Source organism: Lissotriton vulgaris, chromosome 9 (assembly GCF_964263255.1).
Source record: "Lissotriton vulgaris chromosome 9, aLisVul1.2, whole genome shotgun sequence".
Taxonomy (NCBI): domain Eukaryota; kingdom Metazoa; phylum Chordata; class Amphibia; order Caudata; family Salamandridae; genus Lissotriton; species Lissotriton vulgaris.
In genome coordinates, this window is record NC_141697.1 from 945,141,469 (window position 1) to 945,213,557 (window position 72,089).

A 72,089-nucleotide genomic window follows, 5' to 3' on the forward strand; every position below is an offset into this window, starting at 1 on the left:
CTTAACAAAACAGAGTTCTGGGACAGTCCAGGACAGAATTACAGATCTTTGCGTGACACAAGTGAAGTGGGGAGGCGGTTGAAGACATACACACAGAGCTCACACATTTGGGCTTTTTGCATTTTTTCAATTACTCCTGGGGAAAGGGAGCAGCAGCTTGCGTTGGCTGGCTATCAAGACACTGTAGAGTGCTGTGAAAGTGCTTCAAGAGATAATGTTCATGAATTTACAATACAGCTGGTTGGAGAGATTCTAAGTGTGCATGTCTGTTTGGCCGGTCTAAGGCGGCCGGCCAAACTGATATGCACACTTATGTGCCCTCCACTCCTCCTCCAAGTCTCTGGCCTGTGAACAGAGGATTGCCTGGCCCCGTCTCGCCCTTTACTCTGCAGCATCGGCTGCCAGTAAAAAATAAATCGATTATAACATTGTTTTATTATCGTTTTATTTTTCGTTCTGCAGTGGGCAATGCTTTTCCGCCATTGCAGAGGAGCCGCCACTGAAGTGAAGTGCAGAGGCGGTTGCAGACATACACACAAAGCTCACGCATTTGTGCTTTTTGCATTTTTCCCATTACTCCTGGGGGTTATGAGCGGCAGCTTGTATGGACTGGATATCAAGACTGGATATCAAGAAACTGTGGAGTGATGTGAAATTGTTTTGAGAGATGATGTTAATGCATTTACAAATCGTCTGGTCTTTCATAAAATTATTTGACAAATCATTAACATGACATCCGTCTCCGAGCCCTTTCACAGCACTTCCATGGCGTCATAGCTCAGGCCATCCACCAAATGACCACAGCACTGGGCAGCACCTCCATTGCTGGAGAAAGGGCCGGGCGGAGCGTGGGTGTTTGGTGAATGAGGTAACAGTGTGGGTTGCAGAAGCCATAGGAAGCCTTTTGCTCCTTTTTGGGTTGTGAGTCCAAGAGGACCTGAGGAGCTGAGCCATGCATTTGGCTTAAGCCTTCAGTGTCTCACCCACACCTATTGCAACAATATCATAAAGGTAAGTATAATGATAAACCTAGATTTAGTATTCTTTACTCCACATCTATATACCTTGAAGATATTTTAGTAGGATGAACTTTAAAATACAATATTCTGGTAAAATACCATGCAGGTCCACAATCTTACTTGAACCTGTATTTGTGATACAGCAACCACAGAAATAGGCAGCACATTATATGCTAAAAAGTAAATCTAGGCAAAGCAGCTGCAACTTTGCGTCTCATGTTTGTGCTGCAGGGTATGTGATTGAAAAAATGATGCCTTGGTCTGAAAATAGCCGCAGTGCCATGTTGTGTCCTGTCTCCCACCCCACCTGCACTGCTGTGTGAGGCCACGAAAGTCAACATAGAAATATGATGTTCTGAACCCTTCCTCCCTGCAGCGCACCTGCACTATTTTTGCTGAACGCCACTCCCCAGTGCAGCTCAAGTGTCCCAGGACAGTGAAGTCCTCTGGGTGGGGAGAAAGGGAACCAATCATAGCCTGCAAAGGAGAAATAAGGTATACATATTATTTGAATGCAAGTTACTCAATAGAAATAAGGTTAATAATCTGTTTAGTCAAACGACATGACAGATGCACACCTTGAATTCTATGTCAGGACCGGAGGCTTCAGATTATGCTAGATCTTCCTTCGCTTTATTAACATAAAGACTCCACAGCAGCTTAGGAAAAGATATAATAAGAACAAAAATGCTTTAAACATAAAGCATTAACGTAATGTTCAACAAAAAATAAACAACAACTCCCAAGAGTCTCTTTGCGTAACAATAGTCCATAGTCCTTTTACTCTGTCCATCATCACTATATAACCGGACTTCTCATCATCTTCCTCCTCTTTCTTCGCTGCTCCCGCAGCCAGATAAGTTCTTTTCTATTTGTTACCTTTTCATTGTGATTGATTGTCTTGTGTACGATCTTTGGGGGGACTCCTTGCATGGTTTATTTCCTTACAGAGTCCCCAGTTGCGGGAACGTTCTTCGTTCCTACGCGACTTTATTCCCACTTGTGTGCGGTGTGTACATAGACCGCAAGGGGGCAGCCTGTCGTCTCGCCGACCTGCCGGCGCGCCTCCGCAGTGCGAGGAGCCACGCCGTAGGGTCTGCTTGCGCGGGGGCCGATCCTCGCGTACCCCTCTGACACCTGGTGATCCGGGTCAGTACTTTTGCCCACTTTTGACGCCCTCTGGGGTCTGTATGGCGGTTCTGACCGCGTGAATCGCCTTCGGGCGAGATCTGTGCACCTCTTTACCCGTGTGTGGCCTAGCGCGCTTGAGGGCTACGTAGACCCGGTCCCGGCGAGGAGGGTCTGCGCGCTTGGGGGTTGGTGCAGCCCACCTGCCACGTCAGCTGCCCCAAAACGTGATCGAAGCCGCTTGGCCTGCCCACATTCGAGAACTTTCTCGGTTGCCGCCCTCTTGGGTGCCCCGCATTTGCCCTTGGTTCCGAGATGGAAGGGGAATACGATGAGGAAGCCTGCCCCTATCTGCAGGATGATGAGTTCTATCAGGCGGTAGACAACTCCATCTATCGTTGCGTGACGGAGGTGGTAGGGCCCATGGAGGACCGCCTTTCCGCCCGCATCGTGAAGGAGTGCGCGAAGCTGGCAGCGGCGCAGGTGCCTCCTTCCCCCGAACTCCCGGGGACGTCCGGCGGGTTGCCACCCGCTCCGAAGAGACCTCGTGGGGAGGGACCTTCATCAGAGGCCCAAGGCGTGGACAGGGGCGCTTTCGAGCGGCTTCGTGACGCCTTCCTGGCCAAGGCGACGGCGGTGCCCCCTGCACCCTTGGTGGATCCTGGCACTTCGGGCGACGTGTCTACGGCGCCCGCCTCCCCGATCTACGACTCTCCGGACTCGGATGACGACGGGGAGTCGACCCGTTCTTGGCTTCCGCCCCCTTCAGCGAAGGAGATGCCCCGGGACGAGTCGGGCATGCTGGACCCGGACGAGATCGTCCACCCCCGATCCGCGGCCTGGGCCCCGGGGGAGACGGTGGCGAAGTTTGTCGCGGGCAGGCTGCGCAAGCCCCTAGAAAAGGAGGCGAGGGGTTGCCTGCGTGGGGAATGCCCTCGGCCTACCCTGGAAGGGAAAGTGGCCATGACACCAGAGTTGGACCCCAAGGTGGCCACCTTCCTGGCGAAATTCATGAAGGACCCCAGGAAGGGGATCGACCGGTCCTGGCGGGCTTGCCAGGACAAGTTGTTGGATGCGGTCGGGCCCGCCACGAAGATCCTCGATATGGCGGAGGAGGCTCGAGTGAATGGCACTGCCATTTCGCCGGAGGTGCTCTCCAACTGGGCCCAGAGGGTGATCGTATTTTTGGGCAACGCCAACTGTGCCCTGTCCACGGAGAGGCGGCGTTCGCTCCTTATCAAGCTGGATCCGAAGCTGGGGGACCTGGCCTCGTCGGAGGCAGGTGCCGTGGCTCAGGGTGGCCTCTTCGGTGAGCCTTTCATCCGCGAGCTGGGAAAGTTCGTGAATACGTTCACGTCGCTGGACAAGGCTCAGTCCAGCATCAAGAAGGTCTTCCACCAGCGTTTTTCTGGAGGGGCCGGTCGCGGCAGGGGCGCGCGATCGGCCGTGGTCAGCAGACCAACAACCGAGGACAAGGCTCCGGAAGAGGTCAGTACCAGACCTCAGCCAACTACACCAACTTCTACCCCACGAGGGGACAGCGCTATGGTGGCAGAGGGTTCAAGAAGAACTCCGGACAAGGAAATGCCCCCGGTAAGTGTACTTTGCTTGGATCAAGTTCCGATTGGGGGGCGGCTGGCAAGCTTTTACGGGGAGTGGGAACTGCTCACTGCCGACGCTTGGGTTTTGCAAACTGTAAGAGGTTTCCATATCGAGTTTTACGACCAGCCAACTCAGGCGAGGCTCCCGCGCCCGATGGTTTTTTCAGAATCCGACGCGCGATTGATAGACGAAGAGGTCTCAGACTTGCTGCGCAAGGGAGCCATCCGTCTATCAACGCGCCACCCACATGGGTTCCTCAGCAACGTCTTCCTAGTGGACAAGACGGACGGGGGCAAGAGGCCGGTGATCAATCTCAAAGAGTTCAATGGGTGGTTGGTCTACCGTCACTTCAAGATGGAGGGAATCCACCTCCTTCGAGACGTGCTCCTCCCTCGGGATTGGATGGTACGACTGGATCTCAAGGATGCCTACTTGGTCGTTCCCATCCACCCCCCTCATCGTCGTTTCCTGCAATTCCTGTGGGACGACAAGGTGTTCGAGTTCACCGCCCTGCCGTTCGGTCTTTCTTCGGCCCCGTGGTGCTTCACGAAGGTCCTCCACCCGGTGGTGGAGTTTCTCAGAAGTCAGGGGGTCCGGATGCCTGTATACTTAGACGACATCCTCCTCATGGGGCAGTGCCCGGAGGTGTTGGCGGGCCAGCTGCGTCAAGCTGTCGGCCTGCTTCAGAGACTAGGGTTCGTCATCAACGGCTCCAAGTCGGTTTTGGTTCCCACTCAACAGATCACCTTTTTGGGTTTCGTGGTGGACTCGGTACAGGCGGTCTTGAGCCTGCCGGGTCGGAAGGTCGCGAAGATTCGACACCTGCTTCGGCAGACGATCGCAAGGGAGCGTACGTCACTGCGTCATATCGCCAAGGTGGTGGGCCTTCTCTCGTCCTCCATCCAGGCGATTTTCCCGGGCCCACTGCACTACAGGGCTCTGCAACGCTTGAAGGCGCAGCATCTGCGCCGTGGGATGTGTTACGACCAGTGGGTTCCCCTCACGGACGAAGTGAAGGAGGAGATGTCATGGTGGCTGTCTCACATGGAGGCATGGAATGGGCGAGCGATCTTCGGTTCGGCTCCGGACCTGATCATAGAGTCCGACGCCAGCAGGTCGGGCTGGGGCGCCCGGTGCGGGGATTTTTCCACCGGCGGCGCCTGGTCGTCAGAAGAACAACAATTGCATATCAATTGTTTGGAGCTCCTTGCGGGCTCCTTCGCAGTTCGCTGTTGGACCAAAGACTCGGTCAAGGCTTGTGTCCTGTTACGGATGGACAATATTTCGGCGGTTCGGTATGTGAACCACCTAGGAGGTCCTCGTTCCCGCGCCTTGGCGGACTTAGCGAAGGACTTCTGGGATTATTGCCTGTCTCGTCACATAGCGGTGACGGCGGAGTATCTGCCAGGCCAGTGCAATCAGGTAGCGGATTAGCACTCTCGACATCTCAGGGACGCCAGCCAGTGGAAACTGGATCCGGAAGTCTTCCGGTGGCTACACTCCCTTTGGGGCCCCTTCTCGGTGGACCTCTTTGCGTCCCGTCTCGACCACCAGCTGCCGCGGTTTTACAGCTGGAGGCCGGACCCTCTAGCGGAGGCTACGGACGCGTTCTTGCAGGATTGGAGTCGGGAACAGCCGTTCGCGTTTCCCCAGTTCTCCATGATCATGCGAACGGCGGCTCAAATACGCCGCCAGGGTGCGGAACTGGTGTTGGTTACACCGCTGTGGAGGTCTCAAGTATGGTTTCCGGTTCTTCTGGAACTTTCTTGGGATTTTCCAATCCTACTCCCCCTGTTTCCTCTGCTCCTGACGAACCCGGATCAGGAACCTCACCCTCTCGCCGTGCAGAACACTCTCCGCCTCGTGGCGTGGAGGCTCTCAGGAGACGCTGGGCGCTCCCGGGCCTTTCGGGGTCGGCTGAGCACTTGCTCTCCAAAGCATGGGCCGATAGTACGACGAAGCGTTACAGATCCGCTTGGCTTAAGTGGATGCGTTGGTGTTCATGAAGGGGTCTGGATCCCGTGGTCGCAGGCCTTGTTCCCGTGCTGAATTTCCTGGCGCATTTGGCCGACGAGGGTCTAGCGTATAGGACGATCAATGCTATCCGGTCGGCGATTTCTGCGGGCCATGATAACATCGATGGCCACCCGGTGGGGGAACATCCTTTTGTGTGCCGGCTTCTGCGGGCTGTTCGCCTCGCGCTGCCGCCAGAACCCAGGTACTCCGTCCTTTGGGACGTCAATTTGGCTCTGAATTTGTTCCTGTCGTGGCCAGCCAATTCTTATCTGTCTCTTAAGGAGCTGTCGTCGAAGTTAGCCATGTTGTTATGTCTGGTTTCTTGTAGGCGCGTCTCGGACGTGCGCGCGCTGGATGTCTCTGCACGCATTTTTTCCCCGGATGGGGTTACTTTTACCGTGGGCCGGCGTACTAAGACGTCGTCGCGTTCCATTTCTTATCCAGCCTTTACTGACACTCCTAAGTTGTGTGTCGTGCAATGCCTCAAAGCATATGAGGACCTGACCTTGGATCTGCGCCCTCCGGGCGAGCGTCAGTTGTTGATTGCCCTGCGGAAGCCACACAAAGCTGTCTCCTCCCCCACTATTGCTCGGTGGGTGCGATGGGTCATGCAAGAAGCAGGCATCAATACTTCTCTCTTTGGAGCACACTCCGCCAGGGGGGCCATGGCCTCTAAGGCATTCTCGGTGGGTGCTCGTCTGGAGGACCTAATGCGCGCGGCGGATTGGTCCTCGGATTCCACCTTCAAGAGGTTTTATTTTAAGCCAGTGGTGGATTTGGCTCAGTTGGTGGTAAGTAAGCTTTAAACTAGCATAATCTGAAGTCTCCGGTCCTGACATAGAATCGAAATTTGCCTAGCTTACGTAACGGTAAGTTTCAATTCTATTAAGGACACGGAGGCGAGGATTATCCCACCCAGGCCACAGTGGTGTCTCTACCCACCCGTATGTCAGTAAGTAAAGCGTTTTCCTTTACATTGTCAGTACTGTGTTGTTCACTGAATGCACCTCGCCTTGTTGTCGCATTCCTGGGCCACCTCGCTGACGCTGTTCCTTTTTTGACAGGCAACGACGGTGCTAAGCAGGACCAATGAGGCTCAAGCGTGATCTGCGCGAAGAAAGAGGAGGAAGATGATGAGAAGTCCGGTTATATAGTGATGATGGACAGAGTAAAAGGACTATGGACTATTGTTACGCAAAGAGACTCTTGGGAGTTGTTGTTTATTTTTTGTTGAACATTACGTTAATGCTTTATGTTTAAAGCATTTTTGTTCTTATTATATCTTTTCCTAAGCTGCTGTGGAGTCTTTATGTTAATAAAGCGAAGGAAGATATAGCATAATCTGAAGCCTCCGTGTCCTTAATAGAATTGAAACTTACCGTTACGTAAGCTAGGCAAATTTCGATTCCTTATTACATTAATAATTTTAAGGGAAACAAAAAAAAAGCAGAAATTCGACCTGCCAATGTTATATCAATTATTTGATTCATTGAGATTGCGTTGTTATACTTGATGCAATATAACAATCATTACGCGAACCTAGATGGTATTCTGAATGGAGAACCAAGGATTAAGCTTTAAAATCAATTTCCTTTCAGCAGTGAAGTGATGAGACTCAACCAGGATATTATCAACGTCAAACCTGTAAATCAATGTTAGACCATGTATATGGAAACTCTACTGTTTAGTCATCGCTCTATTATAATACTGAATACACTGTCCTCGGACTAAGGTGGGGTGGAATACCCTTCACCAGCTCTTCCTTCCGAGCTATCTTTAGCGTGAGCACGGAATTGTACTGACAACTCTGTTGTAAATATACGCTGGCAACAATGCAGTCATAACTAATCAAAAAAATTCTTAAAAGTTCAAGTTTCAAGTTAGTTCGGAACTACAAAAAGGGCCACATGAAACAATTTCATACAAGCTAATACATTCTATTTCTTTAAAATCCTTCAGAAAAAAATCATAACATTCATTTATCTATCTATCTATACTACTATTATAAAGAGAGAAGTGTGTCCTTTGAGCCAGGTAAACTCGAAAACTACACCACCACTCCAAACACCCAATACATCTTTGAAAACGTCAGGGCAAGCAGATGGACATAGGCTATATTAAAAAAAACAAATATACGTTATTTAAAAAATTTAATATAAAAAAAGTAGTCCCTTGGAAGAAGCGCCGGCCGCGACATGCGTGCTGACATCAGAAGCGCGGGGAGGAGCGGTGTACAGGAGCAAGAGGAAGAGCGTGGGACGTGAGCGCGGGGAGGAGCGGCGGACAGGCGGGGAGGAGCGGTGAGGAGTGGCGGACAAGCGGGGAGGAGCGGTGACGACCGGCGAGGAGCGGAAGAGCGGTGAACCTGAAGCAGCCTTAACGTCGGGGCGGGCGGGGGCACTGAAGCAGCCTTAACGTCAGGGCGGGCGGGGGCCCAGAAGCAGCCTTTTGCTCCCGGACAACGTCGGGACGGGCTGCTAGTACTAATATAATAAAGAAGGAGCTCAAACCTTTGAGGCGGGTAATCTCAGGAACCACAGCACCAATCACAACACCCAATACAGCTTTGGAAAGGGCAGTTGCAGCAGAAGGACATAGGCTATGCAGACGCCCACCATATACATTTAAAAGGTAAAAGAACCGTGCCAGCAAAGTAGTCCCTTGTGGCCGTGTCTGCGTTGTGATTTGGCCGTGTGCTGGGGGCGTGACAAAACTTCGGGCGTGTGGTACGTTCCGTCCTTCATGCCATGTCTCATATCGTGTGCTGTGGGCGTGTGCGGGGCGCGGGATTACGGGGAAAAAAAAGCGAGCGTTGTGCCCAATATTTCATTGTTTTTTCTTCCCAGGTTCTGTACATTCCAGCTCCGGGTGTGCTTGCCCCGCACTCTCAGTGACGTGCACCTGCTTTACTGTATGGAGGTCAGGCATGGCGCTATTCCCAAGGGCCGGAAGGAGCGCAAACAGGGGCCACTGTGCAGGAAATGTAATCTCGCCTTAACTTCCGGTGACGCCTGAAGTGCACACTGGAGATTTTCAACTTCTGTTGCGCACAGGCCTCGCGCCACGCACATCCTGACACAAGGCCCGCCTCCACGGAAATAGCAAGAAAGGGACTATCCCTCCCCCGGGAATATGTGATGATTTTCCTCAAACCAACATCCCGCATACCATCACTCCACAATTTTTATAACAGGGGACTATTACTCCGCAAAGACATCATTTCTAAAACTTTTACAACTCATATGACTTTATCACGCATGCCATTATAACGCAAATGCATGTGTAGTAGTCATATACATTGTAAAAGTACATTATAAAAACATCAAATATATGTTTGTATATATGTGTATTTATATATGTATACACATTTTATTTAATTAAAACGTTTATTCTTTTAAATTGCATTATTTATATTATTTTTATTTATTATTTTATTTTATTACCCTTTACACCCTAAAAACTAATCCCACCCTGCTCCCTTTAGATGCCCCTGCACCCCCTAATCATAACCCACCCTTACTCCTTAAAATACCCCAACACCCTTAAACACTAACCCATCTTAACCCTATAAATATACCCTGTACCCCAAAACCCAAACCTATCCCTAAACACTAAAAATACCCCTGTACCCCAAAACCCAAATCTGGCCCTGAACCCTATAAATACCCCTGTACCTCAAAACTCAAACCTACCCCTGAACCCTAAAAATACCCCTGTACCCCCAAACCTAGCCCTGAACTCTAAAAATACCCCTGTACCCCAAAACCCAAACCTACCCCTGAACCCTAAAATACCCCTGTACCCCAAAACCCAAACCTACCCCATAACCATTAAAATACCCCTGTACCCCAAAACCCAAACCTACCACTGAACCCTAAAAATACCCCTGTACCCCAAAACCCAAACCTAGCCCTGAACCCTAAAAATAACCCTGTACCCCAAAACCGAAACCTACCCCTGAACCCTAAAATACCCCTGTACCCCGAAACCCAAACCTAGCCCTGAACCCTTGAAATACCCCTGTTCCCCCAAATCCAAACCTACCCCTGAACCTTAAAAATACCCCTATACCCCAAAACCCAAACCTAGCCCTGAACCCTAAAAATACCTCTGTACCCCAAACCCATACCTATCCCTAAACCCTAAAACTACCCCTGTACCCCATAACCCAAAACTATTTCTGAACCCTGAAAATACCCTAACACCCCAAAACATATACCCCTATACCCATACTTACCTTATCCAAACATTAAAAAAAAATGCTTTTACCATTCATGCATATACAACGAATTTCGTTGTAAATGTATGCGTGGTAAAAGCATATGAAATGTAATGCCATACGTTATAATGGCATTGCGGAGTCATGGTACTTTCGTAATGAAAGTATGCGGAGTGATGGTATGCGGAAAGAAAGTTGCGGAATAATGGGTGTTTACCCTCCCCCGGTAAGTACATTGGTGGCACGGCAGCCCACATCTCCAGCAACATACTCATATTTTTTCACCACCCATTTGAAAAATGCACAGGTCTCTCTAATTGATGGCCAGCACCGACATACACTTTTAGACACACCTCCCGCCACAAGTTCTAGAATTGCGAACTTTAGAGCTGGGGAGCTACGTTCGAATCTCGGCATCAGCTCAACATCCTGTGATTCCAGGCAAATCGCTTTGTCTCCCCGTGCCTACCACAAATGAATGTGTTCTTCTGTAATGTAAATTGTGCTCATGCCATGTTGTGGAGTTTGCGCTATATAATATTGCAAGGAAATAAAGTAGGGAAACTCGAGTTCACACACTACTGAACGCGCACTCTTAAGTGCATCAGCAGTGCACTGTGAATCGGAGCGTTTTACAGGCCTGTCACAGATAAGAAATGCAATCAAAACAAAATCCTACAAACCAATATACTACTGGCCGGCAGCAATTCATACCCGGACAACGTCGGAACGGGCTGCTAGTAACTAATAAATATTAGCATCACAAGCCCAGTGTTCACAGTAGGATTAATATGGATCTAGAAACATTTTAAAACATTAAACATTCAACAACAAATACAATTCATTAGGATTGTCATTAATAGCTGTAAGACTTCTGAAGATTATATTTACCGACAGTTTCAGGTAAATAGCTCTCAGCCATTTCCGGTGGTGCAATATGAGAGCAGGACAGACAAATAAAACATGATTCAATTCTTGAACATTATTCTGAAAAAAATTACAAGCTTCAGAAATACTATACCATTTGGATGTAACACCATTTAAAGGTAGCATATCCAAACGCAACAATATCCAGAGACGTCTCACCCCATGGGGCATATTCAATGTTACGTATTTTCATTGAGATAGTAGCTTTTATTTTTTTTAACTCCTCTTCCTATCATAACCTCACTTTCCAAGCAAAAGCTTAAGGCCTGCAAGTTTAAAAAAAAAATAGGCCTTTAATTTAAAGGCGGGGAGTGACAGTACTAAACTGTGGTCCAGCCCAAGTTGGGCTGCGGCATACTTGAAACTCCGGTATGGTAGAGTCTTATCCATCTTATCCACAAAGATTTAATTTCTCATGTAATGCCTTACGGTATCCCCTTCACTCTTCTCAAGACAGCAGCCCAACAAACTATCTCGACAGGCCTTGGACATAGCCACTTTTAACTCCCATTTCCAACCTTAGTGCTGCCATAGATATTGAGGTGTTACAAGAAGTGAGTTTTCTCAAGACCTGCCCCTCAATTTTTTTTTTTTTTAAACCTAGCAAGCAATATCCATAAACTCCACTGCATATAACAGGGTGGCAGGGATTTTAGCCCGATAGGCAGCGAAAAGGTGGAAAAACTGTCTTCTACCTGTGGCCCCATAAAAAGCCCCCAGACCCTTAGCCTGAGACTGAACTTTACTCGAATTGTTTAAAATATGATCACTGTCTCTCAGATTGCTGCACAATATTTTCCCTAAAAAGGTACAAGTCTTCAACACTTACAATTTTTGAGAACCCAATTGCTAGGGGAAATTGGCATATTTCTTTTTTTTTTTTTGTTACCATGGAAGCAGAGTATTTTTCTTTTAGTGGTGTTAATTTTCAAATTGTGCATCAGGGTAATCTGGCAGTGCCCCCAGTTGATTATTGAGCCCTTTAGGGATAAGCTCTTGTATCACTATGTTATCCGCATAAAGAAGACATGAGATTGACCGTCTCCCAATAGTCCTGATAAGCCTATACTTTGTGAAAGGGAGAGGGCAGGTCCAAGATATATAAAGAAAAAAGCAGCGGTCTTGGAGTCCGCCTTGTTTTAAGCCATTCTTCTTTGGAATTACCCTTGAAAGACCACGATTGCCCCATAATAGTATCTTGCACCAAGTGATAGAATGGAGAGCGATGATTAGATGCAGTAAGGTACCGAACACGCCGGGATCCATCAGCTTTTTCCACAGCACAGAGCGATCTATTTTATTGAAAGCAATGGAAAAGTCTATAAAAGTGGGATTCACCACACAACCTCTAGTGACTAATACTTCTCATTGATTAAGTGTAGGGCAGCTAAATTATCTAATGTTTCATGTTTTTCCTAAAACCTGTTTGCTCCATCGGTATGATTTTACTATCGTCCGCTCAGGTGTATAACTGTGCCAACATTTGGAGAAGGCTTTACCTACCCCATCTAATAAGGCAATGTGGTGATAGCTTACAGGTATAATATGGTTCCCCTTTTTGTAGAGGACAATAATACTTCCAGTCCAAGAGGTTGGAACGGTTATATTCGTATAGCAGAATATAAAGATCGAGAACAGCAGTGTGGCCTAAAGGGTAGCTTCCTGTCTTACTACAGAGATTGGTACCTCATCCACACCCCTGATGGCAGAGGATCGCCTAGCAGCCTCAATTTCCTTTATAGTGGTGGATTGTAAGAGAATGTACAGGATTCCCGAGCAAGGGCCGCTCGCTATCTCACCATTTTCTGAATATAATCCGGAAATTAAATCGACCCAGCTATTTCTCCAGTTGGGGAGGGGGTGGATCTAACCCTTGTCCCGCACCCTTCTGAAACTATTTCCCAAACGTTTCTTATATGAATGAATGAATGAAATGATCTTTATTCGGATTCTGAAAAATCCATAAAAGTACATACAGGATGAATCTTTTTAAAATACATAAAAACATATACAAAAGTTAAAAGTAAAAAATTGTTAAAATACATCCCAAACAGACATGAGCAGCGTATATGGCATAAAGTGCATATTACATGAAATGGTATCATAAACAGTTTAGAAAAGCATTCGTAAATTTCTGTTTAGATAATACTGGTAACAATGTTTCCATACAGATAATAAAATCTCTATACAATTTATATTTAGAGTTTAAAGTGCGTTATACATCCGAAGACCGTTATGCATGTTCCATACTTGCCCTCGATTTTACACAGGCTTTTATGAAGCAGCTTATGGTGAATATAACATCATCGGTTGGTAGCATTTGCAAGAATTTCAATGCCAATTTAAAGTCTCTTAGATTGTATTTTCTGAAAATTGGCAATAGGTAGTGATGGATGTACAATTTATAGTGGCCACAGAAGATAAAATAATGCAGTAAACTTTGCTTCCCACCGACAGAACACGGGCATTCAAGCTCTTCTAGATTCTTATTATAGCCGAGTGGAAAGCTCAGTAAGTTTACAATACTGCCATCACGGAACCTAAATAAGAGGCTCCGGTTCCATCTTCCTATCGGTAGAGACAGATATCTACAGGGTTTGTAGGGTTCATTTAAAACAGCATTACTAGTCACAGTTAGTGGAAGATATTTGATAATAGCTGGTTTCATTAATTCAATTCTCATGCGTTCCTCTTTGTATAACTCATACAATGCCCGTTTTACAATATTCTTATGGGCGGGCACAATGGTGTTTGGCGAGCTAAACAGGGAACCATGTCCAACACTAATTAGGCTATTCTTGACCGCATTTAGCCAAGGTATGAGGTTGGATCGTTCATGGGATAAACAATCTAAAATTATGTTACGGGTCAAGGAAGCCGCTGGATTTGTCCATGTTTTTAACCAGAAAAGCGTTGGCCTTGACCTTATAAAATCAGCTATATATGGCAACTTAAGTTCTTGATGGCAAATGAAGATGGGCGTGCAAGAAATGCCACCCAATACCTTCCTGCAGAATCTATTTTCCTCTAGCTGCAGAGGCAAGCTATTACAATAACCCCACACTTCGGATCCATACGTCCCAGTTGGCAGACATTGGGTACGATAAATATTTAGCAAGGGGGTGATCACATCTGCCGTTCTCGGTTGGCGAAGAGATAAGATTGAATTGATTGATTTGCCAATCTTATTTCTTGCGTGGGCGGTGTGATGTTGCCACGAGCCAGTGTTGGAGAATAATAACCCTAAATAGGGGAAAGTGCTTGTGCATTTTAATTCATTTTCGCCACTTTTAATTGAAAGAATGTTGTATCTTTTTAAACCACAATTCATGATAAATGATTTTTTAAAATTGGTATTTAAACCTAAGTCAGACATAAAAACAACAAACCCTCTGATTAATGAGCGCAACGCATTTGGGGTACACCCCATCAATACAGCGTCATCCGCATAAAGTAAGGTGGTGATAGGGGAACCATTAATAATTGGAACATCCTTGGTGTTCTTGCTCAGGGCAGGGCTCAGTCCATTAATATATAAAATAAAAAGTAGAGGGGCGAGTACACAGCCCTGCCGGACTCCTCTTTGGATGGAAATGTCACCAGATAATTCACCTTCATTATTGATGCGTACTTTTGCCTTAAGATCCCTGTGTAAATATGAAAGAAAATATACTAATGAATCATCTAAACCATATTCCAGCAATTGTGACCATAACCTAGAACGGTTAACAAAATCAAAAGCGGAACTCAGATCCATAAAACCTAAATAAAGTGGGGACTTTTTGACAATAATATATTTGGCCATGATTAGGTTCAGGTTGAGACACTGCTCAACCGTACCCACATGACTTCTAAACCCCAATTGGCTGCAGTGTAACACATTATTGTCCTCGGCCCAATCCCTTATTCTCTTAAATAGTACCCTACCAAGGACTTTTAATGTATTGTCGATCAGCGAGATCGGACGGTAACAGGCCGGATCGGCCCTGTCACCTTTCTTAAATATTGGTACGATAACGCTGTTCGACCAGGTTTCGGGGATGGAGCTGTCGGTCAAGTGATTAAATAAGTTACATAATAGGGGGGCCCAGAAGTTAGTTTCCGATTTGATCTGGTCGATAGATAGACCATCAGGGCCAGGGGCTTTATTACTGGCGCTGTCAGAAATTGCATCCTCCACCTCAGATATTGAGAAGTTCAATTGATCAGTATTATTTAAGGACAATATAGAATCTATGCTAGGGGCAGCTGTGTTATAAATTTTGGAGAAGTGCTCCACCCAGTCCTCTCCATTTATGTTACAGTTAATTGGTTGGATGTTAGAACCAAAAGACCTGAGTGATTTGACTTCTCTCCAGAACCCCGCGGTGTCTTTTAATGAGACAGTCCGCGTTAGTGACTCCCAATGATTAACCACTAGAGCCTCAGTTCTTGTCCGTAGGGCGAGTTTATATTTAGCTCTTAATTCTCTCACTAGGTTGGAATCCCTAGGGTTTAGTTGTAAGGCCGCCCTCAGTTCCCTATTGGCTTTAGAACACGCGGAATCAAACCAGCGTGGGCTGTGGTCTGTATTGGGCCTAGATGGTTTGGAGGATTCCCTTCTCACTGCCCCACAGAGATTGCCAAATGCCCCAATCAATACTTCATCAGTACTCTCAAGAGACAGACAGATGTCTATTAACATTGGGTGCTTTCTGATTACCTTGGCTAGAATAACTTTGTTATCCGCCCCTTTCCATATTAGTCTTAGTCTATCGGTAGACAATACCAAATTTTGTGGCCCACTCTCAGCCTTTGATGCAGCCTTTCTTGTCTGAGGATGGTCTAGATGTATTCTAAGCGGATAGTGGTCACTATATGCGCTACAAATAACCTCAGCTTTTCGAATTATGTTACACAGAGATGAACAAAGAAATATATAATCAATCGTGGAGGCGCAGCCTTGGCCTATATAGGTGGGAGCAAATTTAGTTTCAGCACTAGTTCCAGCGATTTCCATAGCGTTCACTAGGTTACGTGAGGCTAGTATATTCTTCAATTCCTCGCCATTTTGACACGGAGCACTAGTGTGATACATATGAGCATTAAAATCTCCCCCTATGCAAATACCATCGTAATGACCATACTTCAAACCCTCAACGATATCATCAATAAAGCTAAACAAAGACAAAAAGTTTCCGTTGGGATGATTAACAAAATCATTATTATAAAAGTTAATTATACATAAAATCATCCTATTAATGTATTTTACAGCCATAAAACATTTGCCTGGTGTTGGGATCAATTTGATTTGTACCCCCGGTTTTATCTTGGACCAAATAGATAGCCCCCCGCTTGGCCGTCCCATGGATGAGGCTAAGGCCTTTGAGTTATAACAGCAGAAGCCCTCCATTGTGGGGTCAGTTAAACACCAAGTTTCCTGGAGCAACAATAAGTCACAATTAGTATTCACCCAGTCAAGCCATTCTTTGATTTTCAATTTGGAATTAAGACCCGCTATATTCCAACTCACAACAGAAAGTACAAAATCCGAGGACTTATGATTCATGGATTGGCCTCTTCCAGGAGTCCCTATCAGGGAATTTATATCTACCTGGTTTCCGTTGGTAACAGATGATAAGGAGACAACTGAGTTGGCTGGCTTAATTAGAGGGGGTCAATCCAACATGTCCAAACCTGACAAGGGTGCAAATCTATTGAATGTATTGAAAGGGAAAGCAACTGGCTGGAAATGCATAGCTGGTGGCTGAGGGTACCTGGGTGGAGGGTAGAAATGCATAAAAGGCGGTTGGAATTGCATAGGTGGCTGTCTGTAAAAATAGCTTAAAGGTAGCATAGTTGCGACCGTGGGAATAGTTGAGCAGTTACCACTTATATTAAGCAAATGTCTTACAGTTCCAGGATTTTTGAAATTAAGAACTACACAATCTCCGTCCTTGTCTTTAGGTAGTGGTCCAATCCAAGGCACCCTGCGGGCTGATATTATTTCTCTTGATATGTCATATCCGACCCCTTTATGTTTAGTTAGCCAGTCTATACATTTGTTTCGTAATTGAACCCAGGTTTCCCCCTGATCCTCCCTCAGCACTGGTACTCCTGCCAAAATCAAAACAAACGGGCAGGCATCCGGTGCTAAGTGTAGAGGACGCGCCGGCCCTTCGTTTTTGCGGGGCTTATTTAACCTTACTTGGGTAGAACCTATGTTATCGTTTGCAGCTGATGTTGTAGCTGTAATAGGTTGGGTAAGGCGGTCATCCTTGCTGGTTGCGCTTTTGTTAGTAGTGGCCAAAGGAGTAGATTTCCTTGGTGCAGGGGTAGGGATGGTTTTAGCAGCTGTACTAGATTTTGCACACTTAACCCCTGCATTAACAGTTCGCGGTTGGATTAGAGGTTGTGTAATGGGCGATGATGATGACGATTCCAGATTTTTCGTTCCCTTATTCAATGTAATGCAAGCAGCCTGTGTTTTAGGTGGGAGGGTGTTGCTTAAGGATTCAAGATCCTTTAAAAGACGGTCGGCTCTAATTTGGTCCAGACTAATAGACCCCTTCCTTTTGGCTTCAACGTTTTTGACCAGGTTGTCTAATCTGTCCAATCTTTTAAAAACATTATTAAATTGATTGATCATAAGTTTCTCCACTCGGTTAAAAATAGTGTCTACTATAGTTTCGATAAGGTTCCCATTCTGTTTGGAAAAGTTATAATTATCTCCCATTAGTGTTGTTTGGGTCCAAACAGTATTACAGTTCCCACCAGGGTGAATTATGGGCGAAAAAGAAGTACTATCTATATCCACTGAGTCTTTTTCCTCCATGGGTACAGTTACCACCCCCAAAGATTTTTGTTTGTTCCATAGGCTTTGGGGAGTAGGTTGACTCTTGTTTAGTGAGGGTTGTTTTCTTTTATTAGCGCTTTGCTTAATAATACCTCTTTTCCTTTTTCCCCTTCCTGGTTTGTTACTGCAGGGCTCCGTAACATCCAGGGTGATGACATCCCCCTGGGAAACAGGTATGCTAATGGGGATAGTTTCTTTAGACAGAGGTGCCAGTTGGCTAACAGCCGCAGTTCTTAAGAGGGCAGAATCTGTAGCTATGTATGTGACAGTGTTTTCATCTTCCGAAACAGAAGGCACAGCTACAGGTGGAAGTGGTGGCTTGACCACTGTAATCTCGGGGGTAATATGGATGTTTCCAGGAGCACTCGATATGTTGTTAGTAATATAAGAGCCCATTGAGAACCTCCTCTCCGTCTCTACAATTTCATTGAAAGCAGTTTCAATTAGTGTTTCAAAGGATGTAATAAGGGAGACTGAGGCAGAGGTATCAGCATCCTGGGAGGATATATCGATGTGGGTGTTTATAGTAGTGGAATCGCCCATGTTTGTGCTTGGGTATGACACTTACGGTTGAGGTGTTCTTAGGGGGGTGGCCCGCCCGACCACAGTCGTCCACGGACGGCCACAGACGGCCCGCCCTCTGCCCGGGCTCCGCCCGGCGCCGTCCGCGCGCGTCCGCGACGCGGAGGGAGCTCCTCGCTTTTGAGCACCTCCTGGTGCGCGGGACAGGAAGTGGCGGTGGTATCCGGCCGCTAGGGATGCTGGGAACCGTAGTTCCTCCCCTCGGCAGCCAAGATGGTGTGAGGCGCCGTCAACGGGGATCACAAACGGCGTCAGGAGCCCAGCACCCGGTAGCAGCAAACACGAAGAAACAGCAGTGCCCAAGGGTAGGTGTAGACACACTTCAACAAAGGTCCCCGTTTCTTATATGGTTCTTGGAGGCTGCCTCTCTGAGATCTATCCATATCTGCTCACAAGCTTGCTTGTTTAGGCTTGCTTTTATGCGAGTTCTGTGGCTTTTCAGCAAGGACAAGCAATTATTTCTCTCATTTACGTACACAATAAATTGTTTCTTGACCAAATTATTTCTTTCTTTATTCAATTGGAGGTTCAGGAGAGGAATTTACTTTAGGCAGAGGTCTTCAATCTGTGGGGCGTGACCCCTGGGGGGTCCCTGGAGTCCTGGGAAGGGGGTCGCACAATTCCAGGCATAACTTCTGCCTGAAATACAAAATGTGCTCTTCCTTTTAGACAAACACAACCAGATCGTTAAAATGCTTCAGCTGAAGTTGAGGGTCATGTGCTGAAAAAATGTAAGAGGCCCAGCAGACATGTAAAACAATCCTTCAACTAAGCCTTCATGCCAGGGGGCCTGCTTGCCAAATCACTTCAAGCATTGCAAAGAGGTGGTTTTGTGTGTGGTGGTTAGCAACTGAGCTGTGAAGTTTGTCCTTTTAATGATAACTGTATTTACACAGGGCTTAGTACCCCTGAAAAGGTGCAGAAGGGACAGTTACGCAAAAAAATGCATTACTTATTGTCTGATATTACACAAATCTACATTTTGGAAGCTCCATTTTATCATAAAACTCTTTCCACATTTTTATTATTATTATTATTATTATTGCATTTGTAACGCGCAGCATCTACCCACAAAGGGTTTCCCGGCGCGAAATGTGGAGTAATGTAAGTAGGGCTAGGAGGACAGTGTTGCTAGATGTTGAATAGCCAAGTTTTTAAGGTTTTACGAAAACTCATATAATTCACCTCATTACGTACTGTAAAAGGCAGGGAGTTCCATACCAAAGACCCTAGGTAGGAAAAGGATCTGCCGCCCATACGTGAGAGCTTAATTTTGGGGATGACAAACTTTTTTGATGTGGAGGAGCGGAGAGTGCGGGCAGGGTGGTAAGGGTGGACTAACGAGTGAAGGTATTTTGGGGCCTTGTCTGCATTGATCTTGTGCATGAAACAGAGTGTTTTAAATTTGATTCGGCTGTCGACCCTGAGCCAATGGAGGTCCCGAAGGTATCGGGTAGTTGGAGTGGATCTAGGGATTTTGCATAGCAGCTGAATTTTGGATTACCTGTAGTTTGCGAATGGTTGCTTTATTTGAGCCCAAATATAGCACATTGCCATAGTCAATCCTGGAGGTAATTAAGGCATTGACTACTGTTTTCTTTGTGGATTCAGGCAACATCCAGCAGATCCTTTTTAGCCATTTAAGGATGGCAAAATACGTAGCCGTCTATCTTGTAATGTGTGTAATGCAAGTATAAAATAATGACTTACACATTCACAGTGCTTTCTGTCACAGGCTGTGACCGCATAGTACTAAAAACACACAAGTCACTATTTTCCACTGCACCAACCAATTTTAATTCTGTGGCTCTCTGGTTACACAGAGACCTATGCAGTGCATTAAATAATAGAGGGTATATAATGTACTATATAGTACATTCACCCACTGAGTAACTACCTTTTAATGTATTTTTCGTTTAAGCTACCCATTATTGTGTATGTAGCTATCTGATGGTGCAAGACCTAAAAACAAACAAAATATATTAACGCTAATTTATGAGAGGCTTGCGCCACTGAAGCGTCAGTTTTTTTTTGTAAGCTTCGGCAGCACAAGCATCTCAATCATATCTATGAGGTGAGGCAAAGTCACCCTGTGTGGCTTTGCATGGCCTCACAGATATGGAGTAAGACAAAACAGCGCAAGTTGCTGCGTTGCCTTACCCTATGTGTTCCGTAGGCAAGTGTTCCCACACAACCCCGTGGATTTTGACCCTGCCCCGGATTTTCAAAACAATGTAAACCTGGGGAAGTGCCAAACCTTACGCTTCCCCACAGCAGGCGTACCGAGGGGAAGTGTTTTCATTTCTACTCATTTTTTCCTCATTCCATGTGTGCTGCATTTCTGGACAAAAGCCTCAATGCCTATGTTGGCGCTAGGCAGCAATTTGTTTGTCAACAGAGTAGCAACTTTCATAAATAAGGTGCATTCCTGCTGTTTCACATTGGCGTAGGGCAGTGCAACAAGAAGACTTGCGGCACTGACCTATGCCATTGTCTTATAAATGAGGCCCTTTGTTTTTAGCCACACCTTTTACCATGCCCCTAACCACTGACCATTGGTTTGCTGAACACAGTTTAATTTATTTCCCCAATTTATAAATCATTTGCTGTGGGAATTGGAGGCGTTTATGGTTGTCGATAGGTGGCAATGATGATGAGGCTCAAGTTCTAGTAATTTTTGTCAGGAGGGGGTCCTTACCCTAAAGGTTTTTGACAGGGGGGATCTCGGCATCAAAAAGTTTGAAGACCTCTGCTTTAGAGGGACCTCTGGCGTAGGGTGTCTTTGGTTGGAGTTTGTTACAATCTGCTTAATAAACTGATTAAAAGACTACATAAAATCGACCTCCCAAGAATCCAGATGAATTAACTATATTTTCTAATAAGTGCTTTAAGATTGTTAGCATTCTGAGGTCCCACTGAGATCTACCAGCTTTTTTTGTTAAATTTTGAAGTATTCCCATCTAATTTCCTAGAGCTAACAGGAGTTCTGTTTGCCTCGAGGGTAAAAAGCAAAAAAAGATTGTCACTATGAATGGAATCAATTATTTTTACATCACCAAGCAAATAAAAGGTAATATACCCAACAATAAGGTAGTCCAAAATAGCCTCACCCATCGGAGATTTATGGGAATACTGTGCAGGGGAATCAGAGGGCATTCTCCCGTTAGTTATTAAACAATCATTGCCTCTCAGTTGGTCTCAAACACTCTTCACTCTCTAATCGATTCTAGTTTTAGATGGAAAGGATATGGGGGAATAAGCAACATTTCTTCTTTTCCAATTTCACTTAATAATTTGAGAGCATGGTTGGAGATTTTACAATTTAAGTCTCCAAACAAGATTACATGAGAGGCAGTCTCCTTATCTAGAGTGTTTTTAATATAGGTAAAGACCTTATATACAATGTTATTGAATGAGGCATTGGGTGGGATATAGGCATTCACCACAGAAATTGGGGCAGATACATTCCCCCGTCATAAGTCATGTTATTGCTTATCCTTATCCTGCATGTTAACGCCCTCATAAACAGGAAATACATCAATAGATTCACATTCAAGACATTCATTGTTTTTAAGTATCATATTCACAATAATTTTAGATGGAGAATTGCCCTTGTTTTTATCCCTGACCCACTACCGGACAAGGATACCAACAAAATGTCACTGCTTTGAATTAAATTCAGGATCTTAATGTCTTCAAAACATGCAAGTAAGGACACACAGTTCAGGGTCAAGTCAGAGTGGAAGAAGGGGACAAAGTCTAGCATGAGGGTATTAGCATCACGGGGAAGAGAAGGATGATCTTCCTGGTCAGATGATATCAGAGTTGCTTTCGCTGATATGATTTCACAAACAGAACAGCCGCCGTATTGAGTATGCAGGGGCAAACAATAGGCATAAGGGAGAGGAGTGAAATAATTGTACCAGATTCGTCCCTTGCTGCAGATGATATGTTAATTGGGATCGATGAGCCCAGATTTACCCACTCCTGTTGGTTATCTTGGTTGGGTACCTCAGTTATTTGTTATATAGCTTCCCTTCTCGAAAGCGAAGTATTTTAGGGCCTTTTTTTTTCTTTTATATCACCGGTTAGATTTCTTCTTCTTTATCCTTTTTTAGGTCTCACCTATGTAGAGAGCATGCGCTGCTTAGGAGGGCCTTTAGCTGCCGCTCTGCTAATTTTCAAGCACACACTCATGCCTGTGACGGCATCCACCTTGCAGGAGCGAGCAGGGCGCTCCACAAGCACGAGTGTAGTGCTTGAAAATTAGCAGACTGCGCATGCACGCAGCACTCGCGGGCTCTCCTCCTGCTCCCCCTCTCTCACAACAATTAACTTTTGCGGCCGCGGGCCGTGTGTGTGTTTCAGCGCTTGTTGTCCTCTTTCTCTTTCTACTTCCTGCATGTTGGGGGCTAATCAGAGCGGATGTTTTGTATGGTCCGCCGCTTGAAGTGCAGCACAGCGTCAAGATGCAAAGGTGAATGGAAGCTCTCACTGCTGTGTGCGTTGTGCCGGTGCCACTGAGGTACACATTCCCTCGGTTTGCAAAGCAAATGATTCAACGTGTAAACTTTACTGCTGCGTATCACACTTCTGATGTTAACTCCTCCTGTAGCAAAGCTGTGGCAACTGGATCTTCTATATGTCATTTATTTTCATCTTCGTGCCTTATTTGCCCTGCTTGTAGGAGGGGACACAGTGTCTTCTGAGACATACAAAATGCGCCAGTCTTCTTTGCAACTACATCGAGCTTCATTTGTTTAGTTTACAACGTCCTCAACACTTATTTTGACTTTAAAGGTTGCAGAAAAGAATATCATAACAAATCCATCGAAGAAAGATGTTACATGTATTGCTATCTCCCGGATATTGTTAACGACCTCTGTTGCTCGACAGTTTTTCTAAGCTAAACTTTGATGCTAGTGTTGGAAATTAATATGTCTTTGTGTAACGTAACTGATGCTCATGTAAAGGGCTCCAATTCTTTTGAGTCGAGTTCACGCTATACAAATCTGCAAAAAAGAAAGCAGTAGAAAAGTCCCAGAACCCGCAAATTGAGCGTATCATCTTGTGTTGGAGCCTGTGGCAGAAAAGAGTTACAGTTAATAGAGGGCAGACTCACTGAAAGCCGTAACATAAAGAGATGCGGTATCTTGTGCAGAGTCAACGAATGAGTACCTGTGGTTCACCTGTTCTTATGCATTGTTTTCACAGCCTCTGCTCCCAATTAAAACAAGTAGAAAACAAATCAATTACTTGTTCATTTAATTTGCAACATACAGTACGCATTTAAGATAGCTCTGGTGCTAACAGTGCATGCCACAAAGATGTAAGTTCATCCAGCAAATCTCTGTGTAGTACTGGTCAGGGGCGGTGGGTGACATTTGAAAGTGGTGGGGCGGCAAGTCATTTGCATACAGCACCGTAGCGAGCGCAGCGAGCGAGCCCGGACCCCAAAAGGGGGGTTTGGGGGGATAACCCCCCCAAGAAAATTTTGAGAAAAAAAGAAGAAAAATCAAGCATTTTCAAGCAAATTTGAGAAAGCAGGAAGGTTAATAAAGCAATTGTGAAAGTGCAATTATTACATTAATAGATGGCATAACATAGGTAGCTGCTTATTCAGTATAACCACAGAGCTTCATACATTCTGTCCTATTATGCTCAGGTGCTGAATTCAGACTATAAGACTTTAAATAAATACCAGCTTGAAATACCATGTTTTAACAGTGTGGCTCACGCTCGCACCATGCACAGCTTGAGGCAATTAAATAAAGGCATGTCAGTCGCAATGATTTAGATTATCAGCTTTCACAAAGTGCTAAAACAAATGCTGTCCTGAACAGTGCTGTCCTGCCGTCCTTAGCAGTGACCACCACATATAGTGCCCAGTAACCACCTAATGTGCGCAGTTTTAAATGTGATCATTTATTGCCCACTTAGTAAAAATAGGCAAGTGGATAATAACAAAGTTTAATCTGATTTACAGTTCCTGTAAGCAAAACAACTCTGCATTACACACCTATAATGAGTGCCCCCGTTGTATTCTTCGCCTTCTCTTATACACAATAATATTAGTTGTTAGGACGAGAAAAGTTAACGTTAAAAGAATTGCTCTTCCTGTATTGTCAAAGGAAGCCAACCTCAAACTGCATCCGGACTGCATTTATCATGCCTTTTCCTTGTACAATTCAAAAACGGCATAATATTGCATGTCTTTTTGCCAGAAATACACATGGACATGCCTAAAGCTGAATCGAACAGTGGAATTAACAGTGAAGGCTCCTGTATTTAATAATCAAACTTGTTTTTAAAGTGTGGATTCCATCCGGTTCCTGTTTAATAGTGGCAGGTCATGTTTTACATCTAGTTAGAGCGCATCCTTTCGAAGGTGATATTACCAGATTAAAAGTGATGTTTGGAACAGCACATCAGACAGGGCAGCAGTTGGATAGTACACGTTGCCACTGTTAAGATCCTTGTACCTCTAGTAGCAAAGGTTTGAATCAGTGGGTTATTGGACACACCTTTATGTGATGTGTTTTTGGTTGACTCGCTGCACCTCTGAGAAGTGTGCAATGACTGCTTGGGCATTAGTATTCCTCCTGCTTCACACCTCATACCACCAATGATTCAGCCCATATGGCACATTATTTAGTACATATCTCAATGAAAGCCCTGGTTCACTGAATTAAACACCATTCTTACACTTAAGAGACAAACCATGTCATGTTTTGGATGCCGCGCGCCTGTGGCGGCTGGTAAAGGATCAAAACTACATTTCCCGGCATGCCGCGCTAACGTCGCGTTCCAACGTGAGCTGCGCGCGCATACCGGGAAATAAATACTGTGAGCAAACGGCGGTGAAACGCCGATAATTCCGTTTGCGGTGGCTTTCCCGGAGTCCCTGTCTGGAGGCGGTAAGAGGTGTCTGGAGTTCCAGTGTTCATCTCCACCGTGAGTAAACTGTTGGTGTTTGGGTGTGTGGCGTTGGTAGCATCGATCCCAACTACACATCCACACCGGGTTTGTTTGGTTCAAAAGCGGCACCCTGTGTCTCACAACTTGGAAACTTATAAGTCTCAGTGTTTGGAGAGTGTGGTCACAAACTTTTGGTGGCTGCATTGTTGGCTCGCAGGGAAAAGGACCGGATGAGTGAACCAAATCAGATTTGAACCTTAATGGTGCATTGTTTGCTGTATATATTGTATATAAGTGCACTCTAGCAAGGAAGCGATAGGACTCACGTGGAGCCTGTTTCTTTGAGCCTCGCATTCCTTCTACCCTCCATACCAGTGTCATAGCAGAACATCTTATGGGCGCAAATGCTTATAACTGTTACAGAGTGAGGATTAACTCTGTAACGCCAATGTGAAGTGTCTACACTACTGGGTGATAAGGAGGTGTTGCTGTGGAGCACAGCATTCATTATTGTTTTTTCTTATATTATTCTGGACAGGAGACAGGAGGGTATTGGCAAGGTTAACCAAAGGAACTGTGTGGCTGCCCATCCAATGAAACCTATGCATTATATTGGGGTATGTGTAGTGACTTAACTTGTAAGCAACAGCCCACACTCGGTGATTGGAGTAGAGGGAGTGAATCGTGTTTCTTTTGTATTTCACAGTTTGACCACGTTCCTCACACCTCAACAAGCTCCTGTCTCCATTGGATTTGATCTTTGCGTATTTTGCTTTACAGGTATTAACTGGTGCTTAGTGGAGGGGAGGAGTAGGGTGGAGAGATTAGAATATCCTGCTGCAGTATAGGGAGATAGGGGACTTTAATATTCTGTTCTTTGTCGTTGCAGATCTCCCTCCCCGCTGTCCCCTTCCCTTCCCGCGGCCTGCTGCACTCCCTTAGCAGCTCTGTGTTATAGTACAGAGCTCTGAGGTCGTTTGGTAGGGCCGGGATTGGACTCTCATCACAGCCCCGAGGAAGTTTGGAGCCAAGCCTGATAGAATTATCGGCCCAAGGATTTTGCCTCCTCTTGGCTGTGCTGAGAGTTCGCCATGACCACCTTGGAGGATGTCATGGCCGCTTTGGCCTTAGTACAGGTGGAGCTGACAGCTGCTAATAGGGAGGTAGCAGCTTCCAGGGCTGAGAACGCACAACTGCGTGCCAGGCTGGATAGAATGCCCACACCCACCACCACTACTGGGGCATCCAGCAGCACCACCCCTTCCACCTCTGTGGTGGTGGAAATGCCTGCCCAAATCCCTTTAGCACCCCCGGAAAGGTACTATGGTGATGTTAAAAAGATTCAAGTATTTATGACACAGGTCCAGATGCACTTTATGTGCAAACCCAAGATGTTTTCCACGCACCAAGCAAGAGTAGCTTTCCTGATCTCATACTTAGGGGGAGAAGCTGCACAGTGGGCAGTTCCAATTGTTAAAAGGGATGACCCACTGCTATATCATTGGGACAATTTCAGAGAGGAATTTGAAAAAACATTTGACAGGAGGGCCGAGACTCTCACGGCCGACAGATAATTGCTACAATTGAAACAGGGAGACAATGACCTTGTAACCCATCTTAACAATTTCAGAAGATTAGTGGCCGAAACAGATTGGCCTGAAGCCAAAAGAACCGCATTGTTCTATCATGGTCTCCACGAAGATATGAAGGATCTATTAGCCCAGATAGAACCTCAGCCCCGTACGTGCTCTGCTTTAATAGACATTACGTTGCGATTAGATCATCGCATGAAGGAAAGAAAAGGAGAACATAAGAAAAAGGACAAAGCCGTGATGCCTTATGAAACACCGGGTAACAGTGATAGACCAACTTCGTCTCACGAGGCCATGGAGATAGGGGCGGTGCGAGCCTCGTTAACCACCAGCGAACGGGAACACAGACGCAAGCAAGGATTGTGTCTCTATTGTGGGAAGAAAGGCCATTATGTAAGGGAATGCCCAGTGAAGCCTAAAGGTAACCGAGGACGTGGAGGCTCGAGTGTGGCAGGAGTCTCAGCAAAGGAGTCGGGAAACGACAAAGCTTGATGGAAAGCGAAGGGAAACCCTCAAGCATACACATTATCCCTTCACTCACCCCGGATTCCTTGGATATGAGAAACCACCTGTTTATGAACATGTACATTACCATTAACAAGAAACAACAAGAGGTACAAGTAATGGTTGATTCAGGAGCCACAGGTTGTTTCATGGATTGTGCCATGGCTCGTCGATTAGGAATAACACTCATTTCCAAAGATAGACTGGAAACAGTCTATGCTGTTGATGGACATGAACTTCAAGCAGGACCAATTACCTATCATACACGCAAGTATGAGATGGTATGTTCCGAGTCCCATCAGGAACGGTTGAGCTTCAACATTATTGAAGCTCCACAATATGGAATCATTCTAGGTCTTCCCTGGCTACAAAAACATGATCCGGATATACGTTGGGCTACCAAATCCATTCAGTTCCTTTCCCCTTATTGCAGAGAACACTGTTTCTCCACGAAGAAGGAATCTGCACAAAACATAGAGCCTAAGCATTCAATCGCCACAGCAGCAGAAAAAGACGTGGTTCTGCCCTCTTGTTATGCTGAGTTTGGACTAGTGTTCAGTGATAAAGAGGCCGAGGTGCTGCCACCTCATCGCACGTATGATTGTCGCATTGACCTCCTCCCTGGTGCTGAGATTCCAAACGGAAGGATTTACGCGCTTACTATACCTGAAACCGAGACGCTAAGAGAATATCTTGATAAATATTTGGCCTTAGGATTTATTCGACCCTCCAGATCACCGGCAGCATCCCCTTTGTTCTTCATACCAAAGGCTAATGGTGAAAAGAGATGTTGCATTGACTATAGAGCATTAAATGCCATCACAGTGAAAAATCAATATCCGCTACCTTTGATCCCGGTGTTGCTAGAACAAGTCAGAGCAGCCCATATCTATACTAAGTTGGACTTGCGGGGGGCGTATCACCTTGTTCGCATAAGACAGGGTGATGAGTGGAAAACGGCCTTTAAGACGCGGTATGGATTATATGAGTATTTAGTAATGCCCTTCGGGCTTTGCAATGCCCCGGCTGCATTTCAATTTTTTTTGAATGAGGTCCTTCGTGAATTCCTAGATCGTTACGCTGTCGTTTATATTGACGACATCCTCATTTATTCCAACTCAACAGAGGAACACATCTCCCATGTAAAATCAGTGCTGCAAGCCCTCCAGAACCACGATCTCTTCTGTAAAATCACCAAATGTGAATTTCACGTCACAACGGTGGAGTTCCTAGGTGTGATGCTTACTCCATCAGGGCAAGTGATGGCAGACCGAAAAGTCCAAGCAATTGTAGAATGGCCCCGTCCCAACAATGTTAAAGACATACAGAGCCTGTTGGGGTTTGCCAACTTCTACAGGCGATTCATCGCTGGTTTCTCGGGAATGGTGTCACCCCTCACGCAACTCACGAAGAAAAACATCCCGTTTGTGTGGACAGACGAAACTCAACATGCATTTGATGAGCTCAAGGCCGCGTTCTCCTCAGCACCTGTGTTAACTCATGCCAATCCAGATTTGCCATTCATAGTCGAGGCAGACGCTTCTGAAATAGCCCTGGGAGCAGTGTTGTCTCAAAAGGAAAACTCAACAGGCACTCTGCACCCGATTGCCTTCATGTCCAGGAAGCTCAATCCCTCGGAAGTAAACTACACCATCGCCGAAAAGGAATTGCTAGCCATACGGGATGCCTTTATGGAATGGCGACACTGGTTGATGGGAGCCCGGCATCAGATCACGGTATACACTGATCACCGTAATCTTCAGTTTTTGAGAGCTGCGAGACACCTTTCCCCCAGACAACTAAGGTGGATGATGTACTTCGAAGAGTTCCAACTCGTGGTTACCTTTAGACCTGGTACCTACAATAGAAAGGCGGATGCACTTACCAGGAGAGAGAAACATCTGATGCCAGAGGAGAAACCGGTGCAGTCTATCATAGACCCTGCCAAAGTCATCGGGGTAACTCATACAGAAGACTTCATAGCTAGAGTCAGAAAGGGAGTACAAACTTGTGTGTGGCGCACATGGCTCAGACATCACCAGGAATGGAAGATGAAACATGGCCTTCCGATGAGAGGAAAACAAGTATTGGTGCCTTCCGAAATCTTACGCCGTGTTGTGTTCTCTTGGTGCCATGATGTTCCGTGTGCTGGGCACATGGGATTTGTCAAAACCCTGGAAAAAATCCAGAGGCAGTTCTGGTGGCCTTCCCTCAGACCGGATGTGCTTCGTTGGGTGGCGGAGTGCGTCACATGCAGTCAAATGAAAACGAACCGACAAAGACCTCAGGGAATGTTACTACCTTTGCCTACTCCGGAGAATCCGTGGGAGAGGTTCTCAGTCGACTTCATTGTGGGGCTTCCAAAAGATCAAGGCAAAACAGCCATAATTGTGGTCGTGGACTTCTTGACCAAAATGGGTCACTTCATTCCTGGTGCCCAAGTACCCACTGCAGGACAATTAGCTCAATTACTCTTGGTGAACATTGTAAGACTGCATGGGCTTCCCAGAGATATAGTGTCCGATCGAGGAGCACAATTCACTGCGAGATTTTGGAAAACCTGGTGTAAAGCGTTGCAAATCTCCTCGTCTGTGTCCACCAGTTTCCATCCGCAGACGGATGGACAGACGGAGAGACTGAACCAGTCCCTGAAACAATACCTACGTTGCTACGTACAAGATAGTAGTGAGTCATGGGTTGATTGGTTATGGGTGGCCGAAATAGCCTACAATAGCACTCAACATGCATCCACTCGATACACGCCTTTCTATTGTTCTTATGGTCATCATCCCAGGTTCACCCCTATGCTATTGCCATCTGATCAGGTGAGGTTACCAGAAGTAAAAGATAGGTTGTTGCGTGTGCGCAAGCTAATTTTGAGCACACGCAAAAATCTTGAAACGGCCAAAGCTAGGTATAAACTTCAAGCAGACAAGCACCGGAGACCTAATCCCGTATACAAAAAGGGTGATTTAGTATGGTTGTCCACCAGGCATATTAAATTTAAGAAGCACAGCGTGTTTAATCCTAAGTATATAGGTCCTTACCGGGTGATGAGTCATGTGAACCCTGTTGCTGTGCGACTGCGTTTGCCGGCACATCTTCGCATACACCCTGTGTTTCACGTTTCCCTTTTGAAGCCTTCTAGGAGTCCAGTTCGTAAGTCCCCGGTGCCTATATGGGTGATGCAGGATCAGGAATATGAGGTGAGGTGTATTCGAGACTCTAGATTGGTGAGAGGTCGTTTGCAATATCTGATCTCATGGAAGGGGTTTGGGCCAGAGGAGGACTCTTGGGAACCAGTGAACGCCGTTAAAGCGCCCCGGCTGGTGGCCCGGTTTCACCATTTGTTTCCTGGCAAACCTGGTGGTGGTGGTACCCCTTTGTAAAGGGGGGGTGTACTGTCATGTTTTGGACGCCGCGCGCCTGTGGCGGCTGGAAAAGGATCAAAACTACATTTCCCGGCATGCCGCGCTTACGTCGCGTTCCGACGTGAGCTGCGCGCGCATACCGGGAAATAAATACTGTGAGCAAACGGCGGTGAAACGCCGATAATTCCGTTTGCGGTGGCTTTCCCGGAGTCCCTGTCTGGAGGCGGTAAGAGGTGTCTGGAGTTCCAGTGTTCATTTCCACCGTGAGTAAACTGTTGGTGTTTGGGTGTGTGGCGTTGGTAGCATCGATCCCAACTACACATCCACACCGGGTTTGTTTGGTTCAAAAGCGGCACCCTGTGTCTCACAACTTGGAAACTTATAAGTCTCAGTGTTTGGAGAGTGTGGTCACAAACTTTTGGTGGCTGCATTGTTGGCTCGCAGGGAAAAGGACCGGATGAGTGAACCAAATCAGATTTGAACCTTAATGGTGCATTGTTTGCTGTATATATTGTATATAAGTGCACTCTAGCAAGGAAGCGATAGGACTCACGTGGAGCCTGTTTCTTTGAGCCTCGCATTCCTTCTATCCTCCATACCAGTGTCATAGCAGAACATCTTATGGGCGCAAATGCTTATAACTGTTACAGAGTGAGGATTAACTCTGTAACGCCAATGTGAAGTGTCTACACTACTGGGTGATAAGGAGGTGTTGCTGTGGAGCACAGCATTCATTATTGTTTTTTCTTATATTATTCTGGACAGGAGACAGGAGGGTATTGGCAAGGTTAACCAAAGGAACTGTGTGGCTGCCCATCCAATGAAACCTATGCATTATATTGGGGTATGTGTAGTGACTTAACTTGTAAGCAACAGCCCACACTCGGTGATTGGAGTAGAGGGAGTGAATCGTGTTTCTTTTGTATTTCACAGTTTGACCACGTTCCTCACACCTCAACAAGCTCCTGTCTCCATTGGATTTGATCTTTGCGTATTTTGCTTTACAGGTATTAACTGGTGCTTAGTGGAGGGGAGGAGTAGGGTGGAGAGATTAGAATATCCTGCTGCAGTATAGGGAGATAGGGGACTTTAATATTCTGTTCTTTGTCGTTGCAGATCTCCCTCCCCGCTGTCCCCTTCCCTTCCAGCGGCCTGCTGCACTCCCTTAGCAGCTCTGTGTTATAGTACAGAGCTCTGAGGTCGTTTGGTAGGGCCGGGATTGGACTCTCATCACAGCCCCGAGGAAGTTTGGAGCCAAGCCTGATAAACCATTTCCGGGTCTCCAAAGTAGAGACGTTAAGGCAATTTGTAACCCTGGTGAAATCCAGGATAACAATTTCAACTGCATCTGTTATGTTTCTGTATACACATTTTTATGTGTAATTGTATATAAATGTAGCTAATAGTTAGAAATGCTAGATAACTCCAAAACCCTCTATTGGACACTGGTAATTAGCTCCATGATGTACCTGAAATGAACAGGAATGCTGCTCAGAACCTTCCAGAACTTGTTCAAACCCATGTATGATGGCAGAGCATGATGGCAGAGAATTTGGATAAGCTAAACCTTCGGTAAACAATCAACTTCCAATGAGGAGGGGGACTCTCGTAGTTGTCTTTGGAAAAGTCGAAAAAACACTCCAATGACACTGGAGGAGTTTCCACGAATCAAAAATCACGATCTGGTGCGTCCTTATGGAACACCAAACCCTAATAATACTTTAAAGTACATAAAATAGAAAAGGAATTTCCCTTGATCACCTGCACAAGCACCCACACCAGCTAGCCAGGATATTTTAACCTGTATAATTATTTTTACAAAAATACAACCTGTTTGCACGAGGTACTAATAAGTAGCTGTTTTAATGGAAAAAGGTGCAATTGATCACACAAAGCAGAGAAAGGGGAAACCACGTAGGCTACCTTCATTTTGGGAAAGATCTTACTTCATTTTCTGAAATAATGTTCTGCTTTGCTCTGTTGACAAAGCAGCAGGAGTAGGTTGCAGAACAGCATGCAGTAATCACCGATATTGTAATTATCTTGAGTACATTATGTTTGCTGTAGGCAAAAGCCCTAAAACATTTAATAATCCGATATACTGTATTCAAACTTCCAGGTATATTTCTACAAAATAAACCAATTCGTTGTTTTCAGTGATATCGGGGTTCTGAGAATTTAATTTAAAGGAAATGTAAACACTACATACTACTTAGAACGCTTTTACTTAAACCGTCTACTTTGAAAGGATGATCTGCTGCAACTTGAACCTGTGACCTGCAAGTATACAGGTATAGGCCCACTCGCTCCTGAAGTCACTGACCTGATTTCATTATTTGTGGACAAAGTATATTAATAAGTGATTATCAATGTCACTGCCATAGTAGATGCCTTAAGTGGTTTGCCTATCATAGTCCTGTCGACTTGGGGCCATTTCATGGTAACTTCTAGAACTAGAGATGCGTCAGGCACTGACAATCACTCTTAGAGCACAGCTGGCATAGATAAGTGTACATCAGGGGGAGTTGGTTCTGAGGCACTGTTAGCCGGAGGGGCTCGAATAGCGCCCACTGCTGTCCCCACATGAGCGAGATATCACACATTTGTGCTCCAAGTGCACCTCTGGAAGTGCAAATATTGTGCATATGTTTTTGGGAGGAGCAAGAGATTCACACAAAAAATTCACACGGTCAATCGACCTATTTAGGCTTGAATAACGTTGTATAATGTTTGCCAAACAGTAAAGGAGAACAGTTTCAATTCCTTAACGTGCACACTGCCTACTCACATTTGTTTGAAATGCCTAGACAGCAAAGGATAAACTGTGAACACATTAACACTGCGCTGTGCGGGTCCTGCCTAAGAAATTCAGCACATCAATGGAAATAGTTTGGCAACTAAATTTAAACTTTTTGGGGGCATGCTCTGGGATATTCAACTCGGGAAAGTTAGTCATTTAATTAACCCAAGCAAACATCTATTGGACACGGCAATATCACACTGCAAACCACCAAGTGATCTGCAACATGAAAAAATACACCCATCATCAATATGTATGGCAGTGAAATAAAACTGGCCAATAAAATAGGTACATTCGGGCAGAGTGTAATTACAACAACAATATTACGTGTAAGAGCTCATATTAAAATGCCTCGCCTATTTTTAGCTTTGGTGTTTACCCAAGTAAGTAGATGTGCTCAAACAATATAGAAATTATGTTCTCACAAAACTTTGGTTGAACACCCTTTTTTAGAGCTTTCCCACACAATGTGCAAGCTGCAGTTTCCATTTTCGGTATCAGCGTTTTGCAGTCAGACAAAAACAAATGTACCACATCATGTCAAAGTATATACATGTTTTACCAAGTGAAGGAATAATGGCAGATGCATGGGTATCTACATTATTGCTATGGTTACCGTATTACAGATAACAGGCATCGTCAGTGTAATGCCCTCTAATTTAATTCTTCCTCAAGAAATCAAATGTCTGTTTGCACAGTATGGATGCGCATCCGAAGAGTTGAAAGTACATACTCTAAGGCTGTGGGGTGGGTGGGGGTGTTTGTACTTCAAAAACACAAGACCTCTCCCCCCAGCGAGCCCCCTCATGCGTACATACCATGCGCCTTTCTCAAGCAGGGTGCCGGCAGGAGGCAGACAACATTTCTTTTTGGTGATTACTCCATCAGTCGCTCAATCCCTATTCTAATCACACAGCCGGAAGCCCCTCACAAACACGGAGCTGTCTGCGTTAATGCTGGGCAGCTCTGGAGGCAGGCACACAATAACAGGCGCCAAACATATCAATTCCTCCCTGCCTCCGGTCCCCTATCCCAGCATCCCTGTCACTGCCGGACTCAACATTACTTGCAACCAAAACTCCAGTAAGCACAATCAGCACTGCACCTCCTGACCTATATTACACAACAGGGTCGCACTGGCCTGTAGGACAATCTGGCAGTACATGAAGGGCTGGTGCGACAGGTCAGCGTATAGGTAATTTATTTTTGGGATTGTTCGTGGACCTATTTTACGGTGTGGTAGGTCGGTTTTTACAGTTGATTTCTCTGATATTACCACAAACGGCTGCAGCAAGCACAGATGGATAGTCTCCGAAACCTTGCAAAACACCTATACTTAATGTCTTTAAAAAGTTAAACCAGTCCTGATTTGCAAATGTGGGCCACTTGTTTAGCTATCTGATGGGGGCGGGGGGGGGGGCATATTTAATTTGGTGTCCGGGCCTATTTTTTGTCCCAATTGGACACTGCTACAGAGGTGTGTATAATTACCAACCCACGCCAAACACATGGCCACTTGTTTTTCCCCTCTGTTGTGCCCCATTTTTGCCCTCTTTGCCACTGTTTTTCCCCCTCCTTTGTGCCCCGTTCTTGCTCCCTGTGCCACTCGTTTTTCCCCTCTGTTGTGCCCCATTTTTGCCCTCTTTGCCACTGTTTTCCCCCTCCTTTGTGCCCTGCTTTTGCTTTCTTTGGCACTCGTTTTTCCCCTCTGTTGTGCCCCGTTTTTGACCTCTGTGACACTGTTTTTTCCCCTCTGTGTGCCCCGTTTTTGCTTTCTCGGGGAGCAAAAACGGGGTTACAAAAGCGTCCATAGTTAACAAATCACAGTTAATCTGCACATATTATTTGCAGCAAAAAACACAGCAACTAGCACTACAACTACTAGCCTATTTTACAACATGATCTATGGTTTTAAACAATAACGAAGAAGAGCAGTTACATTATTGAACAAAACTCTGCCGAATATGATCAAATGTTCTTTAATAATAAGCGATGACGGCAGGCAACTGAACAAAGCTACACAACAAAAATTGTAGAGAACGCACTCTTGAAGTTAATTCAATTTAACTATCTACACAGAGCACAACTCACCCCATGAAAAATAATCAAGATGTACCAGACCTCGGGCCCCGGGGCCTCCTGTTCTAATGCTGCCTCAAAAAGGAGTCTTTCCAATATATTCTCTGCTAATGTCCAATAATAGCAGAATGTTGGGGAAAGGTCAAGAGGAACTTTCCGAAGGAATGGACAGAAAGGAGTTGATAGATCCTGAAGCCTCCTTACTGGACTTAATACCACGCCCAAGAAATAAGAGTCTGCAATGCGCGTTAACACCTCAATTAGTGCGAAGAGCATCAGAGTGGAGCACTAATGAGCGCGCAGAGAGGGCCTCAAAGATTGCACCACATATTTTAAACACTGAACATAGCGTCACTGCTACTGCAATGCAAGAGCCTCTGAACCAAGCACTTCACATCTCAACTAGCGCACACATCTCAAGCAGTACAGACCCAGATGTTCTCTGCTGGGAATCGAGTAAAGCAGAACATTCCAAGGGAAACGACTAAGAGGAATGTACGAGCCGAGGATGAGATAACTCCGGTCTGGGACGAACTACTATACTACTCACGCGCCCTGAAAAACACGAGGCTATGGAAGAGAAGACAGACAGCCCTGGCTCGCACTGACGTCACTGAGGCAAGCATGCAGTTGTTGGCCCCGAAATGGATGCATCGCACTACAACATACCAAACACGGCATCATGTTATTGTTGGTCTCCACTAATACCCTCAGACACTACATGCGCCATATTGTTCTGGTTCTGTACATGATTGAAATGCAGTGACAGGGTGTGCATGTACTTTGCATCACTCGCGCCCCCCTCCCCTCCCTACTCCCAACCCTCCATTACAATGTTTAAAGCTTCCTTATCCTGACTTACCTGAAGGGCATCTCCCACGGCTGCAATTAGCTGCCAAGGTTTCATTGTCGGCTGCAAAGTGCCTCCTGTTCCCCCGCCGGAAGGACCGTAGACGAGAAGTAGAGAAGTCAAGTGAGGGGAAACCGAGACCCGGGCCCACGTGCTGGCAATGTAAATGACCAGACGGCATCCAATAATGGTCGTTGCGTGGTGGCAGCCAATCCTGGCGCTGCATGCAGCGCCAGGATTGGCTAGGGTGGCACATGGACTGCTCGCCCTGGGCAGCCTTTAGAACCCGGCCCGGCTGAAGGCTCACCCCCGGCCCCTTCTCTATGCCTAAGGGCATCCGCGCATGCGCGGGCAAGTCTCAGCTCGGCAGTATCATGCGTACAGTGCTGGCCTGCTGCAGACTGTCACTCAAGCAGCTGCTGCAGGCCAGCAGCCCCGCCCCCCCCACCCCCACGCCCCCTGAGCTCTCCGGCAGGCATTGACAAAATGATCCGTGTCTCTCTCACTCCTGCGCTGCGTTTTACTGAATTTGAGCAGCTATATTTATTAAGCTTAGCAGTGCCACGGTGCGTCCAGGGCTTAGTGGGGCTACGCCCCTACGCCCCAATGGACACACCGCTACTGGTACTGGTACGATAGTGCAAGTGGTTAATGCACTCGCTGGCGATATTTGTGTATCATCTCTGATCACAGTTGATTAATGTACCCACGGCACAGAATGAAGTATAACATGTAGGTCACAGATTTCAATTTGCAACATAGCACAGTGAGTAATGGAGTTTGTTTCAGAGTTCCACTGTAACCCAAAGGTCAAATGTTACAATCCATGTAACAGATCCAGGCGTCTCCAACCTTTTCAGTAATAAGAGCTACTTATGTTAAATAAAAAGCACCTCAAGCTACTAATATTAGAGTTGTAATAGTGACCAGGGTTGGATTGGGATTAAAAATTGTCCCAGGCACGCTAAAAAAAGTGGCCCACATTTGCGTATTGCCTTTCCTCAAAACACTGCTTCGGCAAAATTTTATAACAAGCATTGGCATAGCCAATAAGTCTCGCCTTTGGGGCCTTACAAGTATTTAGTTATGCAGCACAATATCCTTCCTGCAACAACATCAACTGTTGCATGGCTAAAAACGTATAAGGTCCCAAAGATGAGACCTATTTGCTATGCCAATGCTTGTTTTATTTGCCATTGCACTTGGGTTGTGTGTTCTCTGTTGGAGCGACCACGCTTGACTCTGGCAGAGATTTAGTCTTAGAGATAGAAAAGACTTTGGAAGTCTGTATTTTAACATTTCATAGAGGAACCAGATGCCAGAGACTCTGCAGAACATGGTTCAAAATGTTATCTTATTGAAAGTCTAGGGCTTTCAACCTTAGACCCTATTTTACGAAAATCCCCAGGTGCCTTATCAAGGGGCTTTCCTGCTTATAAGCAAAAATCAAGACTTTTGACACGAGGAGGTAAAACGTTATTCTTGTCTTGAGGTTCCGGGACAATTGTAAGTGGTGTTTTCGACTCGCACGAATATGGTCGAGTCTAGTATCTATGAACCGCAAATAACGAGTTTAGTAAGTGTGCGCAGTTTCGCTGTGCTAACTTAAACCGTTCGTTTGTTACGTGGGTTTTTCATCTGTACCCACGGGTTCCATCTTAGATACGGCATCCATTTTGTCTCTTGCCCTCAAGTAGTCAGCGAACGGACGCTGTCCGCTTCGCGACCCTGGGACTCCCAAGATATTTGCGGAAGACACATGTCCTTTGAAAGTGTCTTTATGATGAGGGGGTTGCTACTGTAAGGCAGATGGCGCCGCTCGAGGCTCATCTTGCCGCACGGACTTATTGTCTCAAGCCGTGCATCTCATTAGGCACGTTCCTTTGATGCCTGTATCTCGTGCTTCTCGTTACCTCCCCTTTTACACCCTTTCCGATCTCCCCACTGTCTCCGTCTTCCTCTGCACCTGTCTTCGTCCCTATTTCGATCTACTTTATTGTTGATTGGAATTTGCTAATGGTGGGAAGATGGGTTTTTACAGTTGGGAACCGCCAAATGTTTCCGCACTTATGTTCCGGACCTTATGTGTTTCAAAGTGACCAAAGCGACCCCTCTGAGAGCTAAATGTGGGAACCGGGTTGTAAACTATTGTGTCTCATGTTATCTTATGGGTAAAAACTGTATAAAAGGAGCGATCCACAAAACCAATTTGAAGCAGTCTCCCCGAACTACACTCGATGTACTTCCTGTGACTTCTGTGTTCCCTGCAGTAAATAAACCTTGACTCTTTGACGCCGAAGGAAGTGTCCCGTGTCTCTGTAACTTGTACGCCGGAGCAGGTTACCCACGAAGGTTTCAGGTGTTGTGCCCTGGCACCGCTGGGTCCAAAAGAGCCCAGTCCTTCAGTTGGCGCCCAACGTGGGGCTGCATCAGTGGTACCGGTCCAAGCCCGACGATCGTGAGGAACTTCGTGTGAAATCTCCGAGGGAAGGTGCACCCCGCTTCATCGATCCTGTTGTCGAAATAAGTGGCCCGAAGACTTTTCCCGCGAAGATTCCCGCCTCCTGACGGCTGCGACGGACTGCTGCCCTGACTGTAGACCTGTTTTGGCGCCTGGCGTAGACCTTGGTATAGCGAGACGACTGACGGGCCTTCCTGAGGACGCCATTGATCTTTGAGTTAAGTATTTGTGGGTCGCTCCCAGAATCCTTGGTTGTAAACACTTTAGCGAGTGTTTTTGTTGTAGACACTTTAGCGAGTGTCTTTGTTGTAAACACTAGTGTTTTTGTTGTACACGCTGTGTGAGTGTTTTTGTCGGTGACACTTTACTAGCGTACTTTGTTGTTGTATTTGTTTGACGACTGCAGCCGCCAAAGACCGAGGGTTTTGTTCTTGCTGGGACTTGGTAAATCCCGTAACCCTTGAAGTTTGTGAAACTCGGCTAGCGTGCAAGATGCCTGGTCGCAGTACTTTGTTCAGTTGCTTTAGACCTTGTGGTGCGGATTCCCTGCTGGAGGACTCGTGTCCGATACCTCCGGTTGGAACTCCTACTTATGACTTATATAGCAAACATGGGCTAGGCCCGATTGCTTTTAACGATTACTGGATAAAATATACAAAGAAAGACGGCGATCTTCGTTGGCCACCTCACGGTAGCTTCGAAGCGTCGATCTTAGATAATTTGGAAATAAAGTTGTTCGAACGCAAATCTAGGCCGGCCATGTTTGATGCCTTTCGGTTCTGGCGCAAAGAAGCCCGACAGAAAGAAATCAGACAGAATAAACGTAGTGAGCGAGATAATGTTGCTACCATAGTGAAGAAAGCTGAGCAGTTTCAGCGTGATAAGGAGGATAAGGATAAGGAAGTGTTTGAGAGGCTACAGCGTATGTCCATAGATAAATGCTATCCTGCTTTGCCTACGGAGTCGGATAAGAAGGAAGAGGCAGTTGAGGATCCTTTAATGTCCTATCTTATGAAGTCGCCACCTCCGTACGTACAGGGTATCGCAGCTCCTGTGGTCCCTGCCGTACCTGTTCTTCCACCTGTTATTCCTCCACCAGTTCCTCAACCTGCTCCCGCTCTTCCGACTGTTCCTGCTCCTTTGCCTGTTTCTATTCCTACTGCTCCTCCGCTTCCACATACTCCTGCTCACACTACTGCTCCTGTGTTGTTAACCCCTGTTGTTGCTAATGTCTCTACTCCTTCTCTTGTTAGTCCTGTGTCTTATTCTTGTCCCTCTACTCGTAATCGTAATTCTCCTAGTGTGCCAAACTTCTTTCAGTCGCTTGGACCTGTTTTTGGGTCTGCTGGTTCTGCTGGTCCTCAGAGACGTAGTCAGCTTCCTGCTAATAGAGAACGTGTTACGCTATGCAATATGGCGATGGGTTGGATACTAAACCCTGTTAGAAATCCACCTCGTGTTGTCCTCGAAACGTTTGATCAATTCAACATACCTACTCAGAGATATGTGTTTGATGAAATGTGCAAGTTCTTACATGATCAGATAGTGGCCTTTGCGCCTGACGAGGTGCTGTACGCCCTGTCTGAACTTCGGCTTCAGTTCGCAACTGGACTGATAGTCGACACTAATGTCCGACGCGCTGTTGAGCGGTTACTATCTCTTCGTCCCGCTCCTATTCCTCATGCATTGTTCGTTGAGGACATTGAGAAAGGAGATGAGTCTGGCCAATATCCTATGCGTGAAGTTCCGCCGGTTTGGGTACCCGCTGATAATACTAATGTTAATGCTCCAGTTGCGGCACATTTCCAGAGAGTGTGGATACACCTCCCATGGAAACGATCGGAAGTGCTTCAGGTGAAACAAACTTTGCCCGATCCTCGCAAAAATCCTGCAGGGTATTATAAGGAATTATCGCAGCTCGTAGACGCTACGATAATGAATCTTGCCGATATCGACATGTTGTTTGGCAATGTCGTACCGCAACCGGTATGGGCCAAGATTCGTCACCAAGATCACACAAATGAATTAGGTGGTGATTGGGCTGCTATTACAGCGGCAGACGCTGGACAAGTGGCTGCTACTAAACCCGATCAGTTGATTGAACTTCTTCCCCAGCGAATCATTACATTAATGAAAACGCTTATGCCAGCTATGAGGGTGAATTGGGACAAGTTGTCAGCCTGTAAGCAGAAGAAAGATGAGAGTGTTTCAGATTTCTTTACGAGGTTTGAGGAAACATTCGTTGATCATAGTGGACAGGATATGGGTACTGAGGGTGGACAACGGCTGTTTGTGGATAAGTTTGTATCGAACTTATTGCCCGACTTGTGCAATAAATTGAAGAATTCAGAAAGTGCGTGGGCCGTTTCTACCTCAGCTCAGATATTGGCTACGGCACAATATTACGAAAATAGGGACAAAGAGGAAACTGACCGTGCTGATAAAAAAACGAAAGAGCTGAAAACTAAAGTGTTGTTGCAACAAGCATATCCGCCGCGTTCTAATCAGAATGCGCCTCAACAGAATAGATCTCAGTCGCAATCGAATCGATCGCAGTCGCGTAATGATTCCTCTTTCCAAAGATCTTCGTTAGGGTACAATCAATGTGCTTATTGTAGACAGGAGGGACACATTAAATTCGATTGTCCTGCTTTAAATGACCGTAATAGTGGTAATTCGTCTAGAGGAGGCCGTGGTGGTTCACAGAATACATCACGTGGTAGAGGTCGTGGTGCTCAGAACGACCGTTCTGACAATTCATCTAATTCTAATAACTGTTTCGATCAACGTGGATCATCACAAGGACGATCTGCGCAGTACAATGTAGACGATTATTACGTCGATCAGGGAACTGACGATAGTAATTACTAGGACAGCCATAGACAAGGAGAGGGAGTGGTATCAGTTCCGGTTGATCAGAGAGGGCCTTACGTCGCAGTTGCTACATCGGGCGTCGTTGAGCCTTTTCTGTTGGACACTGGTGCAGCGAAAAGTTCTATCATGCATTCGAAACTCCCTGGCGCACCTTTGTCTGGCTTAACAAATGTATCCGTTGGATTCTCTGGCGCCCCCGTTAGCAATCCAGTTTCATGCCCTTTGCCCCTTAAAATTGGGCCTCGTGAGCTCGAAGCTCCGTTGATTTTAACCACCGGTTGTGGTGAAAATCTTTTGGGTCTGGATTTGCTTAAACGTTTGTATGCAACTTTGTATTGTTCTCCTGCGGGTGTAAAGCTTACGTTCGGAGAGAGAGTAGTCTCTCCCATGTATTTGTCTCTCGATAAGCTTCCACCGGAATTGGATTCTCTTCCTGCGTCTTTGTGGGCAACGGGTCCAAATGATGTAGGCCTACTTGATATCTCCCCTTATGTTGTTCAGTTGAAATCGAATGTGCGATTGCCACGTATTCCCCAATACCGTATCTCCCTTGATGGTGAACGAGCTTTGTTAGCGATCATCTATGATTTGATCGAGAAAGATGTTATTGAGGAGACACGGGGAAACGTGTGCAACAGCCCTGTACTGCCCATTCTTAAACGTACTGATCCTACCAAACCGCCTGTTTATCGTTTTGTTATCGATTTACGGGAGGTAAATAAAATTGTGGTTCCTCAATTCCCTGTTGTGCCTGACATCACGGCGCTACTGACTCTGATTCCAGCTACTGCTTCGTGGTTTTCGGTGATTGATTTGAAAAATGCGTTTTTCAGCATCCCGATTGCCGAAGAGAGCAGGGACCTTTTCGGTTTCTCTCTCGGTGGACGCAGCTTCCGGTTTAAACGCGCTCCTCAGGGCTACTGTGAAAGTCCATCGATTTACAGTCAAGCTTTGAAGGGTCAACTGGATGCGTTTAGGTTGCCGGTTGGTGCGGCTTTAATCCAATACGTCGACGACTTATTGGTGGCTGCTGATACTCAGGACATTTGCAAAATTGCTACGGTATCGTTGCTGCAACATCTCTGTGAGTTAAATCACAAGGTGTCACCTTCTAAACTCCAATATTGTTGTCAAGAAGTAACCTACCTAGGTCACTTATTGTCAAAGGAGGGAAGGAGATTGACCCCAGAGAGAATTGCAGCGATTGCACGAATGGCTGTGCCACAAACCCAGAGAGATGTGCGTGCCTTTCTAGGTATCACGTCGTACTGCAGGCAGTGGATTCCTAATTTTTCATTGCTAGCGAAACCATTGGTGGCTCTTACGTGCAAGGATGTTTCAACTCCTTTACCATGGACGGAAGAATGTCAGAAAAGTTTTTCTGAATTACGTGACTCATTGTGTTCGGCTCCTGTGTTAGGTACCCCTGATTACAGCAAGCCGTTCACGTTATATGTTCACGAGAGGGAAGGTTGTGCTTTGAGTGTCTTAACGCAACCGTTTGGTGGTAAGCAACGTCCATGTGCATATTTTTCCTCGACCTTAGACCCAGTAGCTAGAGCATTGCCGAGTTGTTTGAGAGCAACTGCGGCAGCTGCGGTCTCTATCCGACAATCAGCAGGATTGGTCATGGATAATATGCTTACGGTGATGGTTCCGCATGCAGTCGATACTCTTTTGAATCGAACGAAAACTCAGCACTTGACGAGTGCGAGGTTATCTGGGTACGAGTTGACGCTCTTGGCAAGCCATATTCAGATAAAACGTTGTAATGTCCTAAATCCGGCAACTTTGTTACCAATTAGTGCAGAGTCAGATGAAGTAACAGAACATGACTGTTACTTGCGGACAGAGGAGGAAACGAAAGGTCGAGTGGACCTTAAAAACACCCCATTGGAAGACCCGGAGGGCACTCTGTATGTGGATGGGTCATGTTTTAAATTGCCGAATGGTGATGTGACTACTGCTTATGCTGTTGTGACGTTGAATACGGTTGTTGAGACTGCGAGATTGAATCAGAATTCTGCCCAAGCTGCAGAGCTGATTGCTCTTACTAGAGCATGTGTATTAGCAAAAGGTAAACGTGTGAATGTGTACACCGATAGTCAGTACGCTTTCGGTGTAGCGCATAGCTTTGGACGGTTGTGGCGAGAGCGTGGTTTCTTCACGTCGCATGGCACGAAAATACAGCATGGCCAGCTCGTGAACGATCTTTTGGATGCATTGACTTTACCTGCTCAAGTTGCAATTGTTAAGTGTAGTGCGCATCGTAAAGTGACGGATGATGTTGGTCGTGGTAATGCGTTTGCAGATGAGATTGCTAAGGAGACTGCCCGGAACCTTAGCACTCGAATGTATGTGACGAGTTCGGTTAGGTGGCCTACAGAGTCGAGTATGTGTGAGGATACTATAGAGAGTGTGAAAGCAATACAGAATGAGGCCACCGACACTGAAAAGATGAAGTGGAAAGAAAGTACGGGAAGGTTGGATGTGAATGGTTGCTGGATTGATTTGTCGGATCAGAAAAGATGGATGTTGCCTGATGCGTATGTACTGGCCGTTGTGACAATGGCACACGGGTTAGCACATATTAGCGCGAAAGGTATTTGCAAGTTGTTGGCTGATGTGTGGAAGAATGATGGCATTGCGAAGTGTGCTGAACGTCTGGTGAAGAATTGTATGGTGTGTATAATGTACAATCCTGGCAAAGGAACCCCAACTCCCCCTGGCAGTTTTGCTCCTCCTTCGTATCCCTTTGAGGTGATCCAATTGGACTTCATCCATATGGAGCGATGCAATAACCTGAAATACGTTTTGGTTGTGGTTTGCGCATTCTCCCGATGGATCGAGGCCTATCCCCTCAAAGATAATACTGCTTTGTCTACTGCGAAAATCCTACTGAAGGAATACTTTCCTCGGTATGGAATGCCTAGAGTCGTGTGGTCAGATAACGGAAGTGAGTTTGTTGGAAGTGTGATGAAGAGTGTGTGTAAGGGCCTTGGAATTAATCAAAAATTCCATAGCGCCAATCATCCCCAGTCAGCTGGATTGGTTGAAGGGTACAATGGCACCCTTAAACTAAAACTAGCGAAGATTCAGGCTACGACTGGACTTTCGTGGCCTGACGCTTTGCCTCTAGCATTACTGTCAACTAGGGCGACTGTACACTCCCGAATAGGGCTTAGTCCCTATGAAATAGTGTTCGGCCGTCCTGCGAATGTGTGGGGGGTTCCTAGGCCAGGAATATTCGTTGATCTTGAGTATCCGATGTTGATTGATTACTTACATGACTTGACTGCTAAACTGAGGTTAATTCATCAACAGGTTTACGACGCTTTGCCGACGCAGACGGAGGGTCCAGGCCACCAGCTCCAGCCCGGTGATTGGGTAGTTACCCGTAACTTCTCACGCAAGAAGAATCTGGACCCCCGCTTTGTTGGACCTTACCAGGTGCTCCTGGCCACGAGGACTGCCGTTCGTCTTGAGGGGCGGAAGAATTGGGTACATGCTACCCATTGTAAACGAGTCCCTATTCCTTTGCCGGCAGAACCGTGGGTGAGGAAAGGCATTGCGTCAACAGAAGCAGAGACATTGCCGGCGTTTGTACCTTTTAGCGACGCACAGCTTGTTGGTGAACACTCAGCGCAGCAGAAAGCCGCTGTTGAACATTTGTCAGCAAAAGACTCAAGATCAAATCAACCAATTGATCAACAGGACGCTGTCTCTTCAACGGATCCTTTGTTCGACGAGCAGACACGTCCCGGGAAACATCGATATTCTTTGCGTTCTCATACTAAGGACAAATAAAATTTTCTTGCTTTGCTGAAACTGATAACTGCAATATCCTCGTTTCCCCTGATCAACTTTGAACAATTCGTATCATTGAAAATTGTTTTGTACATATATTAAGATTTTTTCTTGTATCTTTTTTCCTTCCACAGCTGAAATATTGTGCTAAATAAAATACATATTGTGTATTGAGGGCCGTAGGGCCGCGCGCGTACTTCCTTCTGGACAGTAGGTCTTGACGTTAGGTTAAAGGCCGTCGGTTCCTAGGAACTCCTGGGAATTGACTATTGCTGCACAGAACGAAGTGCGTCAAGAAACGTTGCGGACGGTCGTAGGGAAATGGCATTTTCGAAGCTGAACGATTTGGAAGGAGCTCAGGCGTACAGAGTCAAACTGCAGAAACTCAGTCGTACTAAATGTGTTGTATTCCAATTGTTTGTATTGTTTTTGACTGCTTCTGCATTCTTGGCGGGTGGGGTGTATTACACTATGTCTTACTTTTTACTTCCTACCCCTACTCCTACTCCTTACCCTAATCTTACTTCTACTGCTTCTCCTCATTCCTTTCATATGTTACCGGAACACGAACAGGCTAGACGTGTAGAATTCCGCAACAATTCCTTTATCCAGCTCCTCCATCAGCATCAGTTAGTGGTTAACACTACTAATTGTTGGGTGTGTGGGTTGATGCCACATACTACGGGTAAGGGAATTCCATATCTGGTGTTACCGTATAGTTCCCAAGGGTCAGCTCGAGCATTCCAAACAATGCTTCGAAGCGCACTGGGTTTCCACCCCACTCCAGAACAGCGTTCCCCCATCCCTGGTCCTACCTCGTATCAGTGGGTGCTATCGATGGCAATAGCGGATATGGAAGATGAGATCCATGATGCTTTTCTCATCCCTAAAGAAGAGGTACAAGCCTATAGGGTCCTAAGTAGAGGGGAATATAGTATGTTCACTAATGAAAAGCAGCTTAAAAGCTCGTCTCCAATATGGGTCGTGCCCCACACTGGTAATCTTTGTCTTGTGGGTCGTGGTTCGCAAGCCTCACTTGGAGTAAGTGCTTGCACTGAAAGTTACCTTCTGCCAATGTCCCCGACCCCTGTGTTTCTGGCTGCCAAGGGTACATACTTTATCTGTCATGATCGTGCATACACATGGTTGCCCACAGACTTCATGGGCTCATGTTTCGTTGCAAATCTGTTGCCTCCGACGTTCACTGTAGATGCCGATTATCATAAGACTAGAGTTGTACGAGGCGTAATTAGCGAAGAGGATACTGCCGGTCAAGAGGCAGGAGACTTTTTCAAGGGTTTCCTCCCGTTTTGGGGACCTATGGTTAATAGTAGGAACCTGAGACATTTGACTCGAGTGGTAGAATCGACAGCTAATATTACTGCCAGTGCCCTTGGTAATATCACCTCAGAACTTCAGGCGGAGAGACTTATGACGTTGCAAAACCGTATGGTTTTAGATGTCGTCTTGGCAGATCGCGGTGGGGTATGTAAAGTGATCCATTCGAGCTGTTGCATTTTCATACCTGATAATGCTCCTACTGTCTATCAAGCCATCTCGAAGTTGCATAAGATCTCCGAATCCATACACGTGGATGTAGGGGATTGGACGTTACTTGGATGGTTTTGGGGCCTGGTATCGACTTGGGGTTGGAAGATTCTGATGATCATCGGGGTTGTGGTAGTGTTCCTGTTCACGTGTTGCCTTTGTGTGCAGTGTGGTCCTGCCTTATGTGGCCTCTGTGCTACGACGTGTATGAGACAACCATCTGTTACCAAGGGGACTCGGTTGGACAGAGCTATGCTACAACGACATCTTGATGGTCTGATGAATATCGAATATGATTCCGACTAGTGCTTGCCTACATGAGGGCAAAAGGAGCGTCTGAGGTTCCGGGACAATTGTAAGTGGTGTTTTCGACTCGCACGAATATGGTCGAGTCTAGTATCTATGAACCGCAAATAACGAGTTTAGTAAGTGTGCGCAGTTTCGCTGTGCTAACTTAAACCGTTCGTTTGTTACGTGGGTTTTTCATCTGTACCCACGGGTTCCATCTTAGATACGGCATCCATTTTGTCTCTTGCCCTCAAGTAGTCAGCGAACGGACGCTGTCCGCTTCGCGACCCTGGGACTCCCAAGATATTTGCGGAAGACACATGTCCTTTGAAAGTGTCTTTATGATGAGGGGGTTGCTACTGTAAGGCAGATGGCGCCGCTCGAGGCTCATCTTGCCGCACGGACTTATTGTCTCAAGCCGTGCATCTCATTAGGCACGTTCCTTTGATGCCTGTATCTCGTGCTTCTCGTTACCTCCCCTTTTACACCCTTTCCGATCTCCCCACTGTCTCCGTCTTCCTCTGCACCTGTCTTCGTCCCTATTTCGATCTACTTTATTGTTGATTGGAATTTGCTAATGGTGGGAAGATGGGTTTTTACAGTTGGGAACCGCCAAATGTTTCCGCACTTATGTTCCGGACCTTATGTGTTTCAAAGTGACCAAAGCGACCCCTCTGAGAGCTAAATGTGGGAACCGGGTTGTAAACTATTGTGTCTCATGTTATCTTATGGGTAAAAACTGTATAAAAGGAGCGATCCACAAAACCAATTTGAAGCAGTCTCCCCGAACTACACTCGATGTACTTCCTGTGACTTCTGTGTTCCCTGCAGTAAATAAACCTTGACTCTTTGACGCCGAAGGAAGTGTCCCGTGTCTCTGTAACTTGTACGCCGGAGCAGGTTACCCACGAAGGTTTCAGGTGTTGTGCCCTGGCACCGCTGGGTCCAAAAGAGCCCAGTCCTTCAGTCTTCAGGAGTAGCCCCATTAGCTGCCCCTTGCCACGGGACACTTGATTTCTCTTGATTTCCCTTTTCCCTATCGTCTTTGGTACTAATTAGTACCGTCAGGAGCATGACAACTGTGTCTTGAATAGAGTCGGACCCCACCACAAATGTTTCTAGAAGGGCTAGAATGGAAGATAACATTCTCTCCAAACAAGAGTAACGAATCGGAGATTTGGGCCTCCACCTGGAGGATTACCTGACAAAATACCAATTTGTTCCAGATCAGGTGTTGCCGATATTTCAGATACTGCCGATGAGGGTTCTGAGGGAGTAGTCCTAAAAAGTCACAGGTCAGTTGTCAATGAAGGCGTAAACCGAGCATTTAAATTATTATCCTTCTCTTGCGCCTTGCATCTTGCATCTGCGACTAAACTCCAGATCTATGCACAGAAGGGTAATGTCCTCTTTTAAAAGGCAGGGTGCCACGTCATGGGTTATTACTCCTCTTTCCCCCCAGGGATCCTTGGAAGCTGAGAATAGGCAGAAAGATTACCTGCAATTTTTTTTAATGGGGACTTCTAAGTTCCAGTTCGTGTCACCTTTGGTCATTTTCTCTTTGCCCTAAAAATAGAAGATCTGATTCTTTCCCTTAATCCTATTAATGTGTGTCGATCTGTTCCTCAAAGGGTTAGATGTGGCTTTGACGCAAACCCGTGGCATAATTAGGTGGCTAGAGTGAAGTTTCCTTTCTGTCATTTTGATTCTTCTTCACCTGGAAATATGTAATTTAACTGACAAAGTCAAGCGCGCTAGGAAATCGCTTCAAGCTAGGCCCAATTATTTAAGAAAAGCTCCTTGGAGAGGGACAGAGGATAGCCACAGTGAACTTGCCAGGAGGCTTATTGATCAGAGGTTTTACAGTTGTCTGAGACAGCTAAGGGGAGGTTGCAGTGGATAGGGGTGAGTACACGAGGCTGCAAGCCGCACCAAGACCTAGCTCGGCCGCCTCCGCTGCCACGCGCGAGGCTACCCTCTAATGGGGGCTTACGCCATGCTCAATGATCTCCTCACCTCCTTAATTCTTTCCTCCACCTTCCTGGTCCTTTCGCCACCAGACATATCATGCCACCACAACCCAAATGGAATTTGTTGGCAGCCGATCAAAAGGTACTGTGGCAGAAACAAGCAGCAAAATAAACAGGCACTGCAGTCCAGAGGGAGCATCCTGAAGGAGTTCCAGCCTCAGCCTCACTGAATGGCCTCCATAGAGAATGAGAAGCAAGAGGAAGGAAGAGGCAGGAATCTGATAGAGGTCCAAAAAGGAACGGGGGTTCAATGAGTAGTTAAGCACTCAACCTGCAATGCATTTCTGTGAGCTTACTGGACTGGACACCAGGTTCAATGGCTCAACAGCACACTGCACCACCGCAGCGCGGGTCACGTGGGTGACCACACAGACCTCACCTCACCTCTCCTCGAGGCTGTTGCAGGACTTGTAAACAGGCTTGATGGGCTCGATGGAGGGCAACACCTCCTCTGCGGAAACAACGTGGCTGGCCTCAAGGTCCTTGAATAGCTTCACCGTCCCACACCCACAGCCCAACACTAAAGAGCTTCCGCCTTCCTCCGTCACCTGCACACCAGTGAACCAGTCACAGACCACATAGCAGTAACCATAGTAAATAAATAAATGACAAGTAAATAAATAAATAATTGTATTTCTGTTTAAGTGAATTACTTAACAGACCTAAAGATAACAAGACTGTTGGAGCTTGGGCCTGAGGAGTCAACACCTGTCTTTTGATAACCTGAGTGAAAGCGTTCGAGTGCACACTCTTTACCACGACCAGTGTTTGATCCTAAATATTTTAACACTCTTGTGTGCAAGAACTGCTCCCTCCAGTCTGAGGTCTCGATTGGAAGAACAGTGGTTTTACGCACTCTTTTCAGAGAGCGCGTCTCTTGCAGCACAACGTTTAATTGACAAAATGTTTACTTGACAACATAGAAAAATATAAGTACTGTAGGTGTTTCCTTCATTAATTCAGTATTTTCCATGTATTTATATTTGCTAAATCTTTTTTAATACATACATTTGTTAAACCTAGATTGAGGAATATCAGTCTGTGCTAGACACCGACTGATGATTGGTTAGGCCATTACACCAGGAATTGCATTGCATTATCTGATGATAATGGTACCCCGAAAGGCACTAGGGCTATGCTTCACAAATATAGGTATTCAAGGAGATGCAATGAATATACATATATAGAAATAAAGGTTGACTTTCTGAAAAAAAAACACTCGGAGTGTCTATATTTTTATACACTCTTTATATTTTGTGCAAGAAATTCCATTTGGCCATTTCAAGAGAAAATAATGTGGAAAAAACAACACTGATTGAACATCTGTGCCAGAAAGTAAGAGACAGAGGAATCCCGGGCAGAATAATCCTAAATACATAGCTGAATAGAATGACTGAGTGATAGATTATCATTATGAAGCTTGTATGGTGACAGTGCTTGTTCTCCATAAGTTACAAAAGCTGGATCGAATATCACGCAGCTTTACTGGCTCAACTACTCCCTTCGTACAGTTATAGTACATTTATACATTTCTGGTGCATGTGTGTTTGCAGAACTAATGCTTTCTAAAGGCGCCCATCCGAATAAAAATCCAGAGAACAGTGCTCCCCAATGAGAATTATCCCCTCAAATCCAGTGGAGATTAGTTTAACCAGTTAGGGCCAAAGTTGCCTTTGAGACTTGATGTTCCTCGTTCCATGCCTATGTGGGCTGGTCGATGTGCAAATCTTATGGGAGAACAGAGCCTTCCACTGTGAAGGTTCAACTGGAAGTCTGTATACACCCCCAACATTTATTTTGATCTTTTATATTTAAGAAGAGGTCTGGTAGAAAGCCATCAACTTATGTCCATATGCAAGTCTCAATCACTTATGGACACAGCAGTGTCATCAAGATATCACAGCACATAGTTACAGTCCCCCTTAAGCATCTGTTCAATGGACTACTGGAAGATGGCTGAAGGCTTGTTTGTACCAGGGAATGCACCAATTCATCATCCTTCAAAGGAGACATGAGAGATGGCTTTGGACCACAGAGGCCCACAGGAGTAGATTCCAGCACCGCCTGCTTTTTGCCAAATCTCCAACCTGCCAAAAACAGAGCAAAGGCTGATGCTCCCAGAAAGCTGCCAGACAGTAAAAAAACACAAAACTCCCAAGGCAGCAAAGGAAATTTTAATGTTAGGGATAAATAACGGAATATGCACTATAAAGTTTTATGAGAAAGGCTTAAGTGAATCTATCTAGGAGGAAACTGGAGTCTATTCTATGGAAAAGGTGACTTGACAGAGATGATGTGTGATATTTATGTGTAGTTCATAGGTAGCTTGCAGAGTTTGGAGTGAAGTTAAGTGGTTAAAGAGTTACTGGGATGTCACTATGCCAGCTTTCAACTGAGAAAAGTGTAATGCAGGAATAGTGTTATGTGTTGTAGTGGTAGGTGTTGGGACAGGGATGTCTTCTGCTTGGTGCACAGTTGTTTCCCCAGCCATTAGTGCCTCATTGTGTGCATCTGGTGTACCAGCTTTTGATTGTGTACCAAACCTCACACTAATCTAGTGTGTGGGGTGGACCAAGCGCATCCTCATTGGCATACAATGGACTACTGCAGCTAATGTGGATTTTGCACATAGAGTGGTGGTAACAGCGTATCCTGTTTTGTTAATCCATACCATGGGTACATTTAAAATCCCTAAGATCTGGAGGGGGAAAAAAGCTGCAAATTTGACCTGGATATCTTTTGTGGGAAAAGATTCTGAAGCCTTAAGCCCAAAATACCCCACACATCAAAAAAGGGCCGAGCCTGGGGCTGGAAAAGCCTCCACAGAAAAGGGTTAAAGACTCTGGGCCTCATTTACAATATTTTAACGCACGGCAGCGCAGTAAGCCTCCCTGCTGCACTGCTGTGTGTCAAATTAAGAGGGCAGGAATGGACTGTAACTACAAGATATGGTACATTCCTGTCCTCCCCAGCGCTGGCGCAGAAACAGCAGCTGTACGCCAGCACATACACACTTGCGTCATTTTGCAATGGTGCCTGCACTGAGGGGATGATTGTTTTTGTGCAGGAAGGGACACCTTCCTGCACAAAAACAATAATGAAAGGCATTTTCCTCTTTCTATGAGTGCTGCAGAATCCAGCACGCATAGAAAGAGGAGAAAACAAGGAGAAATAAAAGTATTTCTCCTCGTCGCGCCTCCTTACGCCTCCTCTGGGAAGGCGTAGAATTCTGATGCATTCCCAGGTTTACAAAAAGTTGTTAATCTGGGAATGCATCAAAATCCATGGATGTTGTGTGGGAACACCCACAGCAACACCCATGAAATGCCCCTTTCATGCAGAGTAATGGGTGAAAAGGAAACGTATTTACAAGGCCATGAAAAGTCACGCAGGGTAACTTTACCTGGCCTTGTAAATATGGGGAAGCCCATTGCACTGCTGGTGCGTCAATAACAGTGACGCACCGGAGGCGCATTGGGCTTGCAAATAAGCCCTTCTGTATTCTATAGAGTTGAAAATACTGCCCTCTTGAAATGCTATGGGTCCACTGTGGAATCATACATGGATACCGATCAGGGCTGTTGTATAAAAATAATGTCCGTAGAAGCTTAAGTTGGCCTTAGGTGATCACAAGCTGCCTCTGCAATACTGACTCAAATTTAAGGTCTTCAACAGGATCCTCAAATAAATAAATACATTCTAAAGGAGACAGCTGGTCTTAGGCTTGGATTTCAGCAATCAAAAGGTCAAGCCACCCTCCTTTAGCAGGAACTCTAATTGGCTGCAGCCAAACTCTATCCAGAATCTGAGCATTCATTGGTCTCCAGGACCAGGAAGTGAGGGCATGTGTAAATAGTTCAGCCCACCTCTGCGCACTTTCCCTATATTCTGCTGTATCTAAGTGGCATGAGCTTTTGTCTCTGGCCTCACAAGTCCTGGCAGGACAGGCCTATAAAGCAAAAAAAATCAGGAGATGATGGACGGAGCGCTGAAACTTTTCGGACACTCACCCCCAGTCACAGATTTGGGTTGAATCCATCATCGTTCTTTAGCTCACTTCGTCACCCCAGTTCAGACACAGCTATATGCGAATCAGTCTTGATCCTGTGCCTCATGGGAACTGCTAAGCCATGTCTTCCCTGGACCGGAAACAAGCATCCTGGGACCGGTTTCAGGCTAATGGCCCTCATCAGCCAGGCTAGCTTGAATCCAGTGGCAAAGTGACCAAGGGATCCACGTCTGGGCATACTCTGCCAACTTTGTTCGAACAAAGCAAAAACAAGGAGATGATGGATGGAGCTCTGAAACTTTTCAGACACTCACCCTCAGCCTATATTCTGGGCTTGGAAGTTAATGTAGCATACCTTCCTTTATATTGCCATGTGGCTTGAAAGTGAGGAAGGTTTCTACCAAAGCCACAGCTCAATCCCTATATAACCTGTCAGAGTATATACATCGGTCAGGACATGGGAAGTTCATGCCTCCTCTTTGAATAATAAAATATGTCTACTTCTTATTCTGCCTAATAAATGGAGTTTGGTCTGCTCCTAAGTGTTCCCAAAATGTTTGAGAGAGAGCACAGGTTCATCCGTTGTGTTTAGCGGAACAGACAGGCGGGTACCAACCCAGCTGAGGCATTGGGTCACAGCAAAAAGAGAAAACAACAACATTCAACAGAGCATCCAAGTAATTTTCCTATACAAGAACAAACAATGGAAAGAGTGTAATAAATATATAATTGAAGATAATGTTTTTTCTCGGCCTCATTCAATTGAGTGAAAGGGGCAAGGGAGTCCGCAGGAGCCCCATTTCTGCTTTTGGGATATTAGTGCAAAATGGAATGGCTGAAATTTCTCCTGTTTTTTCCAAGTAGAAATTATATTTATATCGGAAAAATGCTTAACATTTTAATATGGTGTAAATTCTGCACTGACCTTTTTGGCAACATTTGAATCCCTGTCCTGCCAGGACCTGTGAGGCCGGAGGCAAAAGCTCATGCCACTGAGATACAGCTTCCGGCTAGTCTTCTGCTGTGCGAGAGATCACATATTTAATATAGACTCAGTGCCACGGCCTATGAATTCTATTGAACATGATGGTCATGATATAAGCTGCAGAAAGTGAATTCACTGTGTGGTTTAGTGGCTACTGACTTCTATAGAAGTTCTCAAGTGTTGTTGATCTTCTTAAACGCTAGATGGCAGTCATTCATTGTCCTGGTATGCCATTTTTTCTAGCATATAAAAGTTTGGCATAGTAAGAATTCAACGTCACTGGGTAAATAAGAGATGCCAAACGAACATTGTATAACACCTTGATTGGGAAATCCTTATATAAATTACATCTGATAATTACTGGTTTTACATGCATCTCCAATTAAACTTAATGCACCTGCAATCTACAATGGGGATATAATATGAAACGAAAGAATAGCATTAATGTAAAATCCGAATGAGTGTGTAGTATGAGGCCTCCGAGTTATGTATATGAGCAATGATAGTCGAGTACAAGAAAGTCGTCGTTTTCTCAACATACAATATAATAGACTGAGATAAAAAAAAGTAATATCTGTTCCTCATGATTTGGCAAGAATGAGGAGGGGCACTGAGAAGAGAAGAAGAGATCTATCCGGAATAATATTTCTGGATTATATATGACGGTACAATGGCTCAATGGAAGCACCTCTCGCCGAATGGCTGACGTAGCACAGAGAAATGGCGCTTCAGGCTGGATGTTTCACAGAACCATGAGATTCTGTGTATGTGAAAGAAACAAAAAACTATTGGTGAGCAATAAAAGAAACATGCTACAGTATAGAAGAAAGCCTGAATTTGGCGAGGAAACTGACACTTTTCTACACCAGGAAATCTGGCAGGGGGGCTGGTTTAGGGAGGACAGTCCCTCCTTCCAGCTCCCCACTCCTGTGTTTGTTACAAGGAGCAGTCCTGGGCTTACTAGAGCTCTGTGCTTTGTTGTGCTCACACAGCCCCAGCTCCAATGTCATTGGACACAGTGGGGGTAGCTAAGCACAGCAAAGCCTGGCACGGACAGCCTTCCCTGTCCAATATTATCCACAGACCTCATACCCATGGTCGATCGAAGGAGAATATTATATGTATGTTTATTATCACAACCACCTAATGCTCAATAACTGTATATTGTGCTTTGTCCTGCTGGTAACGGGTCACCTATGTTATCCATATACCATATACCTCTTTTGTACGTAATGACAAATTTCAAATGCTTGTATACTACCTCATCCTTTTATGTTTTATATTGTATACTGTAAAGCTCTCTGATACCCTTGTGGGTCACGTTTGCGCTATATAAACTTTATAAATAAATAAATAAAATAAATGCACCAGAGACATGCCTGGTTATGTCAGTACAGGCGGCCTGTGGATGTGTTTCTTCATGAAATTTCTCGAAATTCAAAAACGTTTGGCGAAATTAGACTTTTCTACCAAAATTGAATTTGTTTGTACCGCAAATCACTTTTTTTTTTTTTACCCGACTATGCACCTAGCATAAAAAAATCTCGCAAGAAACCAGCAGGAGACAAAATGTCTCTCTACAAGACATTTTCTGCGGCAACCATTCTCTCACTAGTATATTGCAAACATGTTTTGATGCGAGATGCTTGCTTGAGTAAAAAAAAAAAAGGTTTTGAAAAAAATTCACAAATTTAGCTTATCACAAAATTTGGGAATGTCACAATATTAGTTCAGTTTTCATCGATTCTGCTGTTTTTTTTTACTATCTACTTCGTGCGGCCATGTTCGTTTATGACAAAATTAAAAACGCACTGGCGAGTGTCGTACACACATACCCAAGGACAAGGGGCTCAGAGCCTCTGAGATAAATAGAGAGATGACAAGAGACACCGCACAGAGAAACTGAAGGGGTGAGGTGTTGAGAAACGGTGAGAGAAACAGTCGAAGGTTCTCTCTGTGGGAGAGGCTGACTGTGAGAAACTGAGAGTGCAGGGCAGATAGTTAAACTGGAGAGAGACAGAGACAGGCAGAGACAAAGTAAAATGGAAATAGATCGTGAGAGACAGTGAAAGAGAGTGAAAGAAGAAGAGACTGGCAGCGAGCAAGACAACATTAGATCTATGGGCAAAAAATAAGGTAGGGGCAGACTGTGACAAACATCAGTTGCAGCCGCGGTCTGTGCAGGTAACAGCTGTGGGGCCGTGCGAGGGGGTATTTCGCAGACAATGCAGAGGAAAAATTTAACTATTTATTTAATTTTCCCTCAGCATCGTCCCTTGAAATTGCCCCTCCACCTCCAAAGCAGCTACCTCCCTGGCGGACTTCAGAAAGAAACTCAAGACCTGGCTCTTCGACGGAGGCATGGGACCCTCAGGACCCAGAGACCCCTAGGGGCGATAGTGCAGCGCTATACAAATGCTGATTGATTGATTGAATGATTGCAGAAACCTGCCATCTGGAGGGGCATTTGCCTGACTGTTCAGATAGACTGTTCCTATTGGAGCAGGACCAAAATTGATTTGAATATGGCAGGCCTCTGTTTAGAGTGTCACAGTGTGTGTAAAAAAGATGAACTGGAGTGTGGATTGAGTGATACCCGGTGATTGAGAATATTCAAGGGTTTAATCAAGGAGATCTTCTTGATCATCAAGGATTTTTTTTTTAACAACACGCAAGGGAGACAAACGGCAATAGACGAACGGGAGAGAAAGAATCCTTAAGTTTTTACACTTGTGAAGCAAATCTCGGCACAGGAGGGCAGACGGATTAGAACGCTTCGGGGGGTTAGTGCCTTCCAAAGAACATCACGCTGTCGCACAGGAAGATAGCACGGGAAAAAGAGATTTTAATCAACCAGGAATACGAAAACGAGGGATAAAAGCGCAGCGAACAACGCTTAATAACATTTGCCGTTGGAAGAGCCTACAAAAGTAAATTGTGCCAATGGAATAACGTAACAACAAACTGACAATAAAAAGGATATATCAAAAAACTGAGTGCCCTAGATTAAAAACGAAGAATTACAAAAGTAAGAGGGAGGAGCATGCCTTATGAAAATGGAGCACAAATTTTGCAGTAAAATGTTATAAGGAGAATTACCAGCTGGCAACCACCCAGTGCCTAGTAAGAGAGACGTATTTAGCATTTGTCTTGAAAAAGATGGGCCAATAAAAGAAAAACATCGAAACGCGTCGACGCCAGTGTTCTGACACACATTGTTTGGGACTACGATCAAATTCCAAAATATAAGCTAAGGATACTTGCTAATGGGTTTGGTTCGAAATATTATAGTCATCCCGATGTGTCACAGAATGACAAATTGAATTGTCTATGTTTGTGTCTCTCTATGTATTGTTGTGTTGGAGCTAGATAGTAAGGGCAGGAGCTAATTTTTATTCTTACAAAAAACGCTTGGTTGAAGTGTGTATTTATATCCCTCATTGTGATATTATTATTTATTTTATGTATTTTTGTAATGAATTATTCCCTTTGAGATAAATTGTTCCTCATAATCATTGGGTTTTTTAAATTGTGTTATGAATTATTGTTTATATGAATATATGTTTTTAATTGCAACACTGATAACTAAATGGTTTTAAATAAAAGGGAATTTCTGATAATTTTGTGATTTAGAATCTGATTATTTAGGTCTATGGGTTTTAGTTAGAGCATATGAGTTTCGAGAAAGGGACTTTCTCTTGTTTGAAAAAATACTGATATCAATAGCATCTGTCTACCAAGGGAGATTTTCACATTTACTAGTTGTGAAACTGCGATGTCCCATACCTCCTTGATGCTGCGTCACCTGCCCGCAAGATCCCCGGTCGCAGAACCCAGCCCTGCAGCGTCTCTAGCAACCAAGGCACCACACCTCTATCCTTCGTCATTGCAGGAACCACAGGATCCAATGGGGACGAATGAGAAACCGGAAGCACCCTCCATTGACCCCGGAAGTCCCTCCCTCGACCAGGAACCAGAACGCGGAAAAGCCGGAACTCGGGACAGTAGAGTGTTCGACGCGGCGGACTCGTGGCAGGAGACAGCGTGCAGAGAACCCGAGAAGGTGACCGGAGAAGAGGAGAACGAAGGAGATCCAGAGAAGACGATCGGACCGGAGGACGAGGACGTCTGGACCGAGGACTGGTGGAGTCCGCAGGAGGTGGCTGGAGAGCGGCCGCAACTCTCAGAAGAGTTGCGGCGGGGCATGTGAGTACCCTATCTCCTTGTCTATTGCAGGACGTGTGCATAGCTGTATATAGGAAACCTCCCACCTAGACACCGCACCTTGCACTGTATATAGCCCTTGTATAGCTGAGATTGTTGTCACCTGATCACTATTGTATATACAACCCCGCACCTACCCTTCACCCCTACACCCCTCTGCCTTCCTGCTCTTTGTCTCCCAGCTTCAATCCCCTCCCCTTCCTTCCTCACGCTCGCCCTGTTCCTCCGCACCCCTGGTGTTGGTAGAAGGCATCGGTCAGTCCAGGTCAAGTGGACTAACAGCCCTCTTGTCTCTCATTTTTTAATACCTCTGAGCACGTCGCCAGGATTGACCCAGAGCGAGGAGCCCTTATTGCGACACACACCCAAGCAAAGCCCACAGCGAGGAACCATCATCCCGATATCCAGCCAAGCCCCACGGACCCTTCCATTCCTGCATCACCCTTGTGCTTCCACGTTAACCCTCAAAGTACTGTGTAAATCAATAAACCAAGCAAGGTTATTGCCCACTATATCCGGCCTCCACGCCTGTTATTCCGGTCCGCCCTACCCCCACGACCACACTAGTCATCAAGGATTTCACCTCGCCCTCAGCCACTGTCAACATTGCTGACTCCCAGCAACTCTGCGCACCCCTATCCAACTTCACCCACAGCAAAATTGCAAACATCTACAGCAACTTTGCACACCAACTCAACACCAGAGAATTCATTGTTAACCTACCCACCACCAACCAAGATGGCCACCTGACCAAATTGACAACTCTCACCAGCAACGACACAGTGGCAATCATGCAGACCATCCACTCAGGGGCCCCAACAGATCCATGCTCCCACCACATCTGCAACCTGGGAACATCACCAATCAGCATTACCCTGACCCACCTTAACTATAACTTGTGCGGAAAAATAACTAGAATTCGCGCCCCCTTCATGCATAGTATTGTCAACAATGATGGAATTTTAGATGTAATTAGGGATGTTATAAATGTAGTCAATGAATATGTCATGAGTGATGTAATATGCAAGGTTAACAGCAGTGCATGGCATGGACGTGAGTTATAGTTACTAGGGCATGAGTTACAGTTACTTGAGATAACAATAACTGGTGAATTTCCTGGTTTTGTTAGTTTCAAATGGTATGTTTTCAGTGACATTTTCACCTAACTATAATGTCCCTTTAACCTCTGTTTTTTTCAGTGAATTTATAAGGTTTTTTTAAATGTAAAGTTAGATATTCTTATCATTCCTAAATATTAACATCACTTTAACCTTTGTTTATTCAGTGAATTTCTATCTAAAAAAAAGTAATGTAAAATGCCCTTTGTAATCCACAGGGGTGGGGGATATTGGATGCACGGCCTGTCCTGGCATTATCCACTGCGCTGGCCTGGCCAAGCTTGCTGCCCACCCCACTCCTCCTTGTCCTACATTGTCCGAATCTATGTCTCTGCACCCTCATTCTAGTCCTGTGTGGCCATTGTCCTGCCACTGCTCTTACCACCTGCCCTGCAAGGTTAGCTTGCTGCCCCTACCCACCGCCCCTCTGCACTCTGTTGTCCGAGTCCATGCACTTGCCCCATTCCCTCCTGCTCACATGGTCATTTGCCCTGACTCTGCCCTCCATGGTTAGCTTGCTGACCCCTTCACTCCTCGTGCCCTCATATGCCTGAATCTATGCCTCTGTCACTGCCCTCCTGTATAGTCTTCATTCATAATTTGCTGCCCCTATCCCGCTTTCCCCTGCCCATGTCTGTATTAACTCCCTTTTGCTCACCACGTCCATGGTGCTGACACTGCCCAGGCATGGTCAGATTGCTGCCCCAGTCCCTGCCCCCTTCACCCAGCTTTCCACTGTCCAAGGCCATGCCCTATATCCTCCCCCCTGTGCTCCATGGTCTATTTTGCTGCCACTCCCTCCTGCCCTCCCTGCTCTGTATTGCTGCAACTGCTCCTCCTTCCCACCCTATGTGGTCTGTTGTTAAACCCCTGCCCAATTCCCCTCCCCTCCCTTCTGCTGTTCATGGTCCTTTGTGCATGCCCCTGTCCCGTCCCTCTTGCCCATCATGGTCTGTTATGCTTCCACTAACAATCTCGCCTGTCATGCACGGTCTTTTTTGCTGCTCCTGCCCCTGCCCTTGCCACCTTCCCTGTGTTTTCAGCTTGCTGTCCCTGACTCCCTCCAACCTTCCCTCCAATGTCCATGTGTATGCCCTTATAGCCACCCTGTTGCCGTCCATGGTGTGTTGTGCTTCCACTGCCCCCCATCCGCTGCACTGCATGGTAGGATTCCTGCTCCTGCCCTGCTCCCTTGCACCCCTACCCTCTGTTATCCATATCGGGCCTCTATCGCCTTCCTTGTTTCGTTGGCATGTCCTGTCCCCACCCTCCCGCCCTCAATGGTCAGTTGAGCTGCAACGGCCCATCTTGCTTGCACTGTACGGTCAGCTTGCTGCCCTTGCCTCCTTCCCCCTGCCCTCTGTTGTTTGTGTGCATGGCTTTGTCCCTTCCCTATTGTTTTCCATTGTCTGTTGACCTGCAATGCCCTCCTACTTGCCCTGTGTAGTGTATTGTGCTGCCCATGGTGCCTATCATGTAACGTCAGTTTGGTGCCCCTGCCACCTCCCTTCTGCCCTGTATTGTCTGAGTCCATGTCCTTAAACCATTCCTCCTGCCCTCCTTGGTCCGTTGTACCATACATGGCAACATTTTGAATTTGGTAAAAATCAGGGGAATTGATTTATCCCACCGACTTACACTGAAAAAGAGGAGATTTTCAGTGAGAAATAGCTAAAATAAAGCTCTTTTGAGCTTATAAAAATTGTTAGTCTCCCATCTGATTCGGGTCTGTTGCCATGTACTGTTGTACTGCCACTGTCTCTCCCTCCTGCCCTTAATGGTTTGTTGTGTTGCCACCGCTTCCCTTTGCATGTCCTGCATGGTTGGCTAGCTACCCCTGCACCCTCCTTCTCCCTGCCTTCCATTTTCCATTGCCCTAGGACTGCCACTCATGCTTACCCAGCTTGGTCAGCTTGCTGCTTTTGCCCCCTCCTCCCAAGCTGCACATGCATGGGTTGGGTCGCCAGGCCTGGCCTATACCAGGCCCTCAATCCAACCCCCCTATGGGCAGCCAACCTCTCCCACCAGGTGTGGATTTTGGCGGCGGCATGAGATTGGCCACAGAAAGCGATCAGTGACACTCGGGCCCTGCTCCCCTTTTTAAAAATATTTATTTAATCCAGTGGGTGTCCTGCGGGAGCCATCGCAGTCCCTGTGTGCCATTGAGATTCCAGCCTGAGTCCAGGGGGCCTCACTGGCTCTTGCGAAACTCGCAAGATCGCAGAAACCTCGCCCCACATAATTTGTTTTTTAGAAATGGACCCAGTTTGGTGGAGGGAGAGGTCTTTCTGGGACTCCCCCCAACACACACACACACATGGTCCAAGTTTTTCAGGATGCCCCTATTCTTTCCCTTATACTATATTTTGTTTTTCAATTTGAGGACACAGGACACAGGACACAGGTACTAAGTTTCTGTAATACTGAAATGGAGGCCGCCACATTACTCTTCAGCCAGCCAATCATAAAGCAAGTTTTTGCTGTGCTCATGCTCTTGCGACAGCGAGGGGTGCGAATTGAAAAAAAAAAACCTCGGCCAATCAGATCGCTCTTTTTTATTTTATTTTGTGCAACCAATGGAATCTTGAGAGCCTTCTCTGAACGGATTTAAACTAAATCACAAACAACATGCTTCCTGGACCAAGATCGATCTTTCTGGCAAATTTGGTGTAATTCTGTTCAGCCATTATAATTGCAACCCCCCCAAAAAAATTGAGGAATTCATGGATGTAATTGAACCTCCGCTTGCTAGAAAGCTGTATCTCCAGTTAAGGCATGGCACTTTATCTATTAGGTCATTTACATGTAAATGGTTACAGTCTAACAATGAAGCTTGTCCTGCATGTGATTATAAAAATTAAAATGTAGCACATGTACTGTTTTTTTGCCCTGCTTATTCAGCAATTAGAAATTGTTGGCTGATCCCAATTTGCAGGAACCTTAAACTTCTGTATTTCACTCAGGCTTGTCGGATTCTGACCTATGATACTCACCCCCCTATCGTGTTTGCCGTATCCCGTTATTTATTTAGTATGTGGCGCAGAAGACAAACTTTTTTAACCTAATTGTAGTAATCATGATCTTTTCCATTTTCTTGTTCTTGATAACTCATAGTTTAATTCTTTTTTTAACGTTTGGATGATAATTTATTGTTTTTAAATTTCATGCTTGTATGTATTTTATGTGCACTTTTATGGTCTTTGACCAAAATAAAGTTATCAAATGAAATGAATGGGGAAATTGCATTTTGAAAAATCCCCATTTCTTTCAGCCCCCACTTGACAGGTGACCCCTAAACTTGCCATGAAGGAGCTGAGGAAAAAAGACCACTTTTTAAAAACGTTTTGTGAAGATTCATCAAACGCAGCCAAAATTATTAGCCAACCAAAAAATCCATTTCCTATTAAATGGTAGTCCTAACTATAACCATAGAGTGGTGACCGCTACTCTGTAATATATATATACCTGTACACCATTATGACATCTGAAAATAGTGGATCCAAAATTATTGTAAATACAAATTGTTGGATCCCAAATATATGCAAGTCAAAATTTTGGTGGTACACCACACAGATTTGCTAAAAGTTTGGACACTGTTGCATGCATCACAGGCATTTATGTACGTTAACACGGTAAGATTTAGGTATAGTATTTAGGTTTCTATTAGCGTTTGCATGTTCGTTTTCTGTCTCCAAACTAAAAGGTATTGTATGTGCTCAATTGTCACTTATTTTTGCTGCTCATGTTACAAAGCCAGAGAAGAATTATTTCATTCTCCACAACATTTCAGAGTAGCTAAAATTCAGCATCTACCTTTCACACTTATTTAATTTTTTGCTGCTATGATGTTAATGATTCTGATGATACTTCTTGTTTACATTATTTATACACGAACAGCACATAACAAATTGTTATGTATTATAAAATACTATATTGTGGATTTACTTATTTTAGTGTTACACCGCAGATGAAAGAGATTCTCTGACAGGTTTGTTTGACTCCAAACAAACTTTTCTTTTTGCAAGTCTTTTTGCAGGGTGAAGAAAATTTTTGTTTACCTTTCCTTCAAAATAACCATGAAAAAACACAGAGGTTAGCCATGTAAAGCATTTGTTTTCTAGGATTTACAGATTTTCTTTTCATACATGTCAATGTGCAGGTCCTTCAAAATTGCATGTGGACCCTGACCCAAAGACCAAAGTGCCAACCCAGCCCAGCATGCAAAATAGTCTCTACCAAGGACTTGGAGACAAAGTCCTGCCTTTGGTGGTTTTCCGGAGCTCCAGGATGAACATAGGCCCATTGAGTCCCAATAGCCACAGGATTTGTTCACTGGAAAAAAGCTTGCCAAGGAACACATTTGATTTAATTCCAACACACAGGGCACAAAAGGGGAGGAGGGCTTGGATTTCTGAAAGAACTGGCTGCAGTCAAGAAAGCAACCCCAGAGACAATGATTTCCACTGCTCGGCACAAGACTTGCAAGGACAAAACTGAAGATGATGGCAATCATGATATAGAACCAATATATTTACATTTTAATGTCTTCGGAATCGCTTGTTCTAGAACCAAAATTATCATGGTTCCAGAATCAGTTCAACCTCCAGTTAGCAGATCACCCCTAAACTTTCCAGGAAGGAGGTTAGGGGAATCCTCAAGACTGGGGGAAACTAGAAGGCACAGAGAAGGGAAATTCATAGAAGAAATAGGCCAATTAACCCAACAGTGATAGCTTTTCCTCTGTATCCCACATGATGTTATGCAGCAGTTAATGATTGGTAGGAAGCTGGCTGGGGGCAATTTTGTATTCCTCAGTGAGGCATAGTCCAACGGCTGCCTCTCACAGTTCTCAGTCATCCTGCTCTGTACAGTCAAGCTTTTTTCCACATGCAGGCAGATCATCTTAAGGCTGGTCACAGCATTGGTTTATCAGGCTCAGAGTAAAAGGGAAATGGTAATAAGATACCCAGTATAGTTATAGTATGTTGTACTTGGCCCTTTTTGCAGGGTTATCCCCAAACTTTTTGGTTCGGCTCACTAATTTTTCCTGACCTGTTGTTGTTGGCTTTAGAACTTTGGGCACTTTACCACTGCTAATCAGTGCTACAGTGCATATGCTCTCTGGGTAAATCGTGTTTATGGATTAGTGTTTCCATGATTGGCTATTTGATTGACTTATAATTCCCTAGTACAGTGCACTGTGTGTGGCCAGGGCATGTAAATCAAATTCTACTAGTGGGCAAGCAGCACTGATTGTGCCACTCACATGAGTAGCCTGTAAATGTATCTCAGACCTGCCACTGCAGTGTCAGCGCGCAGTTTTGAACTGCCATGTCGACCTGGCAAGTGCACCCACTTGCAAGGCCTCAACCTTCCCTTTTCTTACATGTAAGACACCCCTATGGTAGGCCCAAGGGACCCTCCCTCCCAGGCTCGGTGCAGTGTATGTGAAAGGTAGGACATGTACTGGTGTGTGTGACATGTCGTGATAGGGAAATACTGCAAATTTAGTTTTTCACTATTGAAAGGCTATCTGCCCCATAGGATAGAATGGGAGATACTTTGTAACATCTTACAAGTCATAACTTCCCATTTGGACAAGATAGAGAAATACATTTTAGGCTCTCTGAACTTAGAATTTAATAACGCATCTTTTAGTAAAGATGTTTTTTTAATTAAGTGTTTAAAAATGCCGCTTTTAGAAAGTCTGTATTTTCTTGCTCGAATATTCTGTGTGCCTCTGCCTGAATAGTGGATTGACTATCTGGTTTTGGAGTTACAGGGGCTGGGGATGTGCTTTCACTGTAAACAGCCACTGGGGGGGGGGGGTTGAGGTGTGTCTGGCCCTTCCTAGATGACTCAGAGCTGAGCTGAATAGGATTTGGCTGCATTTAGAGTAGTGGGAGGAGATTTCCTTGTATCTGAACAGGGCCTGTCTCCCTTGCACAATGCTGTCTCCACCCCCTGTGGTCGTACTGCACCAGTGAGGACAGATCTGGTTTGTACTGGGCTCAAAGACCCTTGCACAAAGAGAACAATGACGACATGGGGTATAAGTAGTAGACCTTAAACCGCAGAACTTTAGATCACTTCTGGACTCAAGAGGAACCTTTGCCATGGAGAAGAGCTGAAGAGCTCTGAGGAGGAGTACTGCCCCTTTGCTTTGTGAAGTTGGCCTGCGGTTGCTGTTTCTGCCAAGAAAAGGACAAAGGCTGGAACTTTGCTGTGAACCTGCTTGAAGAAGATCTTCAAGGGCCTGGGTATGCTGGCCCCTTCTTCAGAAGTCTCAGGGACACAAAGACTTCACCCCCAGCTCCCCTGAACTCTGCTGCTGAGAGTTCTGACCTATCAGGAGGTGTATGTTTCACTTGTGGGCCTCTAGATGTTGTTCTTGCTGTTGGGAGTTGGAAGAAACCCAAAGAACTAAATAATCTCCACGCATCAATAAATCAGGGGGTTTATAAAGCACGCTACTCACCCGCGACGGTCTCAAGGCACTGGGGGGGTGGGGGGGGGGGGGTGTAGCTCCGGTTCAGTCGAAAAACCATGTCTTGATGTTCTTCCTGAAGGTGTGGAGGGCGGGAGAGCGTCTGATGTCGACGAGGAGATCGTTCCAGGCTTTGGCTGCTACGTAGAAGAAAGCTCTTCCACCTGCTCTAGTTCCGCGGATGCGGGGGGGTCTCAGCGAGGCCAAGGTCGGCGGAGCAGAGGTTCCTCTTGGGTATGTGGAAGTAGACTCTCTCGTTGAGGTATTTGGGTCTGGTGTTGTAGAGGGATTTGTAGGAGTGGGTGAACAGTTTGAAGGTTACTCTCTTCTCGACGGGGAGCCAGTAGAAATCTCGAAGGTGTTTGGTCATGTGTTTGTGTTGTTGGGTGCCAAGGAGGAGTCTGGCTGCGGCGTTCTGAATGGTTTGGAGCTTGTGAAGGAGAGTTCTGTTGATTCTGGCATAGAGGGCATTGCCGTAGTCCAGCCTGCTGGTTATGAGAGCGTGGGTCATGGTTCTTCTGCAATCAGAGGGGATCCATTTAAAGGTCTTGCGGAGGATCCAGAGGCAGTTGAAACTGGTGGAGGCGACTGAGTTGATCTGGCTTGTCATGGTGAGTGACAAGTAGAGGATGATGGCAAGGTTCCGTGTGTTCTGTCGGGGTGGGCGGGCTTCCGAGGGCGGATGGCCACCAGGTGTTGTCCCAGGCGAGGTGGAGGGTCCGAGGAAGAGGACCTTGGTCTTCTCTGAGTTGAGCTTCAGGCAAATGCTTTTCATCCAGGACGCAACGTCCCTCATTCCCTGCTGGCAGCAGAGTTTGGTGTCTTCTGGGTTCTTGGTGAGAGAGAGGATGAGCTGGGCATCGTAGGCATATGATACTAGGCTGAGCCCGTGCTGTCTGGCGATGGCAGTGAGGGGGGCCATGTAGATGTTGAAGCGCGTGGGGCTGAGTGATGATCCTTGGTGTACTGCGGAGTTGATCTCTGTGGGTTCAGAGAGGAACCGGGGGAGTCTGATCCTCTGGGTTCTGCTGGAGCGAAAGGAACAGGTCCAAGAGAGGGCGGTTCCTTTTATCCCAGCGTCGTGGAAAGCAATGGAGAGGTCTAGTGGGATGAGGGCCGCGGTGTGTCCGTGGTCGAGTAGCATGCGGATGTCATCGGTGGCAGTGAGGAGGCCAATCTCGGTGCTGTGGTTGCTGCGGAAGCCGTACTGAGATTTATCAAGGATGGAGTTCTGTTCAATGAAGGACGTCAGCTGGGTGTTTACGAGTCTTTCGGTGACTTTGGCGGCGAAGAGGAGGAGAGAGATGGGCAGGTAGTTTTTCATGATGCATTGAGGGATCACAGCTGAAGAAACCGACGCAGCGCTGCTTGCCGCCACATCGATTGTCGCTGCATCCTGGATTTCTATGCATCGCACATTTGCAGCAAGTTTTCCCGATGCATCACCCACAGACCAGAACCGTCTTGGAGTCGACGCATAACTTCTTCCTACAGACCGGATTAGACGCATCACTTCTCCTGCGTGCAGCAAAACTGTTGTATCACCTCCCCAAGGTCTCAGAAACTGATGCATCTCTTTGTTTCTCAGCGCTTACCATCTCTGTGGCTGTTTAGCCTTGTGGATTTTGACGTATCTACAGGTACTTTTGTGTAGAATCACCCATCCATATTTTTCTATGGACCCAGTTGCCTGAAACCTTTGAAAAGTCATATTCTTATAACATGTATGTTGGATTTGTGTCGTTTTGGTCTTGTTTGGTTTAGATAATAATACTTTATTTTTCCTAAACTGGTGGGTTGTCCATTCGTGGTGTTATCACTGTATTACTGTGTGTTTTGTGTACAAATACTTTACACATTGCCTTTGGGATAAGTCTGTCTGCTTGTGCGAAGCTACCCAGGGGGTGAGCAGGGGCTTCTAAAGTGTGTATGCCCCTTATCCTGACTAGAAGCAAGGGTTCCTATTTGGACAAAGGTGCATACCTCTGCCAAACACAGACCCACATTTCTAACATAGTAGAATACTTTATTTCGGTTACCATGAACCATCAAAGTGTATATACAGTAATACAATAAAATATGTCTAAAAAGAATACGTAAATGAATAAATAAAATTGCACATGCCCAAGTCGGTTTACATTTGTTTCCCTATCTGCATAACTGTAAAACCTAGGTAAATAAGCATTTAATTCCTCCATGTAATCAATTAATATAGAAACGTTTAAAACTGAATACAGATAATTAATTATTAGGAGATTAAAACCGTGAGGAGTTAAAAAACGTTATAAGTGTACATTAAATATGTAGTACAGAGGTTGTATTTATAGTTTGTTAGTGCACAGCATGTTTCAACATGCTATTTCCTTTAAAGTTTTACTGCGCCTATGCCAAACAGCTTGTAAGAATTTGCTGACAGCAAAAATAATAGCTGAAGACGGATCACTTTTTAAAATTCTATGGGCCACTAAATATCTTGACAAGCCCAGGGACCCACATATTGGGCGGATCCAATCGCAACGAGACCCAAGGTATGGTGGACAAAAAACAATATATGCGTCTCGGTCTCATTGTCCAAGGCACAAGCAGGGCACAGGCTTGTGACCAGATCTTTATTCCATTTATTATTAAAGGATCTCAGTGGGAGAATGCTTAAATGAAAATGGACATACAGGCTTTTTGCAAGGGGACGAGATATAGAATCTAAAAATGTTTCAAAACACAAAACCAATTTAAAATCAAGGTACATGTTAGCCAACGATCCATTTGATCCACTTCTTATATAACATTCATGTATGTGTGCCTAGTAGCAAACTTTCAGATTGACAATGTCCGCTCGGGATATAGCATTTGGCGCATCCCATATCCTATTGAGACCCAGCCTCTTGAACCAATGTGAAACAAATTTAAGCCAGAGTACTGCCTTTGCACCCATTCAATTTAGTAGATCTTTGAGCGCATCTCTATAATCACTTAACTCCGGTATAGACCAGAGATGAACCTGATACATTAGAGGTGTAAGCACTGCCGGGTCATTGATTCTCTTCAGTCCCAATTCAAAATATAGTGGAATTAAAGGGGTGCTGTTGGAGACAGTACTTATGGCCAGATCAGATTATCTGCAAACACAATCCACCCCTCTCAAGAACTCTGCTACACACTCTCTGACTACTTCAACAGCAAGATTACCACCATCTATAACAACTTTGACCCCCAACCCACTGTTCTCAACCTCAACAGCCTCGACCAACCAGCACACAGCAGTTAAATGACCACCACTTCACCTCCGCTCACCACTCAGACCACCACAGCCATTCACTCCAGAGCACACACAGACCCCTGCCCACACGTCTTATAACCTCGGAACTATCAGTACGGAACTCACCAGTATCATCAACACCTCCACCACAACAGCAGCCTTTCCGGACAGATGGAAACACACAGAGGTCATACCCCTCCTAAAGAACCCTCAACTGATCCCAGCGATCAGTATAGGGTTCTCCCTGGTGATTTCACTGCTCCTCTACTCGGACCAAGTACTCGAGAAGACCATCAACAAACAGCCTACCGAATACCTGGAACAAAACTACCTACCTGATGCTCCCAATCAGGATTCTGTGCAAACCACAGCACTGAGACCACCCTGAACACTGTCACTGTTGAGATCAGAACCCTCCTCGACTGCAGAGAGACTGTCATTGTCAGATCCCATGGCCTCAACATAATTTCCTATGCAGGTGACCTTCAACTCATTCTCTTGCTCACCAAAGATCCCTTCACCACCAGAATCAACTTCTGCAATGCCATGACCAACGTAGCCAACTGGATGAGAGACAACTGCCTTAATCTTAACTCAAGCAGGACAGAAGTATTGATCTTCAGGAAGAATACCGTATGGGCCCCCATCTGGTGGCCAACAGAACATACACCCACACCTACAGACCATGCACGCAACCTAGTCATCATCCTCAACAGCAAACTGACCATGAAACGACAGTTCAACGCGGTCGCCTCCTTCTGCTTCCACACCCTTCGCAAGCTCTACCGAATCTTCAGATGGATTCCTGTCAACACCAGAAAACCGTCACCCAGGCCCTCACCACCAGTCGACTCAACTATGGCAACGCTCTAAATGCCGGCATCTCCCCCCAGCTCCTTAAAAGACTCCGGACCACACAGAATGCTGCAGCCAGACTCATCCTGGACCTCCCCAAACAGACCCACATCACCCCACCTCAGAAACCTCCACAATCTCCCCAACCAGAAGAGATGCCAGTTCAAGATCCTCATGCATGCCTACAAAGCTCTGGACGATCAAGGACCAGTCTACATCAACCATCTATGGCATTTCCACCTGCCCGCAAGACACCTGCTCTCCTCACAAGCCTGAGTGCACACACCCCGCATCCGTCGCAGCCACAGTGGGGGCTGCTCCTTCTCCTACATTGCCGCCAAGTCCTGGAACGAACTACCCCTCCATCTTTGAACATCACCCACTCGGACGGACTTCATGAAGAAACTCAAGACCTGGCTCTTCGACAGAGACATTGCACCCACAGCGCCCAGATACCCCTAGGGGTGACAGTGCTGCGCTATACAAATGCTGATTGATTGATCTGCACCTTTTGAATGTTGTGGGACTCCACCACTTCTAGAAAATCATGGAGACTGTGTAATCATTGCCTTCAGGGCTTCTCATGTGGCTTCTCCTAGGCTTAACTTGTCCATGCGGAATGGGTAGTTTGTGGAGGCAAGATACTTTAGGTATGCAGATCACCGCAGGAAGAGGATAAACAGCTGGTATCACTCTGACTGAGGAACTGCAGCTTCCTCAAATGGTGTTGGGCTTCCTCACCCACCCACAGGGGCACTGTGATGAGAGAAGAGGGAAAAGGCTATCAACACATGGCAACCATGTCCAGCATGGACCCTAAACAGCCCTACAGTCAATCTCTATCTTGGTGGCATTACAAATGTGAAGTTGTATGGACTTCATCATTCTTTTTTAAGGTTTAAAAGTGAATTTTATTTAGGAATGAAAAGGTGTCAAAATACAATACATGTGTATAATCATTAAAACAGTACATCAAAATGTATTCTAGCATAAATATATGAGAGAAAATAAAGGAGAGTAATCATTACAATAAGAGATAAAAGTATAGTATGAAATATAAGCACATAATAATTTAGAAAAAAAAAAAAAAACATTAGATAAGTTATAGACTTCATCATTCTAACAGCAAAGCTTACTCAAAATCCTCTCACTCAATGAATGACTATTGGGATTTGTAGAGCACACAGCTACTACTAGATTGTCCTGGCGCTAGGCCCAATGCAGAAGGGATGGAATGCCAGTTTAGTCTTTGAACAGGTGAGTTTTCAGTTGTTGACGAAAGGTCTCTGTGTCGCAGATGCTTCTAAGGGCTACTGGGAGTTCATTCCAATATTTAGCTGCTAGTACTGATCAGGCAGAGCTTCCACAATTCTTTTGTCTGGTACAGGAAATACATAGCAGGTGGGCTAATTGAGACTTCAATAGTCTTTTAAGACAATAGGGGGTCAATTTGTTCTGTAAGTATTTAGGACCAGTCCTGTAGAAGGCTGTGTGTGCCACAGCCCGTCCTTTGAAAATGACCCTCTTTTTCCTGAAAGCCAGTGTAGCTGGCTTCGATAGTGAAATATTGAGGAGTATTCAGGCGGGTTAAACAGAAGGCGGATGGTCATGTCCTATACTAAAGAAGTCTTCACACACAATTACAATTACACTCCATAAATGCCACAATCACAATGGAAGTAAAGTTTCTGTTCAAAGGAAATTG